Source organism: Lactuca serriola, chromosome 2 (assembly GCF_051521515.1).
Source record: "Lactuca serriola cultivar US96UC23 chromosome 2, Lser_US96UC23_V15, whole genome shotgun sequence".
Classification (NCBI taxonomy): Eukaryota; Viridiplantae; Streptophyta; class Magnoliopsida; order Asterales; family Asteraceae; genus Lactuca; species Lactuca serriola.
The window spans coordinates 217,408,650-217,480,738 of NC_136409.1; the positions used below are offsets into that span (position 1 = coordinate 217,408,650).

The 72,089-nt window shown below is 35.3% G+C and overlaps 5 protein-coding genes and 2 pseudogenes across 15 annotated transcripts; 2 read left to right on the plus strand and 5 right to left on the minus strand.

Moving 5' to 3' along the window:
* Positions 1-12,766: 12,766 nt before the first annotated feature.
* On the plus strand, positions 12,767-15,985 carry LOC145088547 (translation initiation factor). 8 transcript variants are annotated; one of them, XM_079026919.1, is made up of 9 exons: positions 12,767-13,173; positions 13,317-13,384; positions 13,562-13,742; positions 13,837-14,027; positions 14,642-14,980; positions 15,090-15,139; positions 15,231-15,293; positions 15,387-15,519; positions 15,682-15,985. In XM_079026919.1, exons 4-9 carry the CDS (start codon positions 13,910-13,912, stop codon positions 15,696-15,698), a joined length of 720 nt encoding a protein of 239 aa, XP_078883045.1. In that variant the 5' UTR covers positions 12,767-13,173; positions 13,317-13,384; positions 13,562-13,742; positions 13,837-13,909; the 3' UTR covers positions 15,699-15,985. The 8 variants fall into 8 exon arrangements, with proteins under 8 accessions (XP_078883045.1, XP_078883044.1, XP_078883046.1 ...); XM_079026918.1 differs by having other exon boundaries at positions 13,658-13,742; XM_079026920.1 differs by having other exon boundaries at positions 12,767-13,119.
* A 470-nt stretch (positions 15,986-16,455) lies between these two features.
* LOC145090066 (putative LRR receptor-like serine/threonine-protein kinase At3g47570) lies at positions 16,456-20,740 on the minus strand (annotated as a pseudogene).
* Positions 20,741-23,186: 2,446 nt separating this feature from the next.
* On the minus strand, positions 23,187-26,377 carry LOC145088546 (receptor kinase-like protein Xa21). Of its 2 annotated transcripts, none has more exons than XM_079026917.1 (2): positions 23,743-26,377; positions 23,187-23,665 (listed from the first exon to the last, which is right to left on the minus strand). In XM_079026917.1, the coding sequence occupies exons 1-2, from the start codon at positions 26,357-26,359 to the stop codon at positions 23,295-23,297; spliced, it is 2,988 nt and encodes a 995-aa protein (XP_078883043.1). In that variant the 5' UTR covers positions 26,360-26,377; the 3' UTR covers positions 23,187-23,294. The 2 variants fall into 2 exon arrangements, with proteins under 2 accessions (XP_078883043.1, XP_078883042.1); XM_079026916.1 differs by having other exon boundaries at positions 23,552-23,662; positions 23,733-26,377.
* A 1,627-nt stretch (positions 26,378-28,004) lies between these two features.
* On the minus strand, positions 28,005-32,242 carry LOC145088549 (uncharacterized). 2 transcript variants are annotated; one of them, XM_079026927.1, is made up of 3 exons: positions 29,473-32,242; positions 29,016-29,390; positions 28,005-28,272 (listed from the first exon to the last, which is right to left on the minus strand). In XM_079026927.1, exons 1-2 carry the CDS (start codon positions 32,105-32,107, stop codon positions 29,023-29,025), a joined length of 3,003 nt encoding a protein of 1,000 aa, XP_078883053.1. In that variant the 5' UTR covers positions 32,108-32,242; the 3' UTR covers positions 28,005-28,272; positions 29,016-29,022. The 2 variants fall into 2 exon arrangements, with proteins under 2 accessions (XP_078883053.1, XP_078883052.1); XM_079026926.1 differs by lacking the exon at positions 28,005-28,272 and having other exon boundaries at positions 28,796-29,390; positions 29,473-32,241.
* Positions 32,243-49,355: 17,113 nt separating this feature from the next.
* Positions 49,356-50,485, plus strand: LOC145090067 (uncharacterized). The gene is made up of 3 exons (XM_079028417.1): positions 49,356-49,572; positions 49,685-50,133; positions 50,226-50,485. The coding sequence occupies exons 1-3, from the start codon at positions 49,356-49,358 to the stop codon at positions 50,481-50,483; spliced, it is 924 nt and encodes a 307-aa protein (XP_078884543.1). The 3' UTR covers positions 50,484-50,485.
* Positions 50,486-54,765: 4,280 nt separating this feature from the next.
* LOC145088550 (uncharacterized) lies at positions 54,766-58,346 on the minus strand (annotated as a pseudogene). Its single transcript, XR_013701171.1, has 2 exons — positions 55,344-58,346; positions 54,766-55,266 (listed from the first exon to the last, which is right to left on the minus strand). The product of XR_013701171.1 is annotated as an uncharacterized LOC145088550 (transcript).
* A 4,268-nt stretch (positions 58,347-62,614) lies between these two features.
* On the minus strand, positions 62,615-63,061 carry LOC145090068 (uncharacterized). Its single transcript, XM_079028418.1, has one exon. The coding sequence runs from the start codon at positions 63,059-63,061 to the stop codon at positions 62,615-62,617; it is 447 nt and encodes a 148-aa protein (XP_078884544.1).
* Between the last annotated feature and the right edge of the window lie 9,028 nt (positions 63,062-72,089).

Consider the following 72,089-nt stretch of genomic DNA (forward strand, 5'->3'; position numbering starts at 1 on the left):
ATGGACAATTCAAATGTAGTGTAATCAAATTAAGTAAGAGAAATCGAAATTGGTTTGGTACTTTGGTTTAATTGGATCTCAAACTTATTAATCAATTTCCAATCTAAATATTATTTGATTTTTAATGGCTTAGCTTTTATTTATCTATATAGATTTGAATTTTGTTGTCTATTATTCATGTATGTTTGTTAGGTTACATTACTTTACGATTTTTAAATAATACAATGGTATTGATTAGTCTAAAGTTTAAAACAATTTTAGATATTAATTAAAAATAACAATGTTAGAGATTAATTAAGTAATAACGAAGATAGATTCTAAAAACAAAACATCAAATTCTGTATAAACTTAACTGTTTGTAAATTCTTGATTAGTGATTATGATTTTTATTGTCTTTATTTATTTTATTTTGTCTACCGTGTAGAACACGGGTTATATATATATATATATATATATATATATATATATATATATATATATATATATATATATATATAAGAAAAAGTGAATATGTGGGTGTCATGTATGTAATATTAGGTATATAACCATTTAAATTAACTTCATTTTGATTAAAAAACACAATTTTCTTTCACTGTTACCTTCTTCCCATTGCTTTTGAACTTATATTATTTTTTATTTTGTAATTCATCACCAACATCTTTGTATTTCGAATGTGTTTTTTATTAGACATCTAGTAGAAGCTTCATAACTTCCTCGAACACCTACCTTATGTATATTTGCATTGTTTTTTTTGATGGATTATGGGAAGACATTTATCGGGTTTTTAATGAACAATTTCAATTTTTCACTATAGTTTTCTGTAACAAATTTCAATATACCGGACTACATGTAGTTGATAAAATTTGCTTATACACGACTTGTGGTGCAAAATTAAACTTATAAAACTCCATAAAAATATATATACAAAGCCTAATATAAGCTCTAATAGAGGATAAAAGAAATATGGTAGAGATATTTGATTGAATTTTTTTAAAATTATGTAGTTTTGATGGTTTTATGCCTAATGTTAAGTACATAACAACCATATATTCCCCGAACTATATATATATATATATATATATATATATATATATATATATATATACAGAGAGAGAGAGAGAGAGAGTTGGATCATTTGAGAACTCATAGTTTTCCGATAACTAAAAGTGGAGTGTTGGATCAATTATTTGGATTACTTAGATGATCGATGACATATTTGTAAATATGACTATCTTTAGTGGCATATTAGGTTTCTCTAAACATAAACATAATGGTATTATCGGTATGAAATAAATAAATAAATTTGGAAAATAGATCATTTCCCCAAAATCCAATCGATTCTTTTTCTCCCAAAGTCACCGATTGTCTCACTCAACGTCTCTCTTTCTTTCGAAGCTTCATCGGCAATTGTTTCTGTGACATCCCCAAAATCACGGCCATAAAAGACCGATTTTGTTTATGCTTTGTTTGAAAATCAGAGTAACATTTTAAATAAAAGTGTTGCAGAATTTGTCCCAAAACAAAATATGATAAAGATTTATCAAAAGCATTTCCATAGAAATGTATTTCATTAAAAGACTTGGGATGTCATGTTCGTACAGATCAAAAGCATAAACAGTACAATATAAGCTTTACTACATTATTTCATATCTACAGGCCTATATCCGTAATCCCTCGTCCAAACATCATATCTATGCTCAAACGCCACTACCTGTAATACATAAAACTAAGTGGGTCAGACTTGGGAGCCTGGTGAGCACATAGGGTTTTCAACCCACAATAAATAAGTTTATTAATTTCATCAATCAACAATAACCCGATTACCCGTTCCCATTATCCTCACTTTACGTCCCTAAACACCTATCATAAGGGACCTAGCCTAAGGATCATCATCGGGACGGACACTATTGCTAAGGGGATTCCTCAACAATAAATGTCCTAAAGGCAACCATGTGGGGGATGGAGTACACCGGTGAACACATCGTTCACAAACACCTACAGGTTGCGAGCCTGCTAGTGTTACACTGGACTGTCTAGAAGAGTCTGTGGTCCTCATCCATACTCCGCTAGATGACAGAATCAACAACATCAACATCGAGGCCTCTCATCATTTTATCACACATCACCTATTACATCTACCCATGTTTCACCCCAACATTTTCGTAGATATAAAATACATATACAGTTTAAATCATTGAAAACATGTATAAAAACATTCATCCAGCATAGATAGCAAGTATTCAGATAATATGCACACATAGCACGTAGTTTATATAAAATACTTCATATCTATGTGTAAGCTGAAAGTAACTATGCACTCACCTGAGTAGGTGGTGACTCAGCACTCGGACAGCGCTTCGATACTCTTAAAACAATTTTCCTTCGATAAAACCTAATATCAATACCACTAGGGTTTAGTTTAACGATAACCGCGACAAATTAATAGTATGACTATTATTATTATTATATAAGCATTAATAACACTCAATATAACTCATAATAATAGCCCAAATACTTATTTTAAGGACCTAATAAGATTCCTATAATTATTTGAAAGCTATATTAAAAATTGCGTAAGCGTAGCTCACTTACAACGAATTTTATCGAAAACCGGAACTTAATTGGAGCAGCGTTTCGAAATCGAAAGGCTCTTTTTCTCGGGACTCCGAGAGCCTCGGGGCTTCCCTCGGGAGCTAGGGGTTTTATCTAGGGCTTAGGGGGGTTTAGAGGAGCTAGAGAGAGAAACTAGTGAGAGAAAGAAGGTGGAAAGGTGTGTGAAATCCGGGCAACTTCGCATGCCTTTTATAGGCGCGAAGCCTCGGTGGTACGCTGGGCGTAGCTTCGAATCAGACCTCCAGGTGGCAAGCTTCACATGGTGCAACGCGGCCTGTTCTCGGACCACATGAGGACCCTTCGTACGCGGCGCGTTCTGAGCTCGGACGATGGGCGTAGCGAGGGACGACGCGTCACTTATCCGGAACTTCGAAAAATCATAACTTCTTCATACGAAGTCAAATTTGGGCGTTCTTTTTATCGATCTTCTTAGTTTAACATATTATACGACTTTTGTTTAGAGTGCCAAGGCTAAATATCGCTCTATCGTAAATTCACTATTTACGCTTCCCGGTATCGTGCCGGTTCTGTCGCGAAACTTCAACGGGTCATAACTTCTTCGTTATAACTCGGATTTCGGCGTTCCTTATATCCCTGGAATCCTTGTTTCGACCACTACAACTTTATATAAAGATATAGGGCTTATCTCACACTTTAATTTTGACGCTTATTTTTATTTTTTATTAATTATACATTTATAATTAAATAATAAACACATAAACACACATAATTCACATGATACTCAAATATTTCATCTTTATTACTTCAAAAAGAGTTACAATAGTTGACCTAGACTATTACATTGACAAATATGCTTAGCCCTAAAACCCGGGTGTTACAGTTTCTAGATCGGATCCTTCTGCCTTCCATATCGGTGCCCTCTGCCTTCCAGATCATCGTCAGTCTCCACAACGATCACATCTCATTGATTTCCATGTATTTCCTCCATGATTTAACCACGAACATGGAGGCGTAAACCTCCTCGAGGCAACCCCTTTCAGAAAACGACAACAGTGAAGTTACTGATCCATACAACTAATAACATCCGTAAATCTCTTCCCCTTATTCTCTTTAATGTTAGATGTAGATCTATTTTTGCTAGTGATTGTGAGTCGTTGAATTTGATTATCGGTTCGGTCAATCCAACTGTTGGATTGTCGTTAGTTTTCAACAATTTCTATCGATATGCAATTCATGATCTTGAGGAAACGATTTCGATCAGTTTGTTTCTTCTTCTCTTTCATTAACAATTGTGTTGGATTTGAATTGATTTTTGTTGTTGTTATCTGTTCACGAACAATTAGGTTTTATATTTATTTTCACTTATTAAACTTAAATTGATTATGCATATGAAATGAACCGACTACAAGCAATAATTGATTTCTGGTAAACTTACGCTTGAAGAATAATATGCTTCAATTAAATTGATTTCGCATAAACCGAAAATAATTAGGTTTCTATTTCCTACATAACCTAAAGAATTCATGGAATCAATTAGTAATCAATTTCAATGTGATATTGGAAAGTAGGAAAAGTTTGTTGAATGAAAGAGATGTGTTATCTTCTAGAAATTAGTATTCACCATAATTTAGAAACGTTCTTTTTTCCTCATATTGATTGGAATTATTCAAGAAGTTTTGATAAATAATCAAGAAAATAGATAATATAAATACCAAAACTATTATAAATGATTAATTATGACATTGTTTAAGAGCAACTTTTTGTTGTTTTGTTTGTATGTATACATTTTATTTTATTATTCATTTTGCTATTCTAACTTAGAACATACTTAGAACATAGTTACAAAATATGATTCTTGAATAAATATATTCATAGTTTCCATGAAATTAATTTCTAAGGTGCAATTTTATTACATTAAGAAATCCATTTTCTTAGTTTTACAATTGATGACTAAGTTTTGGTGTCATGATTTGTTGAAAATAAATTTTGATGAAAATGAATTTATATGTGAAGTACATATGAATCATATATGATTCACATGTAAATTATATATGAATTACATGTGATTCACATGTAAATTACAAATGAGTTACATGTGTGATTCACATGTAAATCACAAGTGAACCACATATGAATTAAATGTGGTTCACATGTAAATTAAAAATAAATTTCATGTGATTCACATGTAAATTACAAATGAATTACATGTGATTCACATGTAAATCGCATATGAATTATGTGATTCATTTGTGATTTCACATATAAATCACAAGTGAATCACGTATGAATTACATGTGATTCACATGTAAATTACAAATGAATTACATGTAATTCACATGTAAATCACAAGTGAATAACATATGAATTACATGTGATTCACATGTAAATTACAAGTGAATCACATATAAATAGAGTCTATATGAAAACATGCATTTTGTGTGAGTGTTATTCGTTATTTTTATTTTATTTTATAGTGAATTTCACACTTGAATCTTAAAAGATACAATCACATGTGAATATCACATTATATAATCACATGTGAATCTTGCATGATATACACATATGCATTTTTACTGAGTGTTCTTGCATTAATAAAAAATTTTAAAATTTTCTTATATATTTGGAAGTATTTGTGGAAAATATTGAAGATGTGAAAAGTGATCAATTGAAGAAAATATGGAGATATTGACAATAAAACATGAAAACTCTTTGAAATTTTGTAGCATTTTTGGTTTTTTATATTTTATTTTGTATCAAACAAAATATTGTACTGTTGTGTTTATAGATTAGTAAATAAAAAAAACTTTTTTTTTATGATTTACTTACGAATATTATAGTATAAAAATATGAATATATACACATACACTTGAAAAAATATGAATACATACACCTAAAATGTCAACTTTTTTGGTTATTAAAACTATAGTTTTTTTTTTTAATAATAAATATTTAGTTTTTAATTTAAAAGTTTATAGATTTTTAAATATTTACTGTTTTTCTTTTAAATTGCATATTAAAAAAAAGTATTTTTTTTTCATTTTTTTTAAAATTCATGTTTTCTAAAAAAAATTCAAAAACCTACAATTTTAAAGAAAATCGAAAACTAATATTTAAAAAAAAAATCTGAAAATTTGATTTGTTATTTTAATTTTTAGACATTTTTATTAATATTTAAAAAACTAAAAAAAACAAATAAACATTTAATGAGATTGGTAAATCTAACGCTCAACCTTTAGTTCTCAGAAAACTATTAGATCTAACGCTCCATCAACGTCGTCAACTTCTAAGAATGTTCGATTTAAAATTAAACGTTTCAGGTCGCCGATTTTCACCGAACTATTGGTATGGTCCGGAAATAGCCGCTCACGCAATAAACATATTTTTTTACTAGTTACTAATTTTTCCGACACTTTTTTCTCGATGATTTTTGGATACTCCCCAAAATTGAAGCCGATTATCAAACAAAACTCTTCTGGCCTATAAACCATTTTCGTATTGCCTACTCTAAAATATAACCGTTTTATTCCATCTGGAGATAAAACAGGGTCCGGCCGGATCTGATGAAAGAACATTTTATGGAACAACAATCCGTCCCCTTGTAAACGAGGGACATCCATCAAATAACCAAATACGGTATCTCTAAAAATGGCACGCCTGACACCATCTAAAACTTCAAATACTTCCCATATATTACCACCCAAGCCTTTTAAGTTTACAATTGTTTTCATATTGAAAAAACTAAAATCATGCTGCAAAAAAAAACACAAAAACAAATTAGAGAACTAAAAAATATTTTGTTTTTAAAATATATGATTATTAACTGCAATAAGTACATAAACAATAATAATTTTAGTAATGCAAATACAAATTCTTAATTAATAATTTATATATTTACGATAAAAAACAATAACATACACATATATAAACAATTTTCCAAGTTATACAATAGATATATTTACGATAAAAAACAATATCATACACAAATATATAAACATTTTGTTAAACAAATTTTCAACTTAAACGACAAATATGTAAACAATTTTTATCTTTCTAATTATATAAACTAACATTTTATAACCATATAAACAAACAAATTTTCAAATAAAACGACAACCAAATTAACAATTTTGCAAGTTATACAACAAATATATACAAAATTTTCAACTTATACAATAAATACAAACAATTTCTAACAATACTATAAAAAAATTTATACTTCAAAAACAAATATATTTGTATACAGATGTTATACTTATACAACAAATATATATACAAACGACTATTTTGCACATATTGTAATTTAACTATTTTTCACTTTATATAAACAATTATACGATAAGAATATACAATTTTTCAAGTTATACAACAACTAAACAAACAACAAAAATAACAAATTGTGAACATTATTCTAACAATTTATTTAACTAATAACTTAAAAAAATGAGCATATTCTAACCATTTTAGTAAATGTAAAACCACCCGATGCACACTCTACGTAGTCTCTACTTGTACATTCAAACAACCACTAACAAAATAGCATTTAAAGTTCAAGTATACTAGAGAAATATTAAAACTATCAAATACAACAAAATTACCCTTTCACAAACATTATAATTTATATTTTTTTTACACTAAATAATACAATAAATAATAAAATAATAAAGAGTTAAAACATTAAAAGAGTTAAATTTTAACCATATTTGCGGGATTGTTGACATAATCCTCTATTTTACTCAAAAAATAGCCTAAATCGCGAAAATAGCCCCGAGATAGAGAGGGTTTTTGTGTAGAGAAGAGTGAAGAATGGAGAAAAAAAACGTTTATATAGAGAAAATGAGGGAATTTCGCAGATGGTTTGCTAATTTCGCAGATGGATCTTTTCCATCTGCGAATGTACAAGCAGCTAAACACAGTTGTCCTTTAGTTGCTTGTACATTCGCAGATGGAAAACCCATTTCGCAGATGAGACTATTCCATCTGCGAAATTCATGGTTATTTTTACAACTTCGGTTTTTTTGGCTATTTTTGTAATGTAATTAGTGTAAATGACTATTTTTGTCATTTTTTCTAATATAAATACCAAAACTATTATAAATGATTAATTATGACAATGTTTAAAAATTGTTTTTAGTGTACAGTAGCAACTTTTTGTTGTTTTGTTTGGGCAAGTTTAAAGTTTATGTCTGTATACATTTTATTTTATTATTCATTTTGCTATTATAACTTAGAATATAGTTACAAAATATGATTCTTAAATATATTTACAGTTTCCATTAAATTAATTTCTAAGGCGCAATTTTATTACATTAAGAAATCTATTTTCTTAGTTTTAAAATTGATGACTAAGTTTTGGTGTCATGATTTGTTGAAAATAAAATTTGATGAAAATGAATTTATATGTGAATCATATGTGATTCACATGTAAATTATATCTGAATTACATGTGATTCACATGTAAATTACAAATGAGTTACATGTGATTCACATGTAAATCACATATGAATTACATGTGATTCACATGTAAATTACAAATAAATTACATGTGATTCACATGTAAATCACATATGAATTATGTGATTCATTTGTGATTTCACATATAAATCACAAGTAAATCACGTATGAATTACATGTGATTCACATGTAAATTACAAATGAATTACATGTGATTCACATGTAAATCACAAGTGAATAACATATGAATTACATGTGATTCACATGTAAATTACAAGTGAATCACATATAAATAGAGTTTATATGAAAACATGCATTTTGTGTGAGTGTTCTTCGTTATTTTTATTTTATTTTATAGTGAATTTCACACTTGAATCTTAAAAGATACAATCACATGTGAATATCACATTATATAATCACATATGAATCTTGCATGATGTGACAACCCGAAGTTCGTTCCGTCGTCGTAACCCGGATTCCGTCAATAAAGTCGTTACGTCCCAATTTTTCCGTTAACTTTGTTTTAAATTAATTTAATTGCGACTTCAATTTAAATTTCATAAGTGTCGGGATACATATTAAAACATTAAAATATTTTCTAATTTCATTTAGAAAATATTTAGTTTCATCTAAGTCGTAGTTAGTATCGGGTAGAATTCCACCGTGTCCCAAACTTTGAGCATATATAAAGTTGAGAGAGCCTCATTTGAAGCCTTTTCCACTCTCTCTACTTTCTCTCTCTAAAACTAGAAATCAAGCCAAAATCATCCAAATCAAGCTCCAAATCATCAAGGTAACTATCCTAGCTCCTAGTATAACACCTTTGGTCGTCAAATTCGTGAATTATATGAGAAATATGACCATTAGCATGAGTTTACGGTCCTAGAACATCCCTAGGCCGTGAACTCACATAAAAGGGGTTTTTGGGCCATAAAACCCTTCCAAGCCTCATTTGGAGCTTAGATATGACTAAGGGACTTATTTGCATGGACTTAGAACACCTTTAACTCTTCATGTGGGGCATAAGCATGAGTTTACGGCCCAAGCACATGCTTGGACCGTAAACACCTATTCAAGGGGAGTAAACTCATTTTAAGGTGTTAGTTTGCCCCTAAACACCTCCAACAAGCTTCCATGAGAGTTTAGAACCTTAAAATCCTTCAATAAATGCACCAAATCATACACAAATGGGACAAACTTGAGTTTACAGCCCAAGAACATTATTGGACCGGAAACTCATCTCCTTAGACCTTAAACTCCTTTTTAGGTGTTAAAATGCCACTTACACACCTCATAAGCCTTAGAATGAAGTCTAGAAGCAACCACAAACAAGATAAGGGCCTTAAACATGCTAGAACAACCCCCATAGGAGCTTACGGCCGTAAACCCCCCAAGAATGGGTTCTTAGGCCGTAAACTCCTAAATCATGGTCAAATGGTGCTTTAAACTCATTCCATGGCTTGTAGAATTAGCTAGAAACACTTGTAAAGGCCTATGACCACCAAAACATCAAAGAATTGAGTGTGGGGGAGTTTACGGCCGTAAACTCCTAGTTTATTTCCGTAAACTCCATTAAATGGTCCATATGTGAGTTTAATCCATTCCAATGCCCTAGATTTGATCCTAGCTAACTTTCCCAAGTGATATAAGGCCATTTAGCATCATAGAGCACCCACCATGAGTTTACGACCGTAAACTCATGGGGAGAGGGTCATTAGGGTCGTAAACCCTCTTATGAGTTTAGTCTTGAGGAGTAAACTCCATATCCAAGCCTTATACGTCCTTAGATGTCACCCGGGTCACTCCAAACACTTATTTTGAAGTGTTTTCGCGTCTTGGAGTGTATGATCTTGTCTAATTAGTGATTCAAAGTCTAATTAGATACAATTGTGTATCATTTCATATTACATAGGAACCTTACGTGCTATCAAGCCCCGATCTGACACTTAGCATTCTAGACTACACGTTCTTCGACTGGTGAGTTCATACCCCTACACCTTTTTCCGTGTTTTTCAATGTTTTCAGGGGGGAATACAAGCAAAACAATAAATGTTTTCAAAACCTAAAACTGATGTATTTCTATAAATATCTGGCTAACTTTTATATATCTCTACCCCTTATGTATTATGTTGAGCATAAGGGATGTTTTATCGATTATAACTACATGGATTTCAGTAAAGGAAACAATCAAACTGATCAAATTATTATGGGAATAATTTGGGATCTTCAGTTCTTGTTTTATGAATTCGGATTTCAAGTAATGTTAATAGATAAACTATGTCTGATTCAGTTTATCTCTGTTTATTGTAAAATATTATGCTAGATAGTTTCTTTGTATTAAACTGTTCTTACCGTATTATGTTCCAAAGTGATTAGTATGTTTGATATCGTCCGAGAACACCGTGAATAATTTAGTACTAGCTTGTGAGATTCGTCGTTACCCTTTGGGTTATCAGTAAATCCTCCCCGGAAGTGTAACCAGAGTCTCCTGGAGGGAGAGCGTGAAATTTGTGAATAGATCTATTCGGGACTGACAATCCCACACCTAAACTGCTAGCTATAGTTAGGCAGGCACGCCTGGGGTGACAAATTCTGGATATCGTCTGACGTCTGACGAACGTCAGGAGGTCTCGGTGTCGCATCAGCATTGTTACCCGACTCACAATACGTATTAATATAAATTTATTCACGAATTTGATTTTATATCTATTATTTATCTATAGTTCTTGTATCTAGTAAAGGATGGTAGTCCCATGGTTTTCAATCTATATCTAGTACGGGATGGTAGTCCCATGGTTTTCAATCTATATCTATCTATAGTTTCGCGTATATCAAACTATCTTATATCTAGTACGGGAGAGTATTCCCATGGTTTTCAATCTATATCTAGTACATGATGGTAGTCCCATGGTTTTCAAATCTATATCTATCTTTAGTTTCACGTATATCAAACTATCTTATATTTAGTACGGGATGATATTCCCATGACTTTCAATCAATAGTTTTCGTGTATTAAGGCTATCTTATATCTAGTGCAGGATAGTAATCCCATGATTTACAATATATAGTTTTACGTATTAAACTATACAATGTTACATTTAACGGAAATTCAGAATTTTAACTAAACTTTACTTTTAGGAAAATAAGGGTTTTTCCTGGGACAACTGAATTGTTCTTAACTAGATCGAGTAACCAAATGGATAACTTAACTATACTTATAAGAAAATATGAAATTTTCTTGGATAACAAACTTTTCGGAGAACCAAAGGAAACTTATACATTTTCAGAAAACAAACATCTTATGAACTCACCAGTTTTATGCTGATTTTCAAACTGCTTGTATTCTCAGGTCCACGTTAGACAGGTACCCAACAATCCTTTTGGCGAAGACGGAGTGCGTAGAAGACACGTCTTTACTTTTGTTCATATGATATGTATATGTATAACACATGTAACTCTTTGTTTTCAAACAAATGTAAATGAATCTATGTAATGTAAAGTTTTGTGTTTACTGTTCTTGCTATGTACATTGGTTGCGATATACATGATGTCCTCTGCCCCGGAGCGTTTCCGCCTTCGATTTCAGGGTGTGACACATGATATACACATATGCATTTTTACGAGTGTTATTGCATTAATCAAATTTTTTAAAATTATCTTATAGATTTGGAAGTATTTGTGGAAAATATTGAAGATGTGAAAAATGATAAATTGAAGAAAATATGAAGATATTGACACGAAAACATGAAGACTCTTTGAAATTTTGTAACATTTTTGGTTTTTTATATTTTATTTTGTATCAAACAAAATATTGTACTGTTGTGTTTATAGATTAGTAAATAATTTTTTTTTTATGAATTAGTTACGAATATTATAATATAAAAATATGAATATATACACATACACTTGAAAAAATATGAATATATACACCTAAAAGGCTAAAACGTTAACTTTTTTTGGTTATTAAAACTATAGTTTTTTTTTAATAATAAATATTCAGTTTTTAATTTAAAAGTTTATAGGTTTTTAAATATTTACTGTTTTTTTAAATTGCATATTAAAAAAAAGTATTTGTTTTTTCATTTTTTTTAAAATTCATGTTTTCTAAAAAAATTTCAAAAACCTACAATTTTAAAGAAAATCAAAAACTAATATTTAAAAAAAAAAATCTGAAAATTTGATTTGTTATGTTAATTTTTAGACATTTTTATTAATATTTAAAAAACTCAAAAAAATAAACATTAAATGAGATTGGTAAATCTAACGTTCCACCTTTAGTTTTCGGGAAACTATGAGATCTAACGCTCCACCTTTTGCATTTTAAAAATGTTTTTTCTTATCTACAAAATAAGTGGCTAGAATTGCGTCTCACGGTCTCACAAAATTAGACCGTCTCACATTATATATATATATATATATATATATATATATATATATATATATATATATATATATATATATATGTTCAGGTTCATTTGAGACAATTCTAATTTTGTGAGACCGTGAGACCAAATTTAAAAATAATTTTAAAATGCAAAAAAAATAAAAAATAAAAAATACGTCTCACGGTCTCAAAAAATTAAGCCGTCTCACATGAACCTAACTATATATATATATATATATATATATATATATATATATATATATATATATATATATATATTTATTTATTTATTTATTTATTTATTTCTTACATAAATTTATAGATAATGTAATTGAAGAAATATCACATGAACAAAAATAAAATTGGTCAGTCATTTTCCCTTTCTAAATCGAAACTAGGGTTTGCTGAAAAGAGGGTATCAGGCGCGATTCTCATTCAACATTTCAAAATTTCAATCGAGTCCAAGATACACACATATATCCTCCATCGTCACCGGTAACTCTCTATCTCTCTCAGTCAAATACGAAGACGTGGCCATACCTCTGGCGCCGATCTCTCACAGTCGCATCCGCTCCATAATTCGTCTCTCTCTGCTCACAGTCGCACCATCTCTTTCTCTTTCCACTCCGGCGGACAGCTGCAGGCGGGCGGCGACCTTTTGCTCCTCCGTGCATCTGAACTCCATCCGTCACTCACGCACAAGAAACCCGGTTAGAGTCCGATTTTGTTCAGATCAGTTTTACACTTTGGCTTCCATGTTTTAGGTATTCTCTCGTTCCACTGTGGTTGTGTTACTGTGTGTTAATATTTAATTGCTAGCTGTTTGCGTGTTTGATCAGCTGGGTTCATCGATTTGCTTTGTTTGTTTCGGTTAGTTTGAGTTTCGTTTCAATGTGGGTTGTTACAGGGATGTTGTTAACTAAATTTGAGCGGTGGACATTACTTATAAGGAAGAAGTATCAAATGCAACTAAATGTGAGCTTCTATATCTGATTGTGGATTGTGATAGGCAATATCATCATTTATATCACTCTTCCAGTTATTCTCTCTGCTCTTTTTCAAGTTATATATATTGCTTTATACCGTGAATACTCTTCTCCTGTAGACCAATGTTCCCCACATCTTGAACCAAATGAACTTCTTTGAATGTAGGTTCGCTCATGAATGTGGATTGTGATGGACCAAAAAGCTATATTGATCATTTCCTATTTTCTAAAATACATATTGATGGATCAAATAATCTTGCAGAATTCAAAAACCAATCCCCTGTAGAACCCCAGATTATTGGCGCTCAACTACTTCCTATGTTCTTAATGAATCTTTAGAGCCCTAGGTAAGTGTCCTGTCTTATCTTTTGTTCTTATTCTTCCAATTTGTTTTCCTTTAAATCTCAATTCTGTGTTACTGATGTTCAATTTCTGGCACAGAGGTGCACTGAGTTATAATTCTGGTGTTGAAGTTCAATTGAGTCGTATTTTGAGCAACTTTTCTGCATTTGTGATGCCTAAACGGAAGGCGAAAAAGGCAAAACAGCCTGATTTATCTCATGTGAATAATACTGTGTGCGACATTGATGCAAATCGGCTTCTGCAAGAAAAAGCTTCTATTGACCAAGAAGGTATATGCTTTGTTATCTTCTAATGATTTGGTGATCCTATTCTATTTCTACCAAGGAAATCTCTTGATCATGTTTGGTCAAAGTCAAACTTGTTCTGGATGGCTTAGAATCTTAGATTAGATTGCCAACAGTATCATTTTGTCGATCTTTCTTACAGCAGACACTCTAAGTATCGAGCACCAGTGGCTGTTTGAAAATTAGTTACTGTATTTTGACTTTTTGGAGTCTAAATTTGTAATCTTTAACATATGAACTTGATATGTAGCTATCTGTCTTGTGCTGGAATCAATAAAGTCAGTAGCTTGGAGTATTTTTAGAGCACTACATTAGCCATTATCGATTATGTTATCAACTACTTACATTATTCATGTCAAAATTATATCATGCCATTTTTGTTGTTAACTTCAAGTTTTGGTCTGGATTCTTGGAGTGATGGTCTGTTCCTTGTTAGCAGTACCTTCATTTTTTTTTCTCAAATCAATGATCTTTTGTTTTAGATCAAAACAAACCTGCTACTTGTAGATTTTGTTATGCTACTCTTAAGAAGAAAAATACTATAATTTACTTCAACATTTCATTAGTGTAAGGGAAGTATTGCTTCGTGGTCTTATCAGTTGAACCTCAACGTGCTGCAATCAGGACGATTAGGGATGTGGAGATTGAGAGGTTACTTACTGCTTTGCGGTTGATGAAATCCAATATAAGAGAGGAACAGCTTCAGACTCCATTACTTGAATATTTTGAAGGAAATCTCCCAAACTTAACTGTGTCAAGAACTGAGAAAGATGGACCAATTGAAGTTAAATGGAAAGATAAAGGTGATGATTTGTCCATGAACACAGGTGATGGAGGAAACATGATCACTTCATTTTTACAGCATATGTCCATGGCTTATCCTGACTGCTCTACTGCAATGCCATCTGTTGGTGGCTCTGAGTTTTTAAGTAAAAATGGTAAGCTGTGTATGTATGCAATAAGGGTTTCAATTTTCATTTTGCATTTATGGCTTTATTTACATTTTATAAACAGTTGAATCAATGGTTTTGTTTATCTTGGTGGCAGGGAAAATGAGCAGCTTCATTGGCACTGATAATCTTCAAATCAAGGATTTTGTATGTTGTTATTTATGCATTTTGATATGAGAAAAGTTTTCTCATTATTTTTATGTTATTGGGTGTTTTTCTTATTTGGTTCATGTTTTAGGTTCTAGAGGAGCCATCAGAAACTCATATTCTTGGCTTTGAAGAATCTATGCAAACTCCTGGGGTATATAATATATTACTTTTTAATGTATCATTGTTATATGGATTTTACTTTTTATAATTTATATATTTATTTTTGGAGGTGTTATGGTTGCAGGTGACGAGTCAAAGGTTGTCTGTTGGTGCGACACCTAAAACTTTAAGGCTTCCAAAACAGGGTGAGATGCTTCTGTCTGTTCATGGTTCACCCCTTGGTGTTTTCAAGGAAAACAACATGGATGCAATACATGGTAACCAAATTTCTAAATATTCTCCTCTTTTTCCTGTACATTAACATTTAATGTACCCATATATAGCTTACCAGATTAAGTTCTATGTGCAATAAGTCCATTAACTAAAAAATGAACTACTCATTTGCTTAATTTTGTTTGATGATTTGATATCATATGCAGAGACAGAGGAAGAATGAGTTGTTTCCTACAAACTACTCATTTTTGAGGGAACTTTTCAAATCCACTCAGTTTTAGTACAAACAGGTATCACTTTGCGTCTAGGTGTTTTTAGGGTTCCTCATTTAGAAATTTCTATAATGCATGATCTCATTGTATAAAAAATGTATCTCAAATTATATGGCTATTTACTTCATCAGCTGCTTGTAACTTGTTTATCATTCTGTCTAAATGTACAAGGCTTTTTTACGTGCACAAACAGATGTTAATGAACATGATTCATGAATTAAGGTTTATTGTTTAGAAAGTTCCTTAGACAAAATTGAGAGAATGGTGTAAAATTGAATATGATCAAACGAGAAGCACATGGAAAATTGTGAAAGACTTAGATATCATAAAACCTAATATTTGTCAAGGAGGGCTGACATCACTTCACACTACATCTTATGTAAGTATAATCGGTGAAGGTGGGCAACCACTTCTTCACGTTGCCATTTGAGTTTGTCTCTACTTTCCATCATAATGAAAAGTATTAAACCAAGAAATGGGTTTTATATATTTTTCAAAGTTTCAGTATTTGCAGTTTGTCCCACAATTCATTTTTTACATGTACCTCAAAGCGTTAACTTTTCCTTAGAAACGATTGCCATATTTTATAAATTAATTCTAATTATTTTACATTTGATACCCATCAAAATCCAAGATTCATCAAATACTCAAATACATCCATATTTAATGATTAACAACCAAAATATCGACTAACATGGCACCTCAAATTTACTGAAGTATATTCATAATATGTTGCAACTTATGGGCAACATTTTTGATATTCATCTGTTGTTGTGGGGACTCCATGGAGCATGATACTCCAAGTTTAACAGTTGAAGACAAGTATTCCTCTATTTTCTTTGCATTGCTAATGTATATTTCCTAGCAATAACATCCTCTTGAAGAAACTTAAGAAGATCATCATCAATAACATCGGTTACATTGGCCGACAAGGCCATGTCTGCAAACTTACGAAGGGTAAGACCTTCGTTAAAGATGGCATCTTTCGGCCTTTTCCCAGTCATCACCTCCAACAATAGTTTTCTGAAACTGTGGACATCTCCACTACTTGTCATCTCACTCTCAATGCCATACTCTGCAACTTATAACCAATCACTTTAGAAAAAATGTATCACCATAAATAAGTATAGGGATAATGTCATAAAACCCTTAAGTTTAACAGGAAATATCAGTTTTACCCTTCGACAAATTTTGGTTCTTTTATGCCGCAAACTTGTCATTTTTATGTCGGTTTTGCCTTTTTTTACCTGTAATAGCAGGTTTCCAGGTCACCCTGAATTATTTTTTGCGAAAAAACCCTTAAGTTTCCAAATATTTTGCAAAAAAACACTTAAAATTATAAACATATAATATATATATATATATATATATATATATATATATATATATATATATATATATATTCAATATTTGATAACACTAGATAGTTTTTAAAAATTTAAATGTCAAAAGTTTATATCAAACTAATATAAGTTTTTACTGGACTTATATTATAAAATCAAAACTGAAACATATTTTTAGCTTTACGTACAATAAATTTTATATTGGTAAACTAGGTAGCTTTTTTAAAATTTAAATATAAAGAGTTTATATCGAACAAATATAAAATTTACCGTATGTAAAGCTAAAAATATGTTTTAGTTTTAGTTTCATAATATAAATACAATTATATTAGTTTGATATAAACTTTGACAATTAATTTTTTAAAAACCATTTTGTTTTATCAAATTTTGAATATATATTTATATTTTATACTTTTATAATCTTAAGGGTTTTTCTACAAAAAATAATTTATGGTAACCCGGAAACCTGTAATTATAGGTAAAAAGGGCAAAACCGACAAAAAAATGACAAGTTTGCGGCATAAATGAACCAAAAATCTGTCGAAGGGTAAACCGATATTTTCTATCAAACTTAAGGCTTTTTATGACATTATCCAATAAGTATAAGCATCTAGGAATACATGAACTTTACCTGGAAGTGCATACCCGATTGTTCCTCTAATGCCACTTGTACCTTTTTTGTTTGAATTTGTTTCAAGAAATCGTGTTAACCAAAGTCTCCAACATGGGCCACCATATCATCATCCAATAGAATGTTGCTAGGCTTCAGGTCATAGTGATCCATAAACAGTGATTGTGGAGATAATCTAGTATAGATGCAACATCGATGATAAAATTTAGTCTTTGAAGAAGGTTGAGTTTGGATTTACTTGCACTTGAATGCAACCAATCACATAAACTTCCATTAGGCATGAACTCGTATACCAAAGCTTTAAAGTCATTGCCTTGGACATCAAGACTTGAACATGAAGTTATTATCTTCAACAGATTCCGGTGTCGAACACTCTACCATGCTTCACACTCTGCTATAAAGCTTTTGTGAGCACCTCGGTTTTGAAGATGTTGAACTTTGACCGCAACAATGTATCATCATGATCAAGGACTCCTTTGTAAAAAGAGCTGAACCCACCCTCACCAATCAAATTGTCTTTGGAGAATCCATTGGCATCCTTGAGAAGTTGACTGTATGATACTTTCATGAATAGTTCGTCCCTCGATGATGATCGAGAAGGCTGGCCTTTTTTTCTTACACCAAGCATACACTAAACACAATACAGTAAAAAGTGTGGTTGCAATCAGAATGACTATTATGAACATAGGAACCCTTTTCTTATGTTTCCGTGTCTCCTTGCGTTTGGGTAACCCAAGTTTAGCCAAGCCACCACAAAGCCTATTGTTTCCCAAAACAGAGAATGCACTTGCATTGGCAAAGGGAAAATGACTTAAAAGCCCAACAAAGTTTTCAAACCATTCAAAAAATCCCAATCATGTTTTGTCTGTTCAAAAAAAACCCAACGAACTTAACTTTTTGTCTAAAAAGTCCAACAAAGTTCCAAACCGTTCAAAAAATCCCAATTTTGTTTTGTTTAAGTTCATTGGGTTTTTTTTAAACAGTCAAAACATGATTGAAGTTTTTTAAACATTTTTGAAACTTTGTTGGTCTAACAAGTTATTATCCCGATACGGTAATAAGCCACGTCATCTATTTTTCTTATTTGACTTTCAGGAAAATGTAACTTAGTTGGGCTTTTTAGACAAAATGTTAAGTTCGTTGGGTTTTTTTTGGACAGACAAAACATGATTGAGGTTTTTTGAACAGTTTGGAAACTTCGTTGGGTTTTTAAGTCATTTTCCCCATTGGCAAACACTGAATCATCGGTACTTCATCCTCAAAACCCTTAAAAGACAGGTTTACATATTCTAATAAGATCAACCGTTCAAAGAATTGAGGAATTTGGCCCGACAAATTATTATGAGAGAGATTGAGTGTTGAAATTCATCTCATGGAGATTAATGAAGATAGTGTGGTGCCTTTAAATAAGTTGCCTGTGAAGGATAAGAATACAAGGCTAGTGCAACCACCAATGCTACTAGGAATTTCACCTGACAAAATATTATCACATAAATCTAGATAACTCAACAACTTTAGTTCACCAACCTCTATTGGAAGCGACCCAAACAGGTTGTTTTGAGAAAGATTTAATATATAAATAAATAAATATAAAATAGTAGAAACATACTCCGATGAAGGTCTAATGTTAGCAACACAAGAATAAGGTTTTAAGTCTACCCACAAGAAAAATAACCCAAATAAAAATAACACAAAAACGCATATATTATAAGCAAGCTCATATTTGTATTCAAATATACATATTTCAATATTCAAACATTGAAGTGTCTAAGGTGCCACAAAATTTGTATCTAACTAACTCAAAGGCGTTAGGCGAGTAAAGCATACCTTTTTTGTTTTGGGTTTCATCAAAGTTGGATTGTTAGTGATGAGCACTAGGGAAACAACGATCAGGTTAACAGAAACCGAACACGGATGTAGTGGTTGTGAATATAGATTGTATATAAAAGAACAAGAAATTTAGTGTGATATTAGGTAGGATTTTCATAGCTGAGGAAGATAGGAAATTTTTATTTTTTCTTGGAAGTTTTTTGAAACTAAATCAATGAAACGTTTTTTCGAGAAAAACAAATCATAACAAGGGAGCACTCAAAAGTCAACAACAAATATAATAGAAAGCAATTGGTACTTGCTACTTAGAGCATCCACAATAGGGAGTTTAATGTAAGAGTTGAATGAGGTATTATGCCTACTTGTCATTCAATGAATACAACTCCATTATTGTGAAATGCCACCTTGGCATTCAATGGCCATTGAACTCTTCAATGGGACAAAGGAAAATCTTTAAATCTTTAAATAAATATTTTTTAATATGTTCCATTGAATTTGTAGAGTTTAATGCATTGTGGGATAAAAATGAATAGAGTTGTATGAAATAGTGAATGATGATGTGACACTCCATTGAACTTTATAGAGTTCAATGCATTGTGGATGCCCTTAACAGAAAGAAATATGGTTCCAGTGTAGAAACAAAACATATCCAAAGGAAATGAAAGAAAAATAGTTTCAACCACATCACATTTATTATTTAGATGAAGAAAAACACAAAACTTTCTCGTTCATGATTGTGCCTCCTCTCTTTCTATTGAAGCCGCCAAATCCTAACTACTAATCAACAACACCTACCATGAGCCACAAATCTGTATCCACTAAGGGAGTTTTCAAAGCCTTGTTGTGATTCCCTCCTGACTTTGGTTGAGGGCTGCTAGTCCTAGCTTGCACAGGAATAGGATTTGTGTGTTCCTCCAATCTTGGACTGATCCTCAAATTCCCTACTAGTTTTCCTTTGGAGTTGAGGAGTTGAATCGTAGTGGTATGAGGTAGAGGGTCCACTATGTCAATCCTCCCATGGCCATAGACATTGCCCAACATGTCTTCCAGCTCAAACAACAAATATTCCCCAGCTTCTATGGCCAAATTGTACTCAAATGAAAATGTGTCCTCCCATGCACCTCGGGTTAATTATCCAAGATCTGCTTGGCGTACCTCGTGTAATGTTGTTGAGTTTTTCTGGCTCCATCGCATCTGTACACTACGACAACTGGCTTGATTCTGAAAATCCTGTTGATAAGGCTGAGTATGCGACACGAGTGGATGGTGCAGATCAGAGTCTTGGATGTAGCAGCCATCTATCTACACCAAAATTCAAATTCAGGCGTTAATTCATGAATACAAACACCAATGGAAACGTAAACAAATCCATAACTTAACCAACAAAAAAAGATCCAAGAGGAACTCGAAAACTATACATTGAAATAACATCAAAACCTAAATTCACGGATTACGTTTCAAAATAAAACCTATTTTCATCGCATAGGTAAATTGCTCTATCGATGTTAATCCCTAAGTCGACTGATCGTGTCGAGATCACAGAACGCAAATGCTATCTAAACGGGAAAAATAAATCATGTAAACGAATAACCAAATCCTTCAACATCAAACAGTGACATCTAGTTCCCGTGTTTAATTAAATGGCATAACTATGGTAATTAGGAACTTTGTGTCATTAAATGTTCAAAAGGTCATAACTACCATCATCAATATATGATAATCTGTCGTGATGAAATAAATTCCTGAACTTATGAATTTTTTATAATACAAAAATTGGAAGTAAAATCTTTTACTTGTGTGCAGTAAAAGAAAAATACGTTTGTTCGTAATATGTTTGCTTCTACAGTTTGAGAGTTAAAAACTATTGTTTTGGCGGGTGATTCGTTTTATGCTACTGGTAGGAAATCTAAAAAAAAGGATACCACAGTGTACTGCATAACGTGTGTATAAGGTTTGCGTGTTTAAGAGGAAATCAAAGAAAAGCAATTGATCGGTTCCTTCCAAATCAAAGCAGCAAAATTAATATAACTCTAAGACTATACAAAGTAAAAAATTACATGGAATGCAGGAGTAATTAATGGAGAAAACCTATAGGCTATACGTTGATGCAAGAAGATACAAAAATCCATGAAATTCATCAACTCATACAAGAAGATATAAAGAAAGAAGAAGAAAAAGAACAAACAAGGGAGAAAGGGAAAGTTTAAGGAGTACGATGATGATGGAGGCTACGTTTTTTTTTTTTAAAATAATAAGGTTGAGGCTTGAGGGTATATGTCTCATCTCTGTACTATATATAATAAGAGCCCAACTTTTTTAAAAGCGCGTACAGCGCGTGAACGAGGCTTAAAGAAAGACACGGCAAGGCTCTTTCACCGAAACAGGGACACGTTTCCACCGCCACACCAGTTGGGATACCTTCCAGAAAGAAATTGATGACTTGATTTTCTCTTAATCTAATCAGTTGCACCTCTCCTTCTCCTTTCTGTGTTCATCTATCTCTCTGTTATAGGAAACAAATAGATGGGAAGACGACGAAGGTTGAATCAAGTAAAAAATATTTCTCGTTTGATCTCCAATCAACAATTCCGAAGTTTGAGTTATTTTGCCTTAGTTTTCCCTGATTAGCCTCAACGCTTTGATTCAGTAATTTCTTTTTGGAAGCGATTCTCATTGACGAACATTCATGCTATGTTTCTCTGTTACAAGGCTAAAGGAAAATTTCTCATCCCCAATTTCTCCATATTTTCTATCATCTGGTTTGTATCCTCCCCTTTCCACCCTGAATATTTCTTGATAATGTTTTTATCTAGATTGCTTTTGATGAGGATTCAATGAATATTTCTTTATAAACAATTGTGATAGCAACAGTAGTTATACATATTACGGGATAAATGGTTTTTTTCTTTTTGAGGTTTTTGGAGAATAGATATATGGTCAATTTCATCCTGTAATCACATATCGATTTTCTTTTGTATCTTTTATAACTCTATGATATCAATTCAGTCAGGTATTGGCTGGAATCATGTATTACTCTTGCGAATCTGTTGTTGTCCACCTGTTTGTGAAAATGTTTCTTTCAACCAAATCATCCCTAAGAAATTTTCTTGAATGCTTATCTTTGATTAGTATTTTTCCTTCATCTTTCTCTATTAAGTCGTTCTTTCTGTATTAAGTAACAAGACAACACCCACATATATATACCCATTAATTAAGTCCATTAAGTAAAATGAAACAACTTAATTTGCTTAGTTTTGTTTCATTTGATGATTCGATATGTAGAGACAGAGGAAGAATGATCTGTTTCCTTCAAATTGCTCATTTCTGCAAAAGGGAACTTTTCAAATTTACCCACTTCTACTACAAACAGGTATTACTTTGTGTGTAGGTGTTTTTAGGGTTCCTCGTTTAAAAATTTCTTTATTGCAATTCATTGTATTAAAAATGTATCTCAAAATCATATGACTACTTACTCGATCAGCTGCTTGTTTACCATTTCATGATTTTCGTCTAAATGTACATGGCTTTTTTGCATAGATGATGTAACATGAATTAAGGTTTTTTCTTTTAGAAAGTTGCATAGACAAATTTGAGAGAATGATGAAAAATTTAATATGCTCAAATGACAAGTACATGCAAAAATTGTGAAAGAATTAGATATCATAAAATCTAGTATTTGTCAAGATCTGACATCACTTGGTACTCTTAACAACCAGAATATTGACTAACATAGCACCTCAAATTTATTTAAACATATCCAGAATTTGTTGCAACTCATGGACAACATTTTCAATATTCATCCTTTGCACGGGAGAATCCACAGAGCAAGATACTCCAATTTTGACAGTTAAAGCCAAACATTCCTCTATTTTCTTTGCCTTTTCTTCCGTACATTGTGTAGCAATAGCCTCCTTTTGAAGAAAATTTAGAAGGTCATTGTCAAGAACATCGGTTACATGGTCCGGCAAAGACATTTGTGCAAACTTATGAAGGGCAAGGCCTTCGTTAAAGATGTTGTCTGTGGGTCTCTTCCCTGTCATCACCTCCAACAATAGTATTCCAAAACTGTAGACATCTCCACTACTTGTCATCTCACTCCCCACACCATACTCTGCAACTTATAAGCAATTACTTTAGGAAATGGCAATATTTAAATAAATATATAGACGCATTAACTTTACCCGGAGGTGTGTAGTGTGTACCCAATCGTTCCTCTAATGCCACTTGTGTTGTTTTTGTTTGAATTTGCTCCAAGAAATCGAGCTAAACCAAAGTCTCCAACATGGGCCACCATATCATCATCAAGCAGAATGTTGCTAGGCTTCAAGTCACAGTGAACGATGGTTGGCAGGCAATGATTGTGAAGATAATCAAGTGCAGATGCAACATCAAGGAGGATTTTTATTCTTTGAAGAAGGTTGAGCCTGGAATCACTTGCACTTGAGTGCAACCAATCATGTAAACTCCCATTGGGCATGAACTCGTATACCAAAGCTTTGAAGTCATTTCCATGGTAGTCAACACTTGAACATGAAGTTATAATCTTAACCAGATTCTGGTGTCGAATACTCCGCCACACTTCACACTCTGCTATAAAGCTTTTGTGAGCACCTTGGTTTTGAAGATGAAGAACTTTGACTGCAACAAATCTATCACAATGATCAAGTATTCCTTTATAAACAGAGCTGAAACCACCTTTGCCAATCAAATTGGCTTTTGAGAAGCCGTTGGTAGCTTTGAGAAGTTGACTATATGATACTCTCATGAATCGTTCGTGTGTTGATGATTCGGAGGGTTGGCCCTTGCTTTTCTTACACCAGATACATACAAAACATATTGTGGTGAAAAGTGTGGATGCAATCAGAATGACTATTATGAACAAAGGAAACCTTCTTTTGTGTTTCCATGTCTCATTACATTTGGGTAACCCAAGTTCAGCCAAGCCACCACAAAGCTTACCATTCCCCAAAATTGAGAGGGCACTTACATTGGCAAAGACACCTAGCATTGGTACATGCCCCTCAAAATCATTAAAGGATAGGTCTAGATATTCTAATAAGATAAATCGTTCCAAAAATCCAGGAATTTGGCCCGATAAATTATTATGAGAAAGATCAAGTGTCGAAACTCCTCTCATAGAAGTTAATGAGGATGGCATGGTGCCTTGAAATAAGTTGCCTTTGAGGTATAAGAATGAAAGGCTTGTGCAACCACCAAGGCTACTTGGAATGTCACCTGATAAATTATTATTAGACAGATCTAGATAAGTCAACATCTTGAGTTGGCCAACCTCAGTTGGAAGTGACCCGGACAGGTTGTTTTGAGAGAGATCTAATGCTATGGTTAGGGATGAAAGTTGAAGAAGTTTTTTAGGTATTCCACCGCTGAGTTTATTATCATAAAGGCGTAACTCCAATAGACGATGACAATTTCCCAGGCTTGATGGAATATGCCCTTCCAATCTATTGGAGCTTATAGTGAGTGTAATCAACAACAATAAGTTCCCGATGGCATCTGGAATTGGCCCTGACAATTGGTTATCATCTAGATGAGCTATTTGTAGCATTTGAAGCTGACCAAGGGCGCAGGGGATTTTTCCTGTGAATCGGTTTCTTGATAAACCTAAACCGGTCAGGCCAACTAGATTACCTATACTTGAAGGGAGGTTTCCATAAAATTGATTTTCTTGTATAATAAAAAAACTGAGGTTATCAGAAAGATTACCAATTGAGGTGGGCAGCACTCCTTTAAATTTGCAATTACGAAGATCTAAACGCTTTAATCTACTGCAATTTCTCAAAGTATCAATAAACTTCATATCATCAGCTTCTCCGAATCCGTAGGTGTTATCACCAATGTTTATCTGATAGATATCTTTTAGTTTTGAAAAGTCGATTCTCAACTTCCCACTAAAACTGTTGCCACGCACTTCAAGAAATTCTAATTTAGAACAATTAGATATCGATGGTGGAAGAGGTCCGGTTAGTTGGTTATCCTGTAACTGAAAGTACCGAAGATGAGGGAGCATTTCACCTAAGGCCGAGGGAAGACTACCGGTAAGCTGATTATCACGAAAGGAAAGTTCAGTTAGGAGTGAGAGGTTAAAAATGGAATGAGGGATGGTTCCAGATAAGCTACAAAGACCAAGGTATAATGTTGTTAAGCTTTTCCAATGGCCTAAGGTGTGTGGAATGTTCCCACCCAATGGATTGGTTGCAGCATTGAACAATTCGATTGATGTTAGATTTCCCAAGCCAGGCGGTATTCCACCGGTTAGCTTGTTGTACTCAAGTAAAAGATAAGTAAGTTTGGAGAGGAAACCGATCCCTTTAGGTATGCTTCCAACTAGGTTGTTATTATTAAGTCTAAGATCTTCAAGGTTAGAACAATGGGACATGTTAGTTGGAATGACCCCATTGAATTTGTTAGAGCCAAGATAGAGGAAACGTAGCCTGGAGAGACGACCGAGTTCATGAGGGATGCTTCCTTGAAAGCTGTTGTTCGTGAGAGAAATCAGATGAAGGAAGCTGAGGTTCCCAACATGAGGAGACAAGGAGCCTTCTAGGCCTTGTGACTTTAGTAGTAGAGCAGTGACTCTTCTGTGGCGCTTCCCACATATAACACCACTCCAATCACAGAAATGAAAGGAAGTGTTCCATGAGCTTAGAGCTTCTTCATTCCTGATCATAGACTTGAACTTCAACAACGCCTGATAATCGGTCTCGTTACCACCATCAAAAGCAGCAATGGTGGCGAAAATCAGAAATATAACAAGATTAGAAAAGAGGAAAGCAATTAGAGAGTTCATTTTGGAATTTGGAAGAGAAATTAGTTGTTGTCGTTTAAATTTATATTCACTTCTTGCGTTGTTATTGTTAATGTACGTGACATGCAAATAGTGAAATAAATGTCATCCACAAATTCCTTCTCATCTTTACCATGACATTGAGGACCCTAATCGTCAAATAATGCATGCTTTTTGAAATCTGAAAATCTATGATAATGCTTGCTTCCGGTTGAAATCTCAAAAAAGCTATGGCACTGCTTGTTTTATGTTGGAATCATACCTGTGATAATGCTTGCTTTATGTTGAAATCCTAGATATGATAGTGCTTGCTTTTTGAAGTGATGACTCTGTCTATTTGCTTTCATTTCCTTTTGAAAACGAGGAAATGGAAATCACATTTTGTTTGAGTATATATGTTGAGATTTTTAGCCATCTTTGATCTTTTTGATCCGTTAATTATGGTGAGAATGTTATGTAAGTGAGCTCTAAAGAAAAAAAAAAGCAGTACTCCATGATGTCTCTAACAAAATATGATAATTCTTAATTTCTTTTATAAACTACATCATCACAGCTGTCATAAAAATATACAAAATTGGATACTAAACAGTATTCTCATTAATACTTGAAGGACTAAATCAAATCCAAACAAATAGCGATACAGCCAATCAACCATTAACCAAGTTAATATGGCAACAAACTACAAGTAATTAAAGCATCATGCTGCCAATCGTCACCCATTCAACAGTTACTGTTAGGACAACAGTAAATAAGCAACTACAAATTAAAGAATAATACTGCCAACGAGATATTACAAAAGAGAAATTAAATATCCTCTTACCTTTTGTTCATGCCAATCCTCCTACCCATTTAAATGATGACATGTGTAACATTTAATGAAATTCAATGATATTTTTGGATACCTCAATTAATTAGATCAAGATTGGAATTGGATATCTGATATCTCAATTCCTAAATTGATAGTTGAAGTCCAAAATAGAAAAAACCTACATACTACAAATAAAATTAGTCAACCTTATATATATATATATATATATATATATATATATATATATATATATATATATATATATATATATATATATATATATATATATGGTCCTGAGCATAAGCTCTATTCATATGTTACTCAGTTCATTATTAGGGGCTAATAGGGATTACTGATAAGCTTTGTGTATATGTTACTCTGTCCTTTAATATCGTCAATTGTTATTGTATTGGATGTCCAATGTTGAAACCAAAGTACCGAACCAATCCAATATCAATTAGATCGGTTCGATTGGGCATAGGTAACTGAAATGGGTCGGTTGGCAATACCCAATAACCAATATTGATTGGATGATTCGATCGGATCGGTTGTATAAAAAACTTTGGGTATCCACCGATGAACAACTCTAGTAATCGCCTTTTGTTTATACTCACCTAACATTTACGTCTTCGACAGTGAAGTTGGCTTAGATTAAATATTGCCAAAAGTATCATTTTGTCGATTTTTCTTATTGTTTGATCTAGCAGACACTCTAATTACTCAGCACCAGAGGGCATTCCAAAGTTAGATACTGTATTTTGCCTTTTAGAGTCAAAATTTGTAATGGTAAACATATGAACTTGACATGTAGCTATATGCCATGTACAAGAGTTAGCTTGAGTATTTTTGGGACACTATGTTAATTTGTTTTATAAAAACATAAAGCTTCTACTGTTATGATCTCCAAACCCTATAGATGAATACAAACTTGCTACTTGTATACTAATCTTAAGAAGAAGAATATAATTTGCTTCAATATTCCATTAGTTTGATAGTAATATTGCTTCTTGCTTTTATTCAGTTGACCCCCAGCATGCTAGCAGCAATCAGAATGATTAGAGATGTGGATACTCCATTACTTCAATATTTTGAGGGAAATCTTCCACACCTAACCATGTCAAGAACCAAGAAAGATGGATCAATTGAAGTTAAAAGGGAAGATAAAGATAGTGATTTGTCCATGAAACACAGCTGATGGAGGAAACATGAATGCAATACATGGTAATTAAGCAAATTTCTAAATATTCTCGTCTTTTTCCTGTACAATTGGTACATAACTTTCAATATACCCATATATAACTTACCGGATTAAGTTCTATGTACATTAAGTCCATTAACTTAATATGGAACAACACCTAAGACTGTCGATTACCATTTGCTTAGCTTTGTTTCATTTGAAGATTCGATATGCAGAGACAGAGGAAGAATGAACTGTTTCCTTCAGATTACTCATTTCTGCAAAAGGGAACTTTTCAAATTTATCCGGTTTTACAACAAACGGGTATTACTATGTGTCTAGATGTATTTAGGGTTCCTCGTTTATAATTTTCTATAATGAAATTAAATGTATTAAAAATGTATCTCAAGTTATATATGACTACTTACTTGATCAAATGCTTGCATGTTAATCATTTCGTCTAAATGTACAAGGCTTTTTTGCATAGATGGTGATGAACATGGATCAAGGTTTTCTCAGACACAATTGAGAGAATGATGAAAAATTGAATATGATCAAATGAGAAGTACATGGAAAATTGTGAACCAATTAGGTATCATAAAATCTAATATTTGTCAAGGAGGTCTGACATCACTTTATACTCTTAATAACCAAAATATTGATTAACATGGCACCTCAAGTTTATTGAAGAATATCCAGAATTTGTTGCAACTCATGGACAACATTTTTGATATTTGGCCTTTGTGGTGGGGACTCCATGGAGCATGATACTCCAAGCTTGACTGTTGAAGACAAACATTCTTTTATTTTCTTTGCATATTCTAACGTAGATTGTGTAGCAATAGCATCATCTTGAAGAAAATTCAGAAGATCATCATCAATAACATCAATTACATGGTCTGGCAAGGCCATGTGTGTAACTTTATGAAGGCTGAGGCCTTCATTAAAGATGTTGTCCGTTGGCCTCTTCCCTGTCATCACCTCCAACAATAGTATTCCAAAACTGTAGACATCCCCACTACTTGTCATCTCGCTCCCAACACCATACTCTGCAACTTATAAGCAATTACTTTAGAAAAAGAAGGTAACACTATAAATAAATATGAGCATGTGGGAATAAATGGACTTTACCTGGAGGTGTGTACCCAATCGTTCCTCTAATGCCACTTGTGCTGTTTTGGTTTGAATTTGTTCCAAGAAATCGTGCTAAACCAAAGTCTCCAACATGGGCCACCATATCATCATCAAGTAGAATGTTGCTAGGCTTCAGGTCACAGTGAATGATGGTTGGCAGACAATGATTGTGAAGATAATCAAGTGCAGATGCGGCATCAAGGAGGATTTTTATTCTTTGAAGAAGGTTGAGTCTGGATGTACTTGCACTTGAATGCAACCAATCATGTAAACTCCCATTGGGCATGAACTCATATACCAAAGCTTTGAAATCATTTCCATGGTAGTCAACACTCGAACATGAAGTTATTATCTTCAACAGATTCCGGTGTCGAATACTCCGCCATACTTCACACTCCGCTATAAAGCTTTTGTGAGCACCTCGATTTTGAAGATGAAGAACTTTGATCACAATAAATCTATCACCATGATCAAGTATTCCTTTGTATACAGAACTGAACCCACCCTCACCAATCAAATTGGCTTTGGAGAAGCCGTTGGTAGCTTTCAGAAGTTGACCGTATGATACTTTGATGAATTGTTCGGACCTCGATGGTGATCGAGAAGGTTGGCACTTCCTTTTCTTACACCAAACATACACTAAACACAATACAATAAAAAGTGTGGATACAATTAGAATGACTACTACCAACTCAAGAACCCTTTTTTTATGTTTCTGTGTGATCTCCTTGCATTTGGGTAACCCAAGTTCAGCCAAGCCACCACAAAGCCTACTGTTTCCCAAAACAGAGAATGCACTTGCATTGGCAAACACTAATAGCACTGGTACTTCACCCTCAAAATCATTAAATGATAGGTTTACATATTCTAATAACTTCAACCGTTCCAAAAATCTAGGAATTTGGCCCGATAAATTATTATGAGAAAGATCAAGTGTTGAAACTCCTCTCATAGAAGTTAATGAGGATGGTATGGTGCCTTGAAATAAGTTGCCTTTGAGGGATAAGAATGAAAGGCTTGTGCAACCACCAAGGCTACTAGGAATGTGACCTGTTAAATTGTTATCAGATAAATCTAGAGAAGTTAACATCTTGAGGTCGCCAACCTCTGTTGGAAGTGACCCAAACAGATTGTTTTGAGAAAGATCTAATCTTATGGTCAAAGATGAAAGTTGAAGAAGTTGTTTAGGTATTGTGCCACTGAGTTGATTGTTGTCAAGGAGCAAATCCAATAGATGATGACAATTTCCCATGCTTGATGGAATATGCCATTCCAGTCTGTTGAAAGATAACCAAAGCTTAGACAATAAAGATATGTTCCCGATAGCATCTGGAATCGGCCCTGAAAATTGGTTTATAGATAGTACAGCAACTTGTAGCTTTTGAAGCTGACCAATGGTGGAGGGGATTTTTCCTGTGAATTGGTTATCTGCTAAAACCAAACTGGTCAAGCCAACAAGATTACCTATACTTGAAGGGAGGTTTCCATATATATCATTTCTTCCTAAATTTAGAAGGCTGAGTTGATCAGAAAGATTACCGATTGATGTGGGTAGCACTCCTTGAAACTTGCAATTATAAAGCTGCAAAACCTTTAATTTGCTGCAATTTGTCATAGTATCAATAAACTTCATATCATCAGCCCCTTTGAATCTGTAGACGTTATTACCAAAGTTTAAGAAATATATGTCTTTCAGTTTTGCAAAATCAATTGCCAACTTTCCCCTAAAATTGTTGTTATTCACTTCAAGAAGTTGTAATTTTGAAGAATTAGATATCGAGGGTGGAAGAGGTCCGGTCAGTTGGTTATCCCGCAGTTGGAGGAACTCAAGATTCGGGAGCATTGCACCTATGGCTGAGGGAAGACTACCAGTAAGTTGATTCTCACCCAAGGAAAAATAAGTTACGAGTGAGAGGTTAAAAATGGAATGAGGGATGGTTCCAGACAAGTTACAAGCACCAAGCTGAAGCACTGTTAAGCTTTTCCAATTTCCTAAGGTGTCTGGAATGCTCCCACCCAACGGATTTCTGGAAACAGAGAAGGATATCATCGATGTTATATTCCCCAAGAAAGCTGGAATTCCACCTGTTAACTTATTATCATAAACTCTAAACAAAGTAAGTTTGGAGAGGAAACTGATCTCTTTGGGTATGCTTCCAACTAGCTTGTTGTGATGAAGGCGAAGCCTTTCCATATCAGAACACCCAGACAAGTTAGTTGGAATGACTCCGTTGAATTTGTTAAAGCGAAGATAGAGGAAACGAAGCCTGAATAGACGACCCAATTCATGAGGGATGGTTCCTTGAAAGCTGTTGTTGGTGAGAGAAAACATGCGAAGGAAGCTTAGGTTCCCTACATGAGGAGACAAGGAGCCTTGTAGGCCTTGTGAGATCAGTACTAGACCAATGACTCTTCTGTGCTTCTTCCCACATATAACACCGCTCCAATCACAAAAATGGAATGAAGCGTTCCATGAGCTTAGAGCTTCATTTGGATCATGGGTGATCATCGACTTGAACCTCAACAACGCTTTGTAATCGGTCTCATTACCACCAACCGAAGCAGAGATGGTGGTGGTAACCAGAAATATACCCATACTATAAGAAAAGAGGAAAGCAATTAGAGAGTTCATTTTTGGAAATTGGAAGAGCAATTGTTGGCGTTTAAATTTATCTTCAGTTCTTGCATGTTAATGTACTTGACATGCACAAATAGTGAAATGAATGTCATCCACAAATTCCTTATCAACTTTGACCATGACATTGAGGACCCTATTCCTCAAATAATGCTTGCTGCCGGTAGAAATCTGAAAAAGCTGACACTGCGTGTTGTATGTTGAAATCATAGCTTTGATAATGGAATGGTTGCTTTATGTTGAAATCATAGATATGATAATTCTTGCTTTTTAAAGCGATCGTGACTCTGTCTATTTGCTTTCATCATTTTCCTTTTAGAAGCAAGGAAATGGAAATCACATTTTGTTTGAATTTAGATGTTGGAATTTTAAGCCGTCTTTGATCTTTTTATTTGTTAATTATGGTGAGTATATATTATATGTTATATATAAGTCGTTTTAATTAGAGTAATTGAATATCTTCCCATTTTTCTATCAATTTGAAATGATGAAAAATATATTAAAATATTATTAATCTTATTCAAATACTATGTGTAAGACCCGTATATTACACAGATTGATTTAAAAAAGATTAAACATTAAAGTGTAAATAAAAAATATTTTTTAATATACAACATTAAATTAAGAAAGGAAGAAATGTATTTATTGCAATTTAATATCACACATATATATATATATATATATATATATATATATATATATATATATATATATATATAATATTTAATACTTTACAAATATAAGTATATGACTTTAATTTTAAAAATTGAAAAAACAAAAAATTGACAAGTGGATAATATTTATTTCAAAAATACCACAAAATGACAAATGTTAAAACTCACGAGAGATTGACATGTGACAAAAAACCTTTATTTATTAAGGAGGATGACACATGTCACAATTTCATATGGGTAAAGAAAAATTTAAAATTTTTCTGTGCATACAACATTTTTTTGTTATCTTTGTTCGTACTACATTTTTTTTAATCTTTGTTCATACAACATTTTTTTAACCCTTTCAATTTTTTTAAGCTGCACATTTTGCACATTTCCTAGGAGCCTTGTGTCACCAAAGTGTTACCAAAACTGTCAAAAAGGTATGGTACTGAGAAATTTCTCGAAAACATATTTCCTAGAAAATTCTCCGGAAAAACATTTCCTAAGAAATTCCTCATAAAAATATATTATAGGAAACTTCTCGAAAAAATATAGCCTTGGAAATGCCTTAGGACTTCCAACAAAAGATATCTCCTCAGAAGTTTCCATGGAAATCCGTCACAAAAAGTTACATAGGAGGGTTTTTCCTACGCAAAACTTTTCCTCGTTATTTTTTCGGAAAACAACGGTTTCCTAGGAATTAATGAGGAAACAGTCCCTCGGAAAAGACACGTTTTTTTAGTAGTGTGTACATGCAAACTTTATCCACAGTACAGTTAAGTTAACACAACAAGAATAGAAGCATGCCCAAGGGCAACTATAAGAAAGAACCAATCAAATTAAAAATAACTAAAACTAGTATAAATTTTAGAATGAACTACATAAAACATTCATGTTGTTTATGTATTTTGTTTTTGGATATGATTTTGATATTTAACACTTAGGATTGTTTGATATGCTTCTTATTAGGTCTGGTAAAAGGCTGAATCTGACTTGGTTTGGTAACACTTAGATTTTGTAAGATATCACACTTAAAAGACCTTTGACTTAGTACTAACTTCTCTGATATGTCTCTTACTCGGTCAGATTCAAGACCGGACCGTTAAACCTTGACTCAATCTGACTCAATAAACAATTGTAACACCTTGTTTTGAGTCGTTTCGTAATTCGGGTCCGTAACCTAAAGATCAAGTATCATAAGGCTTTAGGCTTTGGGAAAGAGAGGTTTAGACCCATTTGGATGTGGGTCATGTAGATTATGTGATCCAAGAGTTCGGTTTGTGCTTTGGAGTCAAAGGGTAAAATGGAAAAAAGTAGTGTTTCAGACATCTTTTATGAATTATAGATTTTAGTTCGATGTGTTTGAAGTCAAAAGTAATTATATAGGGTTGTAGAGCTCCTCAATACCTTTCCGTGGATATAAAGATTGTCGAAATCGGAGTTGAAACGAGGAAATTATGACTGCTTGAAGTTAGGATGATTTTTGGGTTAGCCACGTACACCAGGTGTACGGAGAGTACATTGGGCGTGCTAGGGCATCCCTAGTACACTGAGTGTACCAGTAGTACACTGGGCGTATGCGATCAGTGCCCAAACCCTATTTCGTGGTTTGAGCCCTATTTAAGCTCCTTAACTTCCCCAAACTCATTCCATTCTCGGCCTCCACCTCTCCAACACCCTCTCTTGAAACCCTAACCCTAGTTTGAGCCTTGTGAACAAAAAGAAGGTGTTTTAAATCTTTGGAGTGTTCTTGGTGCACCTTGAAGAAAAAGGAACTCATTGAAGAAGCGTTGGTTGCATTGGAGCTTGTAGATCTAGACCTTGTCACCTTGATCTTTCTTTTGGAGGTATAAAGTTTGAATGTTAACGATGAAAGTGTTAGATCTAGGTAGTTTTGGATGTTATGAGAACTTGGTCACTTTAAGTGCATAGAGTTTAGATCTTGAAAGTTTGTGACCTTGTTATGGATAACGTTGGAAACTTTATCCATCTAAACATCATATTGATTCAAATATGAAGGTTGGAGACCTGGACTTAATGAATTAAGTTGAAAAAGATGCACTTTTGGTCCCTTTGAGACATAAAGTCTAGATCTTGTTTGTTGGGACCATTCTAATGGATAAAGTTGAAAACTTTATCCATTATGGAGTCATTAGGAACCATAAAAATGTGACATCGGTCCCTAGTTTTCCTCCATGCATGGTCTTGGATGTCTTAGTGGGTTAAGAAGTTAGGGTTTTTGGATGTTGAAGACTTAATAGCCATGCAAGACCATAAAGTTGGAAACTTTATGGTTAATAATATCATTTGAGGGTTAGATCTGGATTTTGGCTAGACGAAGATTAATCGAGGGATTAAGCGGAGACCATAAATTACTAAATCGTTAAATTTAAAAAAATTAAATGTGAAAAATATCATAAGAAAGTTTTTAAATACCACTAATATTATAGAAAAAATGGTTAATATGATAAATACAACACTAATTATTCCTCAAATTGTTTCTATCAAGACAAAACTTTAACGCCCTGTTTCGAATCGATTCCTAATTTGAGGCTATGGCCGAAGATCGGTCATCATAAGACTTATGGCCTTTGAAAAGGTGAGATCTAGACCCATTTGGGTATGAGTAATGTAATGGAGGTGATCCGGGTGTTCTTTCGTGTTTTGGAGCTGAGGGGTATTTCGGTAAAGTGTCAGTTCGTGCTTTTATGGAAATTGAATTTTTATTCGAAAGGTCTTAAGGCTGATATGAGTTGTTAGGAGTGTAGGACTTCTCTTTACTTTCCATGGATATAAAGAACGTCAAAAACGGATAAGGGATGTAAAAGTTATGATCATTTGAAGTTAGAAGGGTTTTGGACCAAACCGGGTATGCAGGCAGGGCATACCAGGTAGGAACACATGGTGTTCATGGGAAAAGTGGACGCGGACACTTTTGGGGAATGATGGGCATTCATTGGGAACGTTGGGCGTTCGTTGGCCAGATGAAAACCCTAATTTGGGGTCTTGGACCCTATTTAAAGACCTTAACTCACCTCCAATCCTCATTTTCTTCGGCCTCCATCCTCTCTAACCCTAAGAACATAACCCTAGCCTCTATTTGAGTATTTATTGAGCTTCATTGTGATTTTGTGTGTTTTTGGTGCTTGAGGAGGAAGAAGGAACTTCTTGAAGAGTCATTTATTGACTTAGAGCTTTTGGATTTAGGCCTTGTACACCTAGATCTATCTTCTAGAGGTATAAAGTCTCAACCTTGACAACTCTTTCATATAGATGTAGCTAAGTGGTATTTTGTTATGGTTTTGGTCCCTTTGTGGTGGTTCTTGTGAGTAGAAGTTACTCCAGAACCTTTGAGCTTCATATATGGTCTTTGTTGGGGTTATGGAGTCATAAAGTTTGGATCTTAATGAGTATTAATCTTCCATGCATGATTTGGTAGTCTTTTGATGAATTTTGGGATTTAAGGTTTTGATTTGGGTCCCATTAGGTTACGCAAAGTCATAAAGTTGGAAACTTTATGTGTAACGCCCGTAGATCTGAGCTAGTCAATTTAGAGACAATGAGCATAAAAATGAGTTTTTGATGGAAGATTATTTAGAACGAGTAATCTTAACCAATTTGTAGAATATGTCACAAGGGTTCCGTACATATAAAGAATGCTGAAATCCGAGTTATAACGAAGAAGTTATGTCCCGTCGAAGTTTCGTGACAAAACCGGCACGACACTACGCGACGTAAATAGTGAATTTATGATAGAGGACTTTTTGGACTTAGTGATCTAAACAAAAGTTGTAGTATACATTAAGCCAATAGTGTGCATAAAAAACACCCAAATCTTACTTCGTATGAGGAAGTTATGATTTTTCTAAGATTTGGCCTAGAAGTGCACGACCCGAAACTCGAATTCTAGATCAAGCGGTTTTTGGCCAACGTGATCTAAATGATAATTGAAGATATCATTAATAAGAACTCAACGACAAAAAGGCAGACAAAAATGGAGTCCGTATGTAGAAGTTATGAATTTTACGCGGATATTTAACAGTGTAGTCACCTTCTACTGTTAAATTTAAGATTGGTCGAGAATTAGCCGACGTATTCAAATGGAAAGTTGTAGATCTTATTTTCACCTACGCGTGGATATAAATAACGTAAAAAACGGAGCTCGTATGCGAAAATAACGGATTTTAGAAGTCGGAAATGTGTTGTGCAAAAATGGACGACGTGACAGAATCTTGACCATTGTTTTCTCCCCAAGTCTTGCCACCGGATGGTGACATGTGGCACCAAGTTCAGCCATATTTCACCCTATAAATAGAACCTCTCCCGCCCTCATTTTCTTCACACCTTTCACATTCTTTCTTCTCTCTACACTCTCTCTAAACCTCCCCCAAAAACTCCCCTAGCGCTAGAAGAAATCCCCAGAGTGCTTGACAGCTCCGAGAAGAAGAGCTTTCGGATCGGAAGTTCTACCCCTGCAGAGCCCGACTTCTAGCCAAACCCCCTCGTAGGTAAGATACGCCTACCTAATTTTTAATATAGCTTTTATTTAAATATAGCAATGTTATTAGGACCTTATAATAATTATTTGAGCTATTATTATGGGTTATATAAGTGTCGTTATAATATCTTTTTAACAACTCGCGGTACGGGGAATCCGATTTGAAGGGTCGCCTAGGTTGTTGGATTTCAGAAGTGCTATATGCCAAAATGATCCTGCCTCCGGTGTTTCATGCCTGGCCCTTGTCTGTATATAGTGGGTGATGAGTATTGTTTAACACTTATATAATAGTAATAATAGCTAGACTATTAATTAGTCTCGTTGAACATTAGACTAAACTCTAGTGGAAATGATACTAGGTTTTGTCAGTGGAAATTTGTTTTAAAGTAAACGAAGTGCTGTCCGATTACCGAGTCACCACCTTTGCAGGTGAGTACATAATTACTTTCATCTTACACATAGATATGAAGTATTTTATATAAATTATGTGCTATGTGTGTATACTGTCTGAATACTTTCTGTCTATGCTGGATGAAACGTTTTATACATGTCTTAAATGAACTAAACTATATATCTATTTAATATCTATAAAATGTGTTAGGTAAAACATGGGTAGATTAGAGGTGAGATAAAATATGAGCGATGGTATATGGGTGATAAAAAATGGTGCGAAGCGATGACTTAAGCAATGAGCCAAAGCGATGAGCCAAAACGATGACCCAAAGCGATGAGCCAAAACGATGAGCCAAACGATGACCCAAGCGATGGCCCCGTCATCTAGCAGAGTATGGATGACAACCACAAACTATTCTAGACAATCTAGTGAAGGACTAGCAGACTCACAACCTGTAGGTGTTGTGAACGATGTGTTCACCTGGTGTACTAAAAAAACCCATTGGCATGTATTACGAGTGGACTCTCGAAAACGATACTGTCAATAAATGAGATAAACCTTGGAGACTATGCAGACTTAGTGTCGATTCCTTAGGATACTCCTCAGGAATGAATGAACGAGGAATAGCTGAATCTTAGGGAAGATCCTTAAGAGTAAAGAAGATAATGGGGATGGGTAATTGGGTTGATTGTTTGATGTTGAACATAATAATTATATTACTGTGGGTTGGAAACCCTGTGTACTCACCAGGTTTCCCAACCTGACCCACTCAGGCTTATTTGTATCACAGATGTCGATATGAAGCTACTTTACATTGAGAGATTTAAAAAAGATGTAGATCACTAGTGTAAATGAATGTAAGTTCTGTTTATGCTTATGTTTCTGTATTGACGATGACATCCCAAATGTTTTAAAATGGATAAAAACACATTTCTTCGGAAATGCTTTGTTAACGTATTTATCATGTTTTTTTTCTGGGAACAAATTCCGCAACATTTTTATTATAAGAGGTACTCTGATTTTTATACAACATAAACGAAATCGGTCTTTTATTTCTAGACTTAAACTTAGAATGCTAAGTGAAGATCGTGAGGAGTGTGTCTAATAAATTTAGGTAATACACCTGAATAGACATATGCACTAGCTTATTTAGGAAAATGCCTAACATGCTTTTATGTGCTAAATGATTTATGATACGCATTATATGATCAGATCTATCGTCTGTTACCGACCAGATCTGGAAACTTTATGTGTTCAGACTTCTAAATGTTTAATTACGATATTAGAACTGACATGTAACTTTTCGAAGTAATAGGGAGATTTACATGTCGATCGTAAATAAAATCTTTCCTATCTTAATTCTCGTCGTTTCGCACCGAATGTCTGATTTGGTGTATAGAACGAAATGGCAAGAACCCGAAGTGGAAACATGAATGGAAATAAAAATCAACCGCCTCAACCACTAGTGATTGAGCAAATACCTGTTGTAGTAGCCACTCCTGAGTCAATCACAATGGCTGGAGTACAAGCCATGATTCGGGCTATGCTGGCTGAGCAAAGAGAAGAGATGAGGCAGATGTTGCACAAAAATAGGGATGAACCTAAGGTGCCCATTGTGCAACCTGAGTTGATCGCTGAACAATTAGAGGAAGGAAATTATAGCCGCACTGTGAATCAAGTTGGAACCCAAGGGGAAAGGAGGAATGGCCCGGAGAAGGGAAATGAAAAGGATGGGCAGTTGTATAAGAATTTCTTGGGTGCAAAACCACCGAGTCTCTCTGGAAGCCCAAAACCTGTGGAGATTATGGACTGGATCTACGATATGGAGATGGTATTTGAGAGCTGCGACTGCAGCGATAAGCAAAAGACTGTCTTTGCAGTCAGACAACTAAGGACCGGAGTGTTAAGTTGGTGGAAGTTGCTGGCATATACAATGCCACGAGGAGAAGCCATACAAATGTCTTGGGAAGCATTGGCGGAGCAATTAAAAATGCAGTACTGCTCAGAGATAGATCTCATAGAACTAAACAACGAGTTTTCAGAACCTGAAGAAAGGGAAGATGAGTGTTGATGAGTATGCCACTGTATTCACTGAGAGGTTGAAGCTATTTCCCTACTTGGTGCCTACTGAACTCTCCAAGATAGATAGGTTCGCTAACGGACTGCCAACACACTTTAGCGCAACGGTCAAAATGGAAACTAATTTGAAAACAACCATTAGAGCAACTAAGAATATAGAGACCCAGATAAAAGAAAGGGGTCTAAAAAAAGATAAGGCAAGAGAAAAGAGGAAGTTTGAAGGATCTTCAAGGCCCAACAAGGTGAGTAAATTCTCGAAGTTTGGAGGAGGAGGAAGAGGTGAAGCAAGATGGTGTGATAAGTGAGAGAAGAAACACTTAGGAAAATGTGGCGAAGAGGTGATATGTTTCAAGTGTGGAAATTTTGGCCATTACGCCAACGAGTGCACATTCAACAAGAAGGTATGTTCGCATGTAACAAAGAAGGGCATATTTCTAGAGACTGCCCAAAGAAAAACAAAGCAGCAAGGCCAAATGCACCGCCAAAGCGAAGGGCATTTCACATGATCCTCGACGAAGCAGATAACAACACGAGAAATCAAGGATGAGGACTTCATATCCGAAGATCGAGTTACGCAGTAGCCATAGTATCGTATGATGTAGCCTGTTAGAGGCATGGTCTAGGGTGAACTTGGACACCTATGTAATCGTTTCAAGGAATAATATAAAACCTTCATTTTCTATCTAATGTATTAAGTTGTTATGTGATTCTCTTGTATGGTGACTTCGAAAACTGCGAGACAATACTTGGGATGAGTATGAGTTGGTGTGAATGGTAATAGAGGCCTATACTACCGGAAGCACATATAGGACTCACACTTGGATCAGGGAAAGTCACACGGTTACCAAGAAGCTAGTAGTTGATTCCGTTTTGTTCATGTATGTCATTACCATTGTTTCGGTAATGACTAAGAAGATTATTGTTATTCCGACCCCAGTGGTCATATCAAATTGAGTCCGACTATGATGAGTATGTTACGTGGTTCAGGGAACTAAGTTCGATGTTGCATCTAACTTAAGCTAGAAGATTGAAATAAAAGATAATCAGAGTGATCAGTAGAGATATCGTGATAGTTGCTTGTAGCTAGAAATGCTACCTTTTAAGATGTGATTAGAACATGAAGGAAGGTATAGTCTGTTCTAGAATTTGACTCTAAGAGACACGAGTCTAAGCGTTGCAACATGCGATGATAGGTCAATAGAATATGACACATCGGTCCATTGTAGCAATAAAAAACTTATCTTAAGTTTGATAAGAAGAAGAAGCAGTCTCCAGTAAGGATCGAGATTGTGACTTGAAGGTCATAATTTGGAGTCTAACGTGAGATAGGGAGCAGGTGCAAGATCGAGCATCACATGCAGTCAAGGAGTCCAAGAGTTAAATACTCGTTCAAAGCACATAGAAGTTACGGTTATTACCTAGAATGAAGAGTCAACGTAAGGAGTCATTATACAAGCCTTGTTTCATTGATGATATCGGGACGTAATCATCCTAAGGGGGAGATAATTGTAACGCCCATAGATCTGAGCTAGTCAATTTAGAGACAATGAGCATCAAAAAATAGTTTTTGATGCAAGATTATTTACAAGGAGTAATCTTAACCAAGTTGTAGAATATGTCACAAGGGTTCCATACATATAAAGAATGCTGAAATCCGAGTTATAACGAAGAAGTTATGGCCCGTCGAAGTTTCGTGACAAAACAGGCACGACACTACGCAATGTAAATAGTGAATTTATGATAAATGACTTTTTGGCCTTAGTGATTTAAACAAAAGTTGTAGTATACGTTAAATCAGAGAGCGTGTATAAAAAGAACACCCAAATCTGACTTCGTATGAGGAAATTATGATTTTTCTAAGATTTGGCCTAGTAGTGCACGACCCGAAACTCGAATTCTAGATCGAATAGTTTTTGGCCAAGCGATGGCCCCGTCATCTAGCAGAGTATGAATGACAACCACGGACTATTCTAGACAGTCTAGTGGAATACTAGCAGGCTCGCAGCCTGTAGGTGTTGTGAACGATGTGTTCACCTGGTGTGCTAAAAAACCCATTGACATGTATTGCGAGTGGAATCTCGAAAACGATATTGTCAATAAACAAGATAAACCCTGGAGACTATGCAGACTTAATGTCGATTCCTTAGGATACTCCTTAGGAGTGAATGAACAAGGAATAGCTGAATCTTCGGGAAGATCCTTAAGAGTAAAGAAGATAATGGGGATGTGTAACTGGGTTGATTGTTTGATGTTGAACATAATAATTATATTATTGTGGGTTTAAAACCCTATGTACTCACTAGGTTTCCTAACCTGACCCACTCAAGCTTTTTTGTATCACAGGTGTTGATATGAAGCTACCTTACACTGAGAGATTTAAAAGAGATGTAGATCACTAGTGTAAATGAATGTAAGTTCTGTTTATGCTTATGTTTCTATATTGACGATGACATCCCAAATGTTTTAAAATGAATAAAAACACATTTCTTCGGAAATGCTTTGATATCGTATTTATCATGTTTTTTTCTGGGAACAAATTCCGCAACATTTTTATTAAAAGAGGTACTCTGATTTTTATAAAGCATAAACAAAATCGGTCTTTTCTGGCCGAGAAAATGGGTAGTCTTTTGATGGAGTTTGGGATTTAAGGTTTTGATTTGGGTCCCATTGAGTTATGCAAAGTCATAAAGTTGGAAACTTTATGACTTAAGATCGAAGTCCCTTGAAATCAGATATGGAAGTTTGAAATTTAGACTTAATGGATTGAGTTGAGAAGATGCACTTTTCATCCCCTTGTTAACTTAAAATATTAGATCTTGACTTCTTGGACCATTCTAACGGATAAAGTTGGAAACTTTATCTATTATTGAAATATTAAGAGCATAAAAATGTAATCTTGGGTGTTGTATTCAACTCATGCATTTGTTAGATGGTCTTAATGGGTTAAAAAGGTTAGAACTTTGACTTTAAGCACTTAATGGGAATGCAAGGTCATAAAGCTGGAAACTTTATGACCCTCACTCACATATTGGACCTAGATATGTGTTTGGACGAAAGGACATAAGGTATTAAGCCCTTAATAGAAAGTTTGGGGATTCAGCGGGAACACCCAACGTAAGTGGGAGGAACGCATCGTGTTTCGGTTCGAGTTCGAAATTCTGGTCAAGGGCTTGAATGCCCCATGTTCAAGCATGGCACGCTTCGTGTTTGAAGTGGTTCAACTCGGTTGACTCGTTTAACCTTGACCCTTGACCAAGTTTGACCAAAAAGGTATTTTGTGATATTGATTGGGTTTTGGTCTATGTCTGGTATTCAGGAAGACTTGTTGAGCTGGTGTTGGAGCATTATTTTGTTTAGCTATTTGTCAGTCTATGAGGCGAGTTTGCCTCACTGTACTTGTGGGTCGAAGGCACCAATGCCGGCCCATTGGATTGATATTCTGTTATGCATGCTATTGTACTATAGTGATCTGTTAGATCGATATCCTGGTATATAGGGTGATGCTATGCTTAGTGATTTGTAGATCTGTTTGACTGGATGTAGATTGTTATATGATTACCTATTATATATATGCACATGTTTGGTCGGTGGCTGAGGCTTCACTGCTTTGTACATAAGCCAACAGGCCGGGGCATACCAACCCGAGGATGATTGGACCCATAGTATATTGGCATTCCAACCCGATGGTTGAGGGCCTGGGGTATTCTAACCCGATGGTTGATTGGACCCATAGTATATTGGCATTCCAACGTGATGGTTGAGGGGCCTAGGGTATTCCAACCTGATGGTTGATTGGACCCATAGTATGCTGTTATTGTGTGTGCCATTCGTTTGTGTGTTGGTATTTTGGGGGAAACTCACTAAGCTTCGTGCTTACAGTTTTGGTTTATGGTTTCAGGTACTTTAGTGGTCCGTGGCAAGGCGAAAGCGTGACCGTACACATCCTTGGTTTTCAACTGATTTGATCTTGGGAGACTCTGATTTTAAATAATGTTTTGAAAACAATGGTTTTGTAACACTACTATTAGAAAAAGGGTTATTTTGAAAAATTTTAAATTCGTTGAATTTTTGGAATGTTACATAACTTCTTCAAAGTGTTGAAATTTTATCGTTTGTTACTACTTCACTCATGTTGTAGGAAGGGATTAATCTTTAGGCGTGTTCTAGTCGGTCGAGTAATGCCTAGGGACTAATCGAGACCTAGTTGAGAGTTTTACAATAGTGGTAAGAACTAAGAAGTAAATTTTTATTTTGTTTCTGATTTCAGATTTTTGGATTTCCTTATAAGCATATCATTGTTTTTCTGATTTGAAGTGTCAAAAAAATCAGAAGGTAATTTTCTGATTGATGGCTTTTTTTAGAAGCATATCATTTTTTTCCTGAAAATGAAATATATCATGCTGATTTGGATTCTGATTTTTTCTACAGTTTTGATACCATTTCTTATTGATTTGAAGTGTTGAAAATCTAGAACCACGAAGAAATCTACCAATCACAAATAAAGTCGGTTATTTCTTTTTTACAATTTAGGATGCCTCCTAGATTAAAAATAATATGAATCTGGATATGAAAATCGTAAGAAGAAACAAAAAATTGAAGAATTTAATAAAACTCAATCAGGATCTATCGGTAAGTTTATAACAAAAAAACACAAAACTTTCTGGAAAATAAAAAACTGTTAATGAAGCTAGTCGTGATGATAATGATAATGTTAATGTTGATGTTAATTAGAATGCTAATGATAATGTTGATGTTAATGATAATGCTAATGTTGATGTTAATGATAATGATGACTTTCACATTTTTGATATATTTGATACAAGAAATTTGGATGTTCTTGACTTTAACATGATAAATATTTTAGCATTGAAAGGTCCTAAAAGAAATTTATCTGTTATAAAAGGTCTTAAAGATAAATATTTAAGAAGATTTTCTGCAACTAAATATACTAAAACTTAATCAAATGGAGTAAAACGTGATAGATATTTAATTGTTTATTCTAAAGAAATTGATATTTTTTTTTGCTTTTGTTGTAAAACATTTCAAAAAGGGTGTCGAAAGTGTCAATTAGCAAATGAGGTTTTAAGGGTCAGATACATCTTAACACTAGAATTAAAGAGCATGAAACTAGTATGGAGCATGTTAAAAATATAAATACTCGTTGGGAAAGTCGTGTTAATAGTGTTAAAGCTATAAGATTTCAAATGTTTTATATACAAAAAGCTTTATTTCAAGTAGCTAAAAATGATAATGATCCAAAAATAACAAGTGAAGCTAAATCCTTAGCAAAAAATAAACTTGGTAACTTTGAGTTTGTATTGACATTAGTAGTTTGGTATGAAATGTTAAATACTGGTAGTTTAGTTAGCAACAATTGCAATCAAAAGATATGCTTATTGACGTTGCTATGGAAAAATAAAGGGGTTGATTTCGTTTTTTAAGGAATATAGAGAAAATGGTTTTGAAATGCTTTACAAATTGCAAAACATATTGCCTTGGAAATGGGCATTGATCCAATATTTCCTAAAAAACGTGAACCTAAAATAAAAAACATTTTGATGAGATTTCAAACGATACTTCTTGTAGTGCTTCACAATCCGCGCAAGAGAAATTTAGGGTTAAAGATTTTATTTATATTGTTGATAAAGCAATTACTTCTTTAACTATAAGGTTTGAACAATATCAACAATATGATAAAATATTTTGTTTTTTGTTTAATTCTTAAAAGTTACTTTCATTAGATGATATAACCTTAAAGTGATGTTGTAAGTCTCTTGAAACTTCACTCAAGAAAGATGAATAATCGGATATTGATGGACCTGACTTATATATTGAGTTAAAATTACTTCTACATCTCTTGTCTAAGGAAAAAATGATAGCAATTGATATTCTAAAGTTTTTAAAACGTGTTTGTTTTCCTATTACATCTACTGCATATAGAATTATGTTGACTACTATTGCAAATGCAGAATGATGTTTTTCAAAATTGAAGATTTTGAAGTCCTACTTACGATCTACAATGAATCAAGCACGACTTAATGGATTGACTTTGATGATGATTGACTGTAACATGTTGGATAAAATTACTTATGAAGATGTTATTGAAAAGTTCATTTCAACAAATATTAGGAGGATGACTCTTTTAAGTAGAACCCCCTTTTTTGTGTGTATCATTTTGAATGAAATTTTAATTTTATGTGTTTGCAATAGAAAATTAAAATTTATAATTTTTTTGCTTAAATTTTGAGATCTTTCAACTTTTAGGGAATTTTTTGTTAAATCGAACAGGGTCTCCAAAAATTCGGTCTCCAAAATCTCGGCCTTGTTTAAACCAAACTCATTATCCCAAATATATGAAAACATACATATAGGTCAAAACATAGTAACATCATTTATCACTAAATTTTATACAAGAACAAGCCAATATATCAATTAACACGCTGGACATACATCAGGCCCATCACCACCAACTCGATACTTTTATAGATTCGACAATAGGAAACCTGATACGATCTATATCGAGATGACTAATCTCCTGATAAAATAAGAACAATACACAATCTTTGGAACGATTTTCTTTCCTCTTTTTATCAAATGCAGGTTACAATTTATAGAAAACATGGAGTTACTGACAAGCTAAAATGAAGGGAAATATGCATGCTGAAATTAAACGTGAATCCTACTTTACTACAATTAACTTCTACTAGAAATTGAAATGAGACTAAGTCTTCAAGCACGTAACTAGACCAAGTCCTCTCGGTTGACTGATGCACATGCTGATCCACGGATGAGATTGTATCAATACTCCACCCCTGAAGAAAGGCCTTGTCAGTTTGTGTCATGTAAGGCCAAGGTGGATTAGTCTCCGACTGAAGGAGAAGGAATTTCGGTGGGTTGCATTGATGGTCTGGTTGATATTTGGCGAGACAATTGTAACAAAGGTCTTCGGCGCAACGCTTTTGCATTTCCGTGGGGGGTCAATTTCTTGATCGGAAGTGATGGGGTAGGTGAAGGGTGGGCAACCAACAAAGGTGTGTTCGTTGGTGGAGGGTGGTCGGAAAGAACATCAGACCATGGAAAGTGGGCGTGAAGCTTGTCTTCCACTAGTTTAGCAAGACCATAGGCTTGATGGAGAGACATGGGGTGGTGCAGGGCAATTTCATTCTGGATGTCGTTGTGAAGTCCCAGTATGAAACAATTACGAATGGCTAAAGGTGTTAAGCCATCAACACAATTACTGAGTTTTTCAAACTCGGCTTGATAGGCTGCAACTATGGAGGTCTGTCTTGTCTTAGCTTGAACAGGCTTGCTTGATGGTTTTCATATGAGGATGGTCCAAACTGGAGTTCCATGGCTCTGCAGAATTCTGTCCAATTGGTAAGTAACTGATTGGTGGTTAGGTGTTTGTACCAGCTAAGGGCTTCACATGTGAAGTAAAAAACAGCCAAGGGTAACCTTTGATTATTAGGCATGTTATAATATGCAAAATAGTTGTTAGCTTGAAAGATCCAATCTAACGGGTTGGACCCATCGAAATTAGGTAAAGTAATTTTTTGGAGGGCGTGGTTGGTGGTTTGGAGGTGGCGGTGGTGGTGGTTGATGTTCTTTGTTGACGAGGATGTTGTCAAGCTGTTCGAGTTTTGAAGCTGTGGTTGTGGAAAGACGAATAAGTGTTTGCATCTGATCATGAAGGACAACATGAGAGGTATCTGAAGTGGATCCTAACTGCGGTTTTGGAGGCATGAGGATGAGGGAATGAAAGCACCAATATTCGAGATGACTAATCTCCTAATAAAATAAGAACAATACACAATCTTTAGAATGATTTTCTCTCCTCTTTTTATCAAATGCAGGTTACAATTTATAGAAAACATGGAGTTACTGACTAGCTAAAATGAAGGAAAATATGCATGCTGAAATTAAACGTGAATCCTACTTTACTGCAATTAACTTCTACTGGAAATTGAAATGAGACTAAGTCTTCAAACACGTGACTAGACCAAGTCCTCTAGGTTGACTGATGCACATGCTGATCTACGGATGAGATTGTATCAAAACCCTAACACCATTTCATATTTAATTGGTTCTTAGTTTTGATAACTTACTCAATTTGTGCTTGGATTCTCGTAAGATTTATAGTATACGATCTTTGCTTTCTTTGTGATTTCCGCCGTAAAAAACTAACAAGGAAAATGATTAAACCTAAAATAATTGGGTTTATAAGTTTTTCAAACTTCCAAGATTTTCAATTTGACCCCGATGTTTATGTTCTCTAATTTTACCTCTTAACTTTAGCTTTTCATTAAAAACCGTAATATTTTCAAAGTAGACATATATTCCATTTATTTCACATTTCATACCATCAATTTACAAGATTCACAAATACAAAAATACATCTGTATTTAACAGTTATCACCTAAAAGTTTACTAACATGACACATCAAATATTTTGAAGCTTACCCAGAATATGTTGCAACTCATGGACAACATTTGCAATATTCATTCGTTGTGGGGAATCCATGGAGCATGATACTCCTATGTTGACAATTGAAGCAAGGCATTACTCTATCTTATTTGCATTTGTTAATGTAAATTGCTTACTAGTAGCATCTTCTTGAAGCTTATTCAGAAGGTCATCATCAATAACATTGGTTATAGAGTGTGGCAAGGCAATGCACGCAAACTTATGAAGGTTAAGACCTTCAGTAAAGATGTTGTCTGTTGGCCTTTTCCTGTTATCACTTCCAATAATAGTATTCCAAAACTATACACATCCCCACTACTTGTCATCTCACTCCCGACACCATACTCTGCAACTTATAACTTGTAAGCAATTACTTTATAAAAAGCAAATACAATAAATAAATATGAGGATCTTGGGATGCATGAATTTTACCTGGAGGTGCATATCCAATTGTTCCCCTAATGCCACTTGTGTTCTTTTGGTTTGAATTTGTTCCAGGAAATTGAGCTAAGCCAAAATCTCCAACATGGGCCACCATATCATCATCAAGTAGAACGTTGCTAGGCTTCAGGTCACAGTGAACGATGGTTGGCAGACAGTGATTGTGAAGATAATCAAGTGCAGATGCGATATCAATGAGGATATTTATTCTTTGAAGAAGGTTTAATCTTGATTTACTTACACTTGAATGGAACCAATCATGTAAGCTCCCATTGGGCATGAACTCATAAACTAAAGCTTTGAAGTCATTGCCTTGAAAATTAACACTTGAACATGAAGTTATTATCTTCAATAGATTCCGGTGACGAATACTCCTCCATGCTTCACACTCTGCTATAAAGCTTTTGTGAGCACCTCGGTTTTGAAGATGTATAACTTTGACTTCAATAGATATGGCCACACCAATATACACCCTTATGTAGTTATGCGACCTTTTCTTTGAGATGAATAATCATATGTTTTACTTATTTATCTTTTGAAAACAAATGTTTACTCTTATACTCCATATGAAGGAGTGAAGGACTATATGAATAACCAGTAGGATCATGTATTCCTTCTTTTTTACCTCATTCTGTATTATGCTCCTATTCAATTTCCATTTTTTTTAATCCAGGAAAGAGTATTTTGAGGTGACATGGGCAAGGTTGAGGTCAATGGTGGAACCATCATTTGCAAAAAGATCTATGATTAATCACCATGAATATCTTCAAGGTGCTAGTATTATCACATCTGATGCAAATGGCATTGAAGACAATGAAGTGTCAACTACAGAAGGTCGCCTGATTTCATATGATTATCTTGTAATTGCCACAGGTCACATGGGTAGTAAATGTGTCACAAAACCTGAGAAGCTCAGGGAGTATGAAGCAGGTAATTTTACAACACTTTGATATCATTCCAAATTGCTTATTTTGCTTTGTTTGTAAAACAAGAGGTAACAAGATCACATGGGAACTTAGATGTATGCAATCTTTGTTTGCAGATAACGAAAAGATCAAATCTTCAGAGTCAATATTGATAATTGGAGGGGGACCCACTGGTGTGGAACTTGCAGCTGAAATTGCTGTTGATTTTCCCACAAAAAAGGTGAAACTAGTTCACAAGGGTTCAAGATTGCTGGAGTTTATAGATGAAAAGGGTAGTAAAAAGGTCCCTGATTGGTTAACTCTAAAGAAAGTTGAGGTAATTTTAGATCAATCTGTTGATTTGACTTCCAGCTCTGATGATGGAACTTATAAAACATCTGAAGGTGAAACTATCATGGCTGATTGTTATTTTAAATGCACAAGTGATCCGATTGGTTCATCATGGCTTAAAGAGACAAGCCTCAAGGATAGTTTGAATGATAGTGGGAGATTAATGGTTGATGCAAACTTTAGGGTCAAAGGGTTTGAGAATATCTTTGCAATTGGAGATATCACTGATGTTGCAGTAAGTCTCATCATATTTCTATGTTTCTTTGGCTCATTTTTGCCAATTATATAATGTTGTTTGTGAAATGACAATGTTTGATTGATTTTTAGGAACTTAAACAAGGATATTTGGCACAAAAGCATGCTTTGGTGGTTGCTAAAAATTTGGAGTTGCTGATAAATGGAAGTGATGGGGGCAATATGGTAAAATACACTCCGGGCTCACCAACGGCAATTGTGTCATTGGGGAGACGAGAGGCCTTGTTGCAAGTATGGTGTGTGACATCGATTGGGAGAGTTCCTGGTATGCTAAAATCTAAAGATTTGTTTGTTGGGAAAACAAGGAAGCAACTAGGGCTAAAACCCTAATCTTGTTTGTTTATTATGCTTGGATTTGGATTGGATTGGATTGATAAACCCTTTTACTATACCAAACTAGTTTATTCGGTTTGAAATTTTAAGGTAAACAAACACATACTATGTTATACAAGTCTAAAAGAGTGAATATGAAAACTTTGGTATTGTTTGGTTATGTAACAATTTCATTTATTTCGGGTTAAGTCATTGCTCAACTCCCACTTAAGAAATTCATTCATCCAAAAAATATACATGTTTTACTGAGTGTAAATGTGTTGTACCTTATTTGAATTAATCAATTTCTTAAGTAGAAGAACAAACACCAACTATTAAACGAAAAATACCGACTATTAAAGGAACAAATCGGATTGTTTGTGCTCATTCATTAAGATGATAAACAAACATAAATAGTCATATGCGGACGAACATGAAAAAAACATAAATGAACGTACACTTTCAAATCATTAACAGTAAAACTTGATCATCATCAATTTAACCACTCATAGAAGCTCCACTTTCACTCTCACATGTTGCATAATATTTTATAACATTATGAAAATCAGAATATGTAGAACCTGCTAGATTCGTAATGGCATTTGACAAAGCCTGAGCTGATGGAACGCCCTTTCCTCCACCAGACATATCCTTGCCTAAAAGCAATTTCGTGAACTTTTCCTTCACAATATCCAAATCTGAAACTGCAACTCAATTCTCACCCAATTTAATCAAACAATCCAACAAAATTGCAGGTTTAGGGCACAACGAAATTAATAAAGCATGAAACATCAAAACAACTCGGTGAGGCAGTGGGCAACTACGAGTACTCTGTCGATCCACCACCGAATAGTTTAGGTCATCGCCGATCTACTTTTTCTTCAATTCATCATTGACGATCTGGAGAGTAATGAGTGTGGATGGCAGAAGATTAGACGCTTTCATCTCTAAATCTGGGACGAAGATGAACACGAGCGAGAGAGAAAGACGATGAGAGAGAGAAAGTTGTATTTTCAAATTTTTTTGATTAATTATTAGGTATTTTAATTTTTATTCCTTAACTAACCTTGTAATTTATTGTAAAAAGCCAATGTTACCATTGAAATTGTTAATAATTGCAAATATGCCATGTTTGATTTAGGTCATTCAAAGTTTTGCTCTAACGTTTCATTTTTAGTTCTCAGGAACTATAGGTTCTCAAATAATCCTTCATATATATATATATATATATATATATATATATATATATATATATATATATATATATATATATATATATATATATATATATATATATATATATATATATATATATATATATATATATATGAATGAGTTCTATGGAAAACAAATAACTAGGGCAACATCTATCGAAACCAATAATCAAATGACGCGTGTCAATTTCTTTCTTCACAAGTAATGTATTGTGGAAGTTATTGTAGAAATGATGTGTTGTCATGTTTTCATTGGTTTAAATATGTGTTGCCCTAATCATTCATTTTCCATATAACTCTTCCATATATATATATATATATATATATATATATATATATATATATATGAGCTAGGTTCAAATGTTTCTAGCAACTATTGTGTGCATGAATGCACCAATAGGAAATTAGGAAAAAAATAAATCATTTAAGGGTATTATAGTAATCTTTGCATAGTTAATTATGGTAGATCAACAACAATTCCTTGTATCACACAAGAAGCAAATATAAATATAAAACATTAGCCCTAAATCGATTTCACCGCTTCCCACCACCCCTGTAGATCGATTAAAAACAACATCGGAGAGGACACCTTCAAAGGACGGTAATACCATATTTTTTCTTCTTCTCTCTTCCACAATTGCCATTTCCAGATTTGATAAAATAATCAATTGAAGATTAATTGTTTAATTGAAGATTCATATTTTTGCTCACCCAGAAACCAAAAGACTCATGTGAAGATCTCTGTCTCGTATTCAACAAGGAGCCATGGCGACTGAAGTTCAGAGGATATGACCCAACTTATCGTACATATTATTTCCTTCTCCAAAACCAACTTAATTAACTGGCAACCCTAATTGATTTCCCGCATTTTCACTTTTATTTGAAGTTACGACTAATAGAATCTTTAACTTTTTCCTCTTAATTCCAGAACCTGATATTCAGATTCCTTCAAAGTGTAAGATTTACTTAAATTATGAATGTCATTCAATGGTTTGTTTGGACAAATTGGCTGATTTTCTGAGTTTTATGTTGTGTGTGAAACAGAAAGCACATATCCAGATATGGCTGTTTGAATTGGCTGATTATAATTTCGTATGCTTGGTTGTTTGATGTAGGGTTTTGATGAGTACATGAATTTGGTTCTTGAGGATGCATTCCAACTGCTCGACGAAATGCTAGTAAGAAGTTTGATCAGTCCTGTGTAAGACACGTGTTGCTTTTAGGTTAAAGTATACTCAAATCCAACTTCGAAATGTCTTTTTCTCTCTCTCTATAGCAACAGTAAGAGCTGCATTTTGATTTTCAATGTCAAACATGAAACTTTTCAATTGGGAAATAGTCAAATAGTGTTTGATCTATAGTTATTACTATAAAAAGAGTTGCACTTTGTTTCTTGATATCCTATATGTATAGCTCTGAAAGATCTATAACTTTTTCTTTTACATTGCATAACAGAGAATCACCATGCTATGTGTAGCAACCAAACTCACAAGAAGTGCACTATCTTCAGCTGAATATCATTCATCATTCTTCAGAAAATAGTCATTCTTCACCAATTCTGTGGGAAGAGAGTCTGGAATAAAGCATTCCATTCCAGGGGACTTTCACAAATGGGTTTCAATTCCCACCCACAACTTTTCAAGCTTTGCTTATGGCTTCACTCCATTGAAGAATGCTATTTTTTAAGAATTCTATTCATTTTTGATGATATTCTGTTAGAATATATATAAATATATTAAAATGTATAAGGATATTAGTCTGTAAGAATATGTATGAATTTGTATGTTATTTCGGATGTGTATTAAGAATAAAATCGTAGACCCAACTTGGATGTATATGAATAATAATCTAGAATTCTTAAATCAGTTTAATTATCAAAAATACCTGTATTGGAAATATATTTTGCAAGAATAAAATCGAAAATATATTTACTAGTTTATGGTTGACATTCAGTCATTCTGACAGAATAAAATCAGATTTTTAAATTTGAATTAATTTAAAAAATTCAGAATTTTTAAAAATAAGGGAATTAAGGATCCCTTAAAATCTGAAAATTTCCTTTTTTAAAATAGGTTAATTGACTAAAATGCCCTTTTGCTGAAATTTTTGTGATTATATGATACATGCTACCCTATTGTAATATCATAGACCCTCAGATTATGATTGTTGATTCTATTCATCCGGTGGTCCAGATTTGTGCATTCTGGCACACAATAGTTAGTAAAAACAAAATAACCTAAGCCATATATATATATATATATATATATATATATATATATATATATATATATATATATATATAGGGCCGAGTTATTGTGTGAACCAAAAGATTTGTGAGAACTTTCGAACTCATAACCAGCTCATATCTAGGCTCAAAAACAGATTTGATAATTTTTTTTTCGAAATTTGAATGTATGCACAATCAACAATTGTACGGAGTGTTGATGAGCACAATCAGCAGCAGTCATATTGACTACTGATTGTGCTCATCAATAGTCCGTATTGTACTCATCAACAGTCATAAAAAAAAAACCGTCAAATCATTTTTTTGGAATCTAGATATGGCTTAGATGCACAATTTGGAGAAGATTAATGTTTTTGGTGTTGAAAAATAATGAGGTGATTATGAGTTCGCAAGTTCTCACAAATCTTTTGGTTCTCTCTCTCACTCTATCTGCCTGTCTGTCTATCTCTCTCTCTCTCTCTCTCTCTCTCTCTCTATATATATATATATATATATATATATATATATATATATATATATATATATATATATATATATATATATATATAGTCATTTCATTACCAAAAGAAATGAAAAAAAGAACACCTCGATCTCATGGAATGAAAATCAGTCCAAAAGAACGAATCACATTCCGTAAGGAATGCTCCATTCGATTAACCTATGACAACCAAACATTTTTCTTTTTATTCTACCGTAATGCTCGATTCCATTATCTATTTGATTACTATATATCAAACGATATTTTATAAAGAATTAAATCTAATATTTTGTTTTATATATTTTTCCAACTTCCAATAGTTGTAATTTAACCCCCAATTTGACACTTCAAAATGTACCTCTAAATTTTGGATTTTCTATTTTTTTCAAAATAATACATTTATTCCATTTAATTCACATTTCATACCATCATATTACAAGATTCACAAAATACTAGAACACATCCTTATTTAGCAATTAACTCCTATAATGTTAATATTATGAAGTTTATCCATAACATGTTGCAAATGATGGACAACATTTTTTATATTCATCCTTTTTGGTGGGGAATCGACGGAGCATGATACCCCAATCTTGACAATTGAAGCCAAACATTCCACTATCTTCTTTGCATTTGCTAATGCACCTTTCGTAGTAACATGATCCTCTTGAAGAAAATTCAGAAGGTCATCATCAATAACATCGGTTACGTGGTCTGGCAAGGCCATGCAAGCAAACTTATGAATGTTAAGACCTTCCTGAAAGATGTTGTCTGTTGGATTTTTCCCTGTCATCACCTCCAACAATAATATTCCGAAACTGTAGACATCCCCACTACTTGTCATCTCAATCTGGACACCGTACTCTGCAACTTATAAGCAATTAATAAAAAAGGATATCATTATAAATAAATACAAACGTCTTAAAATATATGAACTTTACCTGGAGGAGCATAGCCTATTGTTCCTCTAATGACACTTGTGTTGTTTTGGTTTGAATTTGTTCCAAAAAATCGAGCTAAACCAAAATCTCCAACATGGGCAACCATGTCATCATCAAGTAGAATGTTGCTAGGCTTCAGGTCACAGTGAACAATGGTTGGTAGGCAGTGATTATGAAGATAATCGAGTGCAGATGCAACATCTATGAGAATATGCATTCTTTGAAGAAGGTTCAGTCTGGATTTCCTTGTAGTTGAATGCAACCAGTTATGTAAACTCCCGTTGGGCATAAACTCATATACCAAAGCTTTGAAGTCGTTGCCTAGATAGTCAACACTTGAACAAGAAGTTATTATCTTCAATAAATTACGGTGTCGAATACTTCGCCAAGCATCACACTCCTTTATAAAGCTTTCGTGAGCACCTGGCTTTTGAAGATGTAGAACTTTAACTGCAACAAATCTATTGCCATAATTATCAAGAATTCCTTTGTAAATAGAGCTGAACCCACCATCCCCAATCAAATTGGCTTCAGAGAAACCATTGGTTACCTTGAGAAGTTGTCTGTATGATACTTTTATGAATCGTTCATCCCTCAATGATTGAGACATCAGTTGGCTCTTCCTTTTCTTATACGAAGCATACACAATACATAATATGCTGAAAAGGGTGGATGCAATCAAAATGACTATTACGAGCAAAGGAAAACTTCTCTTATGTCTCTCTATATTGCATTTGGGCAACCCAAGTTCAGCCAAGCCACCACAAAGCCTACTATTCCCGAAAACAGAGAATGCACTTGCATTGGCAAACACTCCGTCCAACGGTACATTGCCCTCGAAGTCATTAAAGGAAGGTTTACATATTCTAATAAGGTCAACTGTTGCAAGAATTGAGGAAATTGGCCCGATAAATTATTATGAGAAAGATCGAGGGTCGAAACTCCTTTCATGGAACTTAATGACGGTGGTACCATGCCTTGAAATGTGTTTCCTTTGAGGGAGAAGAATAAAAGGCTAGTACATCCACCAATGCTAATAGGAATGTTTCCTGATAAATTATTATCAGATAAATCCAAGGAAGTCAACAACTTGAGTTCACCAACCTCTACTGGAAGGGACCCAGACAGGTTGTTTTGAGAAAGATTTAGTATGATGGTTAGAGATGAAAGTTGAAGAAGTTGTCTAGGTATTCCACCGCTGAGTTGATTGTCATCAAGGTGCAACTCCAATAGATTACGACAATTTCCCAGACTTGATGGAATATGTCGTTCCAATCTGTTGGAATTTAACCAAAGATCGGTCAACATTGATAAGTTCCCGATGGCATCTGGAATGGGCCCTGAAAATTGGTTCTTATATAGGTAAGCTTCTTGTAGGTTTTGAAGCTTACCAATGGTGGAGGGGATTCCCTGTAAATCGGTTTTCTATTAAAGACAAACCAATCAAGCCAACCAGATTACCTATACTTGAAGGGAGGTTTCCATGAAAATCATTTCTATCTAAAGCTAGAATACTTATTTGATCAGAAAGATTACCAATTGATGTGGGCAACACTCCTTGAAACTTGCAGTTATTAAGAGAGAGAATTTTTAATCTGCTGCAGTTCTTCAAAGTATCAATAAACTTCATATCATCCACTTCTCCAGATCCATAGATGTTATCACCCAAGGATATAAAATATATATCTTTTAGTTTTGTAAAGTCAATTTTCAGCTTCCCACTAAAATTGTTGTAGTTCACTTCAAGAAACCTAAGTTTCGAACAGTTAGATATGGAGGGTGGAAGAGGTCCGGTCAGTTGGTTATTTCGTAACTGAAGGAACTCAAGGCGAGGGAGCATTTCACCCATGGCTGAGGGAAGACTACCAGTAAGCTGATTCTCAGCCAAGGAAATATTAGCTAGGAGTGAGAGGTTAAAAATGGAATGAGGGATGGTTCCAGATAAGTTACAAGCACCAAGGTAAAGTTGTGTTAAGCTATTCCAGTGGCCTAAGGTGTCAGGAATGCTCCCACCCAACGGATTTTCAGCAACAATGAACCCTTCCATTGATGTTATATTCCCCAAAACAGGCGGGATTCCACCGGTTAAGTTATTATCATAAACTGAAAGATAAGTAAGTTTGGAGAGGAAACTGAACTCTTTGGGTATGCTTCCAACTAGCTTGTTCTTAGAAAGTTCAAGCTCTTCAAGGTTAGAACAACGGGACAGATTAGTTGGAATGACCCCGTTGAATTCGTTAGAACCAAGATAGAGGAAACGTAGCCTAGAGAGACGACCCAGTTCATGAGGAATGGTTCCATGTAAGTTACAATCATCACAGTAAAAATTTGTTAAGCTTTTCCAATGGCCTAAGGTATTTGGAATGCTCCCTCCAAACGAATTTTCAGAAGCAGAGAACAGTTTCATTGATGTTATATTCCCCAAGACAGGAGGGATCCCACCTGTTAACTTGTTTGTACTAGCATAAAAAAATGTAAGTTTGGAGAGGAAACTGATCTCTTTGGGTATGCTTCCAACTAGCTTGTTATCACCAAGTCCAAGGTTTTCAAGTTTAGAACAATGGGACAAGTTGGTTGGAATGACCCCATTGAATTTGTTGTAATCAAGAGAGAGGTCTTTTAGCCTGGAGAGACGACCGATTTCATGAGGGATGGTTCCTTGAAAGCTGTTGTTCCAGAGAGAAAAGAAACGAAGGAAGCTGAGGTTCCCTACATGAGGAGACAATGAGCCTTGTAGTCCTTGTGACTCCAGTAGTAGAACTGTTACTCTTCTATGCCGCCTCCCACATGAAACACCACTCCAATCACAGAAATGGAAGGAAGCATTCCATGAGATTAGTGGATTATTGGTGATCATAGACTTGAAATGCAGCAACGCCTGGTAATCGGTCTCATTACCACCACCGGAAGCAGAGGCAGTGGAGGTAATTATTAGAGATGTAATAAGACAATAAAAGAGGAAAGCAATATGAAAGTTCATTTTTCGAATTTGGAACTAAATTTTGGAGTAGGTCAATAATTGCTGGCTTTTAGATTTTTACTCACCTAGCTTTTGCATGTTAATTAACAAATGTTGACATGCAAATGGTGGAACGAAAGCCATCCACAAATTCCTTATCAAATTGAGAATCCTCCTCGTCAAATAAATGATAGCAATAAATTGTGATGATGATTGATGATAAGATATTTCTTAATTATCATATTTCCAGCCATTTGTTTTATTTTTGTTTGTTTTGAACATAAGAAATAATCCAAGAGCGATTACATTGACCAACCAATCAAATAAAAAGTTAACTAAAACGATTATAAAGTTTATTGTACACATAGTACGTACAAAGCTTCAAAACAAACCCAAAGAAAGTGATATATATGAGATATCTATTTCTTTTACTTTTAATCAAAAAACACTTTCACTTGACTAACAAAGAGGATGCCTTTCAATATTCCCTCACTAGGTTTGCAGCTGAATTCATTTGTCTACAATTAAACTACCAAATCTTAATGGAAAGGAAACGATTAATTCAAACATTAACATACTAGCAGATTACTAAATTTCCAGTGAAATGGCATACTTGCCAAGCTCCTCAAACAAAACGGTGTTTAGTCCTCAATAACTTAGACATACCTGATTGGCTTGTCGTAATTAAGTTCTTCAATTGCCTCTGTACCAAATTTAGTAAAAAATTAGGCAGAAGACCAAAAATAGTCATGATTGTGAAAAAAAAAAAAAAATTCAACTATACTGTTTTGTACTCCCTCCGTCCCAAAATTATAGTCCATCTTTCCTTTTTGGTTTGTCCCAAAATAATAGTCCACTTCTAAAAATAAATAATATTTTTACCAAAATACATCCTCATTATTACTTAGCCAACTAAACATTTAATGGAACATTAAATGCAAAGTAAGGACAAAATTGTCATTTTATTATATAAAGTTAATGGTAATTAATGCTTTTCTTAATTTGTGTGTTTTTTGTCTGTGGACAATAATATTGGGACGGAGGGAGTAATAAACATGGACACATTAAAAAAAAAAACCTTCTTTACTTCTATTTCACTCAAGTTAAAAAAAGAGAATGTAACAACCATATACAAGAACATTTCAATTTTTGAAATTTTCTGCATCATCCGTCTATAATAACATGATTTGCCAAAAATATGTCACATGTTTATATACATATAACATCAACCCAACCAAAGCCGGAAGTAAATTGACAAGGTCAATCCTATCACATTTTTATCACCAATATGCCGGATGGCATGAATGAAGCTGCTCTGTTTGATCTCTTTAGAAAATATGAAGTGATTGAAGAAATGCAGACCGGTTGAAATTCATCAGCCACAAATGGAACACACAACACTAATTTCATGAACAATAGAAAGTCAGAGTGGCCAATAAACTGGTTTAATCTTAAATGGGTAGAGACACGGGAACCAAATTTTCACCTGGCCGCGAATCTCTGATCTCCCCCAGGTGCGCTCCTCCTCCCGCGAATCTCAACAGTATGCAAGGTTTCAATCAAACATAGCATATATATTAGCTTAACATGCCTTATCAAGGCAACCGAACATGTGCAAAACTTCGATTTGTGACATTTTTCTAGAACATACCTTACAACTTAATTCAATACAACCTAAGCAACAAGCTCAAATTTAATTTGGATATAGCATTTGATATCAGATAAATATTTTTGATCGTATATATACCAAGTTTTCATAAACCATCTTGGTACTCAAGTTGTTGATTGGGATGTTAGGATCGTGTGATCCATCCCTAGATGTTGCCAGGTCATTATATAGATCTAGGAAAACTTATGCACGAGCATGTTCACTTCCTTAATGCACACAACAGCATCATGTAACTCATCCCCCTGATTTCTCATCCAAAATGAGCCTTACATCACTTTTAATTAGTTTCTTTCAACCAAACTCATAATCCTAAATAAATAAACATACTTATGACATCAACTTATCTACCTCAACTTTACATATCTCATCTTCAGTGAATTCAAAGAATAATCAGTTAATGCTTGCCAATTGTCACATTATAATTCAAACTCATTAACAACTGATTTCATGAAGCATATTTGATTCCAATCTATAGTATCATTTTTTTTTTGAAAAAAAAATCTAATCTATTCCAACCTAAACTACTTCTTAATTTCACCTATGTCCACAACGGAACTTGAATCCTCAACCTCAATGAAAGAGGGCAATGTTGAACACGACTCTTAATGTGGGAAACAACAAGACTTTTATTAAGACACTTAAGAAGATTTTACACTTTGAGAGACTACTACACTTTTCTTACTTGGAGGTTTTTCTTGGATACTTAGATGTTGGATTGATTTGGAGCAAATGAGCTCCACACCTATTTATAGGTGTTTCCACCTCCTTATAGGAAGTTTCTAGATCTACATACATTCATGACTATTCTAGAACTATCTACCATATTCTATATCAATTACAAGCTTTTATATGTTTCTAGAATGTTCTATAATGTCCTAGATAAGTATAGACATTCTTGTGCCTTCCATAGTGTTCTAGAATGTTCTATAGCCTTCCAGGGTCTTCCATCTCGTTCTAGAGTATTCTAGAATCTTCTGGCATCTTCTAGACTTCTCCATAGTATTCCATAATGTTCTAGAATCTTCCAGATCATTCTAGAACATGCTAACTTCTTCTAGACAATAACATGATTCTATCGGGCTAGTGATGACCTTCAACACCCCCCCCCCCCTCAATACTAGCCCCCATTCTTCGTATCATGTTGAGCTGACATCTAAAACCTTCACTTTTTCCTTTACTCAACCCTTTGGTGAATAATTCCACTATTTGGTTAACAGTCTTGATCTGTCGCATATTGACTTCTTTCTTGAGAACTTTTTCTCTTCCACATGCTTGGTTTTTTCTTAGTTGTTGCAGTCGTTGCTTCGTATATTGTTTTCGTAGTTGACAACGACATTCGTGGTTGCATTTTCTTGCAGCATAATATTATTCCTGACTTCGTTGAACTATCTTGTGTAGTTTCTTATGCCTCCCTTTGAGAAACTTGTAAGCATGTGAGTTGTCCCTTTTACAAGCCTTGGAAAATTCCCACAATATTAACATGTTATGACGTGATTCCTTATTGATCTGCTCATCTCGTTTAGATTTTGCTCTGTTGAGAAATTCTACTTTGCTCTTACGAATTAATGTGTTTTTCTTCTTTTTCGCCTTATCCAGTTTCTCCATCCCATGCTCCATTTTTCGTCTAAGATTAGACTTTTTATGCAACTCTAATGATGTCATGTTATTATTCTCCTTCGGAGCATCCATCTTCCAATGAACGTCTTCCTACTCCAAGGTTGTCATAAACTTTGTCTCGCTCTTCTTGAGACCTTTGTTGAGTTTCATAGTTGATAGCATTCGGGATCCAATCATATTTCTCTTCAAGGGTACAATGTGAATTATTGAACCCTTGGTGATACGCATGGTATCATCTCTCTCAAATAACTAGGGTCGTACATCTAGAAAATCCATTCCCAATACTATACGATAGTCATCCATATGCACCACTGTTAGGTCTATGGTGCCTTCCCATTCTGCTATCTTAAGAGGTCCTCCATATGCAACACCAATGATAGTCTTGGATAAAGAGTTGACGACTTTCAACCGGCCTGGATTTTTGGTGTATTTGATGCCCAACTTCTTAGCTTCATCTTTAGCAAGGAAATTATGGGATGCACCTGTATCTACCAAAGCCTTGGTGTATCCTCTGTTTACCCTGACGTCCACGAACATTAGCCTTCCTCTTTTAGTCTTATTCTCTTCTATAGCACATAGTGCCTCAGCATCCCATTCATCCTCTACTTCCTTTTTGGAAGTTACTACATTGCTTTCCACAGACTTTTTCTTTGACCAACAATCCTTGGACATGTGGCCCCACTTTCCACAATTGTTGCAGTTGCCTTCGAACCTCCTCCCCCGAGAACTCTTATTGTCGGTCTTTTGAGATCTCTATGGTTGTGAGGTTCCTGGCTGACTCTTCCCTTTGTCAGCATTTTTGTATCCTTCTTTAGAAGGTGGCTTGAAATTCCTCCGATTTTTACTTGTGTAGAGTGCTTCTTCTTCACTCTTCAGCGTGATGCCTCCCATTTGCTTAGCCATAGCTTCTTGGCTGGCCAACAAATTCTAAAACTCTACAAGTGATGGTTGAACGGGCCATCCTTGTATAGCAGTAACAAAGCTTCTAAATTTCGGCCTCAGTCCATGGATAATGATCCTCTTCGTTCAAGCTTCTGCAATGACGGATTGCGGATCTAGTTCAGTAATCTCCCGACATATCGACTTGACCTTGTGGAAATATTGAGCAATCGTCGTGTCACGTTGTGAGATTGATAATAGCTCGTTCTCCAAAAGTTGTAGTCTCGTATCATTCTTCTTTGAGAAAAGTGTCACAAACGTGTCCCAAGCTTCTTTCGGGGTGTTCTCATCCCGAACATGCTCCAACATCTCTTCTTCGATTGTGGTCTTCAAGGCAAACATTGCTTTTCCTGCTTTGATTTTCCATTTGCGCAAAGCACCATTAACGTCTTCCTCTGGTGGTGTAGTTTCGCTTCCATCAACGACCTCCCATAGATCTTGTCCTTGTAAGTAGGACTTCATACATGTTTCCCACGTTTTGTAGTTGTTGTTGTTGAGTTTCTTGATTCCTCCGACGACTTGGAGATCACCCATCGTGTTGGCAGTACCTCGGTAATACCAAACAAGCTAGTCTCGATACTAAACTTGCAGAGCACAAACTACTCACGATACAACGAGAATCACTCATTCTTACTATCAAGAAACCTTGCTCTGATACCAGATTGTTGAACACGACTCTTAATGTGGGAAACAACAAGACTTTTATTAAGACACTTAAGAAGATTTTACACTTTGAGAGACTACTACACTTTTCTTACTTGGAGGCTTTTCTTGGATACTTAGATGTTGGATTGATTTGGAGCAAATGAGCTCCACACCTATTTATAGGTGTTTCCACCTCCTTATAGGAAGTTTCTAGATCTACATACATTCATGACTATTCTAGAACTATCTACCATATTCTATATCAATTACAAGCTTTTATATGTTTCTAGAATGTTCTATAATGTCCTAGATAAGTATAGACATTCTTGTGCCTTCCATAGTGTTCTAGAATGTTCCATAGCCTTCCAGGGTCTTCCATCTCGTTCTAGAGTATTCTAGAATCTTCTGGCATCTTCTAGACTTCTCTATAGTGTTCCATAATGTTCTAGAATCTTCCATATCATTCTAGAACATGCTAACTTCTTCTAGACAATAACATGATTCTATCGGGCTAGTGATGACCTTCAACACTCCCCCTCAGTACTAGCCCCCATTCTTCGTATCATGTTGAGCTGACATCTAAAACCTTCACTTTTTTCCTTTACTCAACCCTTTGGTGAATAATTCCGCTATTTGGTTAACAGTCTTGATCTGTCGCATATTGATTTCTTCCTTGAGAACTTTTTCTCTTCCACATGCTTGGTTTTTTCTTAGTTGTTGCAGTCGTTGCTTCGTATATTGTTTTCGTAGTTGACAACGACATTCGTGGTTGCATTTTCTTGCTGCATAATATTGTTCCTGACTTCGTTGAACTATCTTGTGTAGTTTCTTATGCCTCCCTTTGAGAAACTTGTAAGCATGTTAGTTGTCCCTTTTACAAGCCTTGGAAAATTCCCACAATATTAACATGTTATGACGTGATTCCTTATTGATCTGCTCATCTCATTTAGATTTTGCTCTGTTGAGAAATTCTACTTTGCTCTTACGAATTAATGTGTTTTTCTTCTTTTTCGCCTTATCCAGTTTCTCCATCCCATGTTCCATTTTTCGTCTAAGATTAGACTTTTTATGCAACTCTAATGATGTCATGTCATTATTCTCATTCGGAGCATCCATCTTCCAATGAACGTCTTCCTCCTCCAAGGTTGTCATAAACTTTGTCTCGCTCTTCTTGAGACCTTTGTTGAGTTTCATAGTTGATAGCATTCGGGATCCAATCATATTTCTCTTCAAGGGTACAATGTGAATTATTGAACCCTTGGTGATACGCATGGTATCATCTCTCTCAAATAACTAGGGTCGTACATCTAGAAAATCCATTCCCAATACTATACGATAGTCATCTATATGCACCACTGTTAGGTCTATGGTGCCTTCCCATTCTGCTATCTTAAGAGGTCCTCCATATGCAACACCAATGATAGTCTTGGATAAAGAGTTGACAACTTTCAACCGGCCTAGATTTTTGGTGTATTTGATGCCCAACTTCTTAGCTTCATCTTTAGCAAGGAAATTATGGGATGCACCTGTATCTACCAAAACCTTGGTGTATCCTCTGTTTACCCTGACGTCCACGAACATTAGCCTTCCTCTTTTAGTCTTATTCTCTTCTATAGCACATAGTGCCTCAGCATCCCATTCATCCTCTACTTCCTTTTTGGAAGTTACTACATTGCTTTCCACAGACTTTTTCTTTGACCAACAATCCTTGGACATGTGGCCCCACTTTCCACAATTGTTGCAGTTGCCTTCGAACCTCCTCCCCCGAGAACTCTTATTGTCGGTCTTTTCAGATCTCCATGGTTGTGAGGTTCCTGGCTGACTCTTCCCTTTGTCAGCATTTTTGTATCCTTCTTTAGAAGGTGGCTTGAAATTCCTCCAATTTTTACTTATGTAGAGTGCTTCTTCTTCACTCTTCAGCGTGATGCCTCCCATTTGCTTAGCCATAGCTTCTTGGCTGGCCAACAAATTCTCAAACTCTACAAGTGATGGTTGAACGGGCAATTTAGCCCCTGTTCTTCCGAAAAGTGCAATTTAGCCCCTGTTTTTCAGAAAAGTTGCATTTTTGGTCCCGTTTTTCAGAAAATTTTCAGTTTAGCCCCTGTTTTACTTCTGTAAAAGTTCTATTTGCCCCCTGTACTTCTGAAAAGTTCATATTGGTCCCTGTACTTCAAAAAAAAAATTCATAGTCGTATATGCCCAAGTATATGCCAAAAATGACTACACCAACTTCGTCATCTTCTCAAGCCGAAGTTGAAAGTTTTCAAAGGACCGGGAAAGACGGTAGTGTTACGTTACACTATCCAATGCTCACGAAGATGAACTACGCGGTGTGGGCCATATAAATGCGAGTGAATTTACAAGCACAAGGAGTATGAGATATAATTAAAAATGCAGAAACGGACGAACGTAAAGATCAGATGGCTCTTGCGGCTATTTATCAAGCAATTCCAGAGGACATACATCTGATGTTAGCTGAGAAGGACACATGAAACGACCCAAAAATATGACCCAAAAATTTCATTTTTCGATATAACTAAAAACCCTAATCTGAGTGTCATATCATAAAACCATACGTGATATATCTCAACATAACAAAACACTGTGCGGAAAACTGTATCATATCTATGTCATATCAAATCAAAAACTAAATCAACTCCCAGGATAAAAGCTGAAGCTGTGGTGTGTGCGATGCCATCATCCCGAGCTCTTCCCTCTGCTTGCGGAAGTACCTGAAACCAAAACTGAAACTGTAAGCACGAAGCTTAGTGAGATCCCCCAAACTACCACATACCATACAATACATAAATAAAGCACATACTGGGCCTTGCCCACTGCATCAGACCGAAGTCTGGAACTAGCTGCATCGGACCGAAGTCCGGAACTGACTGGGACCTTGTCCCCTGCATCGGACCAGAGTTCGGAACAAACTGCATCGGACCGAAATCCGGAACTGACTGCATCGGACCGAAGTCCGGAACTGACTGCATCGGACCGAAGTTCGGAACTGACTGATCATGGCATAGCATAAAACATAACAACTATTATAATCACATATACTGCATACTGCATCGGAATAGAGTCCGGAACACATAACACAAACATGCTTGTATCACAAAGACATCAAGCACTCTAACTACTGCATCAGACCAAAGTCCGGAACTACTGATAATTAAACGGGCCGGCATTGTGGCCGTAGACCCATTCCTATTGAAGGGATACTCACCTCGTGAACTGGCTGCTGAGTGTATGGCTCTGGAAGTTAACTGCTGCTGCTCCGGTATCTCCCCGGCTACAAGTCCATAAACACACTCAATCAAATACTAAACACTGTACTGGGTAAAATGACTCTTTTACCCTTGGTCAAAGTCAACTCTCGGTCAAGGTCAACTCTTGGTCAAAGTCAACTCTCGGTCAAGGTCAACTCTCGGTCAAAGTCAACTCTCGGTTGACTTGACTCGCCGAGTTGGGCCGCCAACTCGCCGAGTCCCTATTCTCACTCTTCGACCCTACTCGCTGCTACTCGTCGAGTATGGCATCGACTCGACGAGTACCCTCTCGATCCAAGAACTCAGACAATCTTCATCCGACTTGCCGAGTCATATGAACAACTCGACGAGTTGTTCTTGAGCTTAAGAAGATTGCCTTGGACTCGCCGAGTTGTATGAACAACTCGCCGAGTCCCTCCATTACTGAGTCTACCCTCAAACTCGCTGAGTCCACTCCACTACTCACTGGTCCCACTCGACACCGCTCAAAAGGAAGGAATCAGGGAATCGCGACTCGACTCGCCGAGTCGTTCTTCCGACTCGCCGAGTCACCGCCATGCAACTATTCTACACTCGATTCTGCTCGAATCCAAAACATACAAATGATAGATCTGAGTCCAATAAGCTGATTTACCACGTAAAGTTTCCAACTTTACGTGTACAAACACATGAACAAGGGAATAAAGGCTAAAAAGGCACTTAAAAGGGTAGATCTAGGGTTATGATGCAAAATAGCTCCATAAAGGCAATAGATCTGGGCTCTACAACTCCTAAATGAACAGATCTAAAGATATCTTGACATAAAAGAGCTTCCATATCAACATAAGGCTTGAGAAAAGCATCAACTAGATCTAGAGGGGGTTTAAAGCATAAAAGGGAAGGAAATCCGAAGAATACCTCAAAGAACTCTTGTTTTCCCTTGAATCTCTGCTCTACAGTCCTTCTCCTTGCTCCTTTCTTCTTCTCCTTCTTCAAGCCTTCACAATTGCACACAAAATCACTTAGAATCACTCAAGAACGAATTAGGGTTTTCTCACAGCTTCTGAGGGTGAAGGAGGCGAGAATGGAGGCCATAAGGTGGCTTAAATAGTGGGCAACCCGGGGATTTAGGGTTTCTCCCAGACGGACAGAATCGCCGAGTCCAGAATATGGACTCGCCGAGTCGCCAGCTAACACGTGCTCGAAATCCCGTCCCTACTCGGCGAGTCAGGCTATGAACTCGCCGAGTCCCTCTTGCAAAACTTCAATATAAATACCAAGGAATCATCATACCGGAGACGGGTCGTTACAACACAACTAAAGAAGCATGGGAAACGCTTAAGATGATGCACATGGGAGCCGATCGGTTCAAGGAGGCTATAGCTCAAACCTTGAGAAGTGACTTCGAGGTGATCCAGATGAAAGACAGTAAATCGGTAGATGATTTTTCAATGAGATTGAATACTATCATAACCGATATTCGATCTCTAGGTGAAAAGATTGAAGAAATTACGGTTGTGAAGAAGTTTCTACGAGCCGTACCGATACGATTTATACAAATCGTAACATCTATCGAGCAATTCGGAGATTTGAAGAATATGACGGTGGAAGAAGTTGTGGGTCGTCTTAAGACCCATGAAGAGAGACTTCGAAGCTATGGAGAAAAAGAAGGAGGACCTTCTCTATTGCTTACACATGCCGAGTGGGTATCTCGTTCGAAGCAAACTAGCGAGAGAAACTCATCAAACACTTCAAGAGGACGAGGAGGACATGGTAACTGAGGCCGGGGACGAGGCCGAGGTCGTGGACGTGGCCAAGGAAGTGGTCGCGAGTACAATACAAATCGAAATGACCATAATCCTTCTCGAAAGGATAAAAGTAAAATCAAATGATTTACTTGTGAACAATTTGGTCATTATGCTTCGGAGTGTCCAAACAAGAATCGAGGTGAGGAGGCGAACCTCACTCAAGCCAATGAAGAAGATCCTATTTTGATGATGGCAGCCATACAAGAATATGCACACAAAAAGTGTCTCTAAGAGGGAAGATTTGTGTTAATCTTCTTGCATCGGGAGAAAGTCGAGTCGAGTCCAAGGTATGGTATCTCGACAACGGTGCTAGCAATCACATGACTGGAGACCGCTCAAAGTTTCGCGAACTAGATGAGTACGTTACGGGTCACGTGAAATTTGGGGATGGTTCGACCGTCGCTATTTTGGGAAAAGGGTCGATTTTATTCGATAGAAAAAATGGCGACCAAAGACTCCTTAATGAGGTATATTTCATTCCAAGTCTAAAAAACAATATTATTAGTCTTGGACAAACGACGGAGGAAGGGAGTTGGGTCATAATGGATGGGTCGGATCTGACATTGTTTGACAGAAACAAAACTCTACTTTTGAGAGTTAAACGATCCCCAAACCGGTTATATAAAACTCCTTTAAGGTCCGGTAGACCGACTTGTCTTTTAGCAACAAAAGACGAACCAACTTGGATATGGCATTCTAGACTCGGTCATGTTAACTTTCTCTCCTTAAAGAAGTTGTCCGAAAAGAATATGGCAATCGGAGTCCCAAAGATTGAGCACCCAAACCAAGTATGTGAAGGGTGCGTTCTTTCCAAACAAACCCGAATTCCTTTCCCGGATCATGCAGTTTTTCGAGCTCAAAAACCTCTACAACTTGTTCATGCGGACTTATGTGGCCTGATCACACCTACGTCTGTTGGAGGGAGTAAATATTTTCTCCTTTTAGTAGACGATTTTAGCTGGTGGATGTGGGTTTACATGCTATCGGAGAAGTCTCAAGCCTTGAGCGCTTTCAAACGATTCAAGTTGATGGTTGAAAAGAATTCGGGTTATCAAATAAAGACACTTCGAACGGACTGAAGGGGAGAGTTCACTTCAAAAGAATTCTCATTATTTTGTGAAGAAAATGGTATTCAAAGGCATCTTACGACACCATATTCGCCTCAAGAGAACGGAGTTGTAGAAAGGCGAAATCGGACCGTTATGGACATGGAAAGAAGTCTGCTCAAAGGTAGAAATGTCCCGGGAGAGTTTTGGGGAGAAGCGGTTAGACATGCAGTTTATCTTCTCAACCGCCTGCCAACAAAAGCACTTCCCGACAAGACGCCTTATGAAACATGGTTTGGCAAAAAGCCCAACCTTGAACATCTAAAAGTTTTTGGTTGTGTTGCTTTTGCTAAACTTGTAGGTGGTCACTTGAAGAAGCTTGATGATCGAAGTAAAAAGATGGTGTATTTAGGTGTGGAAGATGGAACTAAAGGCAACCGTTTGTTTGATCTGCAAGACCGAAAGTTGCGAGTTAGTCGTGATGTTGTTTTTGACGAAAAAGAAGAATGGAATTGGTACAAAAGCAAAGAAGAAGAGATGGCGACTCCTAATACCTTTACCATAATTGAACCACAACCCCAAATACACCTCGAAACACCTCAAAATGACCCTGAAATCAACCCGGAACAACCAAACAGTCCAGGAATCGATGTTATCCAAGTTGGAGAACCATATGTTGAATTTGACGAGCCTGAACCAGCCCCACAAACTCCTGTCTCAACCCTGTTTTCTTCAACCTCGCCCCATATAGAAAGCCCTTCTAGTGAGATTGGGCCAAGGGGATTACGTCCATTAACCGATATCTATTCTGAAGGCGAAAATGTGTTCCTTGAACCTGGAGAATTGTTGATGATTGCAGCAGATCAACCCTTGAATTTTAAAGAGGCAGTAACCTCTAAAGCATGGCAGGAGGCTATGCAAGCAGAGTTGGATGCAATCGAGAAGAACAAGACATGGCAACTTACCAATTTGCCACTCGGCAACAAAGCAATCGGTTTGAAATGGGTGTTTAAAGTGAAGAAAGACAACTTGGGAAAAGTGGTGAAGCATAAAGCTCGACTTGTAGAAAAAGGATTTGTACAAAAGGAAGGAGTCAACTTTGATGAAGTTTTGACCGATAGCACGACTTGACACCGTAAGGCTCATTCTTGCCTTAGCAGCTCAACATGGGTGGGTTGTCCACCATCTCGATGTCAAGTCGGCTTTTCTCAATGGAGATCTCAAAGAGGAGGTTTATGTCACCCAACCAGAAGGTTATGTTGATAGAGCAAACAATCATAAGGTGTTCAAGCTTCATAAAGTTCTTTATGGTCTACGACAAGCTCCTCGCGCTTGGAACATTCGTTTAGATAAAAGCTTAAAAAGGCTTGGTTTTACAAAAAGTTCACAGGACCCAGTTGTTTACAAAAGGAACTCAAAAGACAAAATTCTTATTGTTGGTGTCTATGTTGATGACTTGATCATTACCAGATCGAACACTAACGACGTTGTCGAATTCAAAGAACAAATGAAGAAAGAATTCGAAATGAGTGACTTGGGATTACTTTCTTACTACCTTGGAATCGAAGTTTCGCAAAAGAAGTGGGGAATATCTTTGCGACAAACAGCTTATGTAAAGAAGATTGTAGAGCAATTTGGGTTGCTGGATTGCAATCCGACAACGTCACCAATGGAACCTAAGTTGAAGGTTAAGAAGGATGAAGATGGTAAAAAATTTGATCCAACTGAATATAGGCGAGTGGTAGGTTGTTTGAGGTACTTGACTCACACTCGACCAGACCTGTCCTTTTCGGTTGGAATTGCAAGTCGTTTCATGGAGGAACCAACCACTTTGCATTTTCAAGTTGTGAAACACATCTTACGATACATAAAAGGAACTGTTGATTTTGGACTCAACTATGGAAGAGGTCGTGAAATTGAATATTTGGTTGGTTTTACCGATAGTGATCTTGGAGGTGACCCTGTTGATAACAAGAGCACAAGTGGAATGATTTTCTATTTGGGAAGGAATGCGATAACTTGGCAATCCCAAAAGCAAAAGACTGTTGCTTTGTCCACGTGTGAAGCCGAGTTCATGGCAGCTACAACAGCAACATGTCAAGCCATTTGGCTTGCTAATCTCGTGAAGGAGCTCACGGGACATCATATCATGCCTATCACCTTATATGTTGATAACAAGTCAGCAATCGCATTGATGAAAAATCATGTGTTTCATGGACGAAGCAAACACATTGACATTCATTATCACTTCATACGAGAATGTGTTGAACGTGGGCAAATTATAGTGGAATATGTCAACTCGAAGGATCAACGGGAGGACATCTTTACAAAGGCTTTAGCATATGTGAAACATGGAGAAATGCGAAACATGATCGGAGTGACGAATCTCGAGCCAAGTTCGGTTTAAGGGGGAGAATGTGAGTGTAAACCTACTTGGGTGTGAACTTGCCATGAGTAGCTGCACCACCCTCTTTAGTTGACAAATGAATGCCTCCTTTGTTGACAATAACAACTAGAAATGGCAGCCCCTTTATTTCATACGATGAACACAATAAATTGCCACAGTACTTATAGTGGCTAGCTTTAGTATAAATAGAAGCTGTAATCTCAGTTGTAAGGTACCACAAAAACAGAGAGTGATATATAGAATGCGTATTTGTAATAGTGGGTTGTTTTTTCTTTTTCTTGTAATTAAGCTAGTAATCTCCTCCTTTTGTTCTAGTTCTGAATAAAAGTTTGTTTCAACCCCAACAGGGCATGCAACACCAGATACCGCTACTGCTAGGCTAAGAGCCTTTTGGTAATCCCTAGTATC

What these genes read in the sequence shown, in the direction of transcription:
- LOC145088549 (XM_079026927.1), bottom strand. Translation starts at nt 32,107, where the DNA reads ATGAACTCTCTAATTGCTTTCCTCTTTTCTTATAGTATGGGTATATTT. An exon ending in GATTGGGTACACACCTCCAG is followed by an intron (nt 29,391 to 29,472) that starts GTAAAGTCCATT and finishes TATAAGTTGCAG; the next exon opens with AGTATGGTGTTGGGAGCGAG.
- LOC145090067 (XM_079028417.1), top strand. Translation starts at nt 49,356, where the DNA reads ATGGTGGAACCATCATTTGCAAAAAGATCTATGATTAATCACCATGAA. An exon ending in GCTCAGGGAGTATGAAGCAG is followed by an intron (nt 49,573 to 49,684) that starts GTAATTTTACAA and finishes CTTTGTTTGCAG; the next exon opens with ATAACGAAAAGATCAAATCT. An exon ending in GAGATATCACTGATGTTGCA is followed by an intron (nt 50,134 to 50,225) that starts GTAAGTCTCATC and finishes ATTGATTTTTAG; the next exon opens with GAACTTAAACAAGGATATTT.
- LOC145088546 (XM_079026917.1), bottom strand. Translation starts at nt 26,359, where the DNA reads ATGAACTCTCTAATTGCTTTCCTCTTTTCTAATCTTGTTATATTTCTG. An exon ending in AACGATTGGGTACACACTAC is followed by an intron (nt 23,666 to 23,742) that starts ACACCTCCGGGT and finishes GCTTATAAGTTG; the next exon opens with CAGAGTATGGTGTGGGGAGT.
- LOC145088547 (XM_079026919.1), top strand. Translation starts at nt 13,910, where the DNA reads ATGCCTAAACGGAAGGCGAAAAAGGCAAAACAGCCTGATTTATCTCAT. An exon ending in TGAGTTTTTAAGTAAAAATG is followed by an intron (nt 14,981 to 15,089) that starts GTAAGCTGTGTA and finishes TCTTGGTGGCAG; the next exon opens with GGAAAATGAGCAGCTTCATT. An exon ending in ATCTTCAAATCAAGGATTTT is followed by an intron (nt 15,140 to 15,230) that starts GTATGTTGTTAT and finishes TTCATGTTTTAG; the next exon opens with GTTCTAGAGGAGCCATCAGA.
- LOC145090068 (XM_079028418.1), bottom strand. Translation starts at nt 63,061, where the DNA reads ATGGGTGATCTCCAAGTCGTCGGAGGAATCAAGAAACTCAACAACAAC.